This window comes from Schistocerca cancellata, chromosome 5, assembly GCF_023864275.1.
Source record: "Schistocerca cancellata isolate TAMUIC-IGC-003103 chromosome 5, iqSchCanc2.1, whole genome shotgun sequence".
Classification (NCBI taxonomy): domain Eukaryota; kingdom Metazoa; phylum Arthropoda; class Insecta; order Orthoptera; family Acrididae; genus Schistocerca; species Schistocerca cancellata.
In genome coordinates, this window is record NC_064630.1 from 133,643,874 (window position 1) to 133,715,962 (window position 72,089).

General features: G+C 43.0%; 1 protein-coding gene across 1 annotated transcript; it reads left to right on the forward strand.

Annotated features, from left to right (window-relative positions):
• The first annotated feature begins 21,651 nt into the window (after positions 1–21,651).
• On the forward strand, positions 21,652–55,681 carry LOC126188071 (adhesive plaque matrix protein-like). The gene is made up of 2 exons (XM_049929517.1): positions 21,652–21,766; positions 53,976–55,681. Exons 1-2 carry the CDS (start codon positions 21,761–21,763, stop codon positions 54,441–54,443), a joined length of 474 nt encoding a protein of 157 aa, XP_049785474.1. The 5' UTR covers positions 21,652–21,760; the 3' UTR covers positions 54,444–55,681.
• The last annotated feature ends 16,408 nt before the right edge of the window (positions 55,682–72,089 follow it).

A 72,089-nucleotide genomic window follows, 5' to 3' on the forward strand; every position in this document is an offset into this window, starting at 1 on the left:
TTATACATAACAGTAAAAATGTCCTCTTGACGCTGTCTGTTCGATATCAGTTACAAGAAACTACATGTTTTCTGTTTGGAAAAAATAACAATTAGCATATTCACTCAATACTTTCACAGAGAATATAAAATACAGTTGCGGAACGCAGCAAGTCCGCGTCCGCCTCTCATGAAATACAAACAGTAAAAGGTGAGGCGCCAAAAACCTCATTTGTCTTGAAACAACAGAATTCTTTTTTACACCATTAATCGATACATGTACATAGAGATTTACTGGCACCGCGCAAGAACGGCAAAAATAAAGAATAATAGATTCTGTCACTGCTATGCGATGGTTCATTTCTTTTACTTTACAATTGTTCGATAACTTTAGGCCATCAGGCGTTTACTATTGAGCGTATATTAATGTTTGTGAGGCGAAAATTACTAATATTACAAGCGGAAACTGCTGTCGTAAATATTTCCGTAAGAAAGTTAAGTGACCACCTGCACGTAATGCATCGTGGGCACCCAGCTGTGTCAGACGCCTGGAGAACAAGTCATTAGTGAGTGCCTTTCAGAGGCACAGGTGGAAAAAAAAGGAGGCCATTATCCTCACTATTGACATTCCTTTATAGAAAGCATCGCAAAAACGACAAGGTCCAAATTGGAAACGTATGATTACAATGTGGAGCTCTTAATTTATGATATTTACTAAAATGCCTAATGAAATGATGAGAGACATTTTACATCTATTGTCTTTCTAGTTGAGAGATTGCTCATTTTGTTTAATATCTAGTTTCTAGCTGCCCTGCAGCATTGGTTAAAATAAAATTTTATAGATGTGCTAATATAAATATTTTATGCCTACAGACCCAGTAAAGAATACCTTTGATGTACTTCAAAAAAACGAAGGAGCACAAAAACTCATTTCCCTTCACAAGAATTGCGTACAGAATTTTCTTTTCAAGTACTTGGTAATTTCTTTTGTAGAATAAATTGTGATGCATCACTCTAGTATTAAGATGTGACATAGGTATTAAACATGGCCATTTTTACTATAATATTTTTTCTGCTTGAGCTTTCTCATGTTTAGATATAAGTTGTTGCATTTGCTGCAGCTGTTTGCCAGGCATAGTGCTACTAAATTTCACTTTGTATTACTCTGTTAAGCTAGTTTTACTACTGATTTACTTTTCTTGTTTGCTGCACAGTGCCTTATATTAGTTGTAATATTGCAATTGCTTTGCCTATTTAAATTTTTTGTCATTGATGTTTGTGTTAATTGTTTTGTGCTGCTGCATTGCCTCGTCCCTTAGTTTAGCATCTGAGCTCAGTAGATTTAAGTTAGCTTAAGAGGGGTAGACTATATAAGAAACTGACTATGGAGAATAGGTAAAGAATGCATTGCGAAGTTATATGAAAAAGATTTGGGCCAGAATGAGTATTGTACAATCAGAAATAATTATTTTGAAAGAAATATGAATAGAATACAGGAAGGAGGTATAGATAGGACTTTTTGGGAATAATGATGAATGAAGGGAGATCTCCAAGAAACAAAGAAAGTTTTGTTTGCGAAATACTGCAATAAAACAAAACCTGTCCTTTCCTTGTGTTATCCCATTATGTGTTTATGTACCATTGTTTATTTGTCTTTTTCCTGTCTTTATGTGTTTAGCTGATGAGAGCTATGTTGTAGAACTTTTCTGATAATATGTTATTTTCTTTGTAAAGATGTTTAGACATTATTTATTCTGTTCTGTTTTAATGCTCATGTGTGAATTTGATGTTTCGAAAGTTATTCTGATGTTTTATGTATGTACTCATGTCATAATTCCTATAACACTGATGTATATGTTATTTCGATGCTTTTGTAAAGTCTGTACTACAAATGTTATCTGTATTGTTATGTTCTTTAATGATGTATTTTGTACCTTTGTAATTGTATTCTTATGTTATAAAAATGTAATTGACACCAGTTCATCATATTATTAACTTGTATGTTCCATTTCACTGCACACGTTTCTGTTGGTCATAGTATATGGACAATATGTGAGAAGTAGGGAGTGATAGTGTTTGCACATGTGTTACTAATTCAGCAAGGGACTGGATAACAGCATTGCTGGTTCTAAGGACAATTCCAAAAACTTTGTGCATGCACAAGTGGTGGTTTATGGACTTGCTATCTTCTCTGCAAGACTCTTCGATGGTGATTGTGCACCTGCACAGTCGCAGCAGATGGCTGCTGGCCATCTCTACAAGGACTACAGTGGGTCTACACCTTTGATGACCCACCAATACCATTATTTCCACAAGGACTACAGTGGGTCTACACCTTTGCTGACTCACCAGTACCATTATTTCTACAAGGACTGCAGAGGGTCTGCACCTCTGGTGGCCCACCAATACCGTAATCTCTACCAGGACTACAGTGGGTCTACTCTGTGATGACCTACCTACCAATATTCTTCAAAACTTTGACTGACTCTGCTGTTGGGTTTGCTCTGTTGTGGCCCATTACCTGTCAGCATGTCAAGAGTCAGCACTGTCTTTCCATTGGAAGGACAACACTACTTCTTTAAGACTGAATGGAAATCCACTACTTCCGTGTCTTTTACTGCTCAGACTTTGAGAGAAGAAACAGCAGTTTCACTGTGTTGAATGTTCAGGACTGTCTTTATGGACTGTGAGAAAATTTTAGCTTTTGACCAACATTGTATTAATAAGTGTGTGCATTTGATATTTTTCTTACTGTAATTATGAAAAATTTTTTCAAATCTGTATTGGCCAGTGCCCAAAACATTTTGTAAAATTTTTTGTGGGGAGCATGGGGGCTATGTAAGTAGGCTGTTTATGTTTTCTTATTGGCAACGTTACGTAGCTCTCTGAATGAAAATCACTGGCTGTGCTGTGTGCAGTCTGTGGCTAGTTTGCATTGTTGTCTGCCATTGTAGTGTTGGGCAGCGGCAGCTGCATGTGAACAGCGCGTAGCGTTGGGCAGTTGGAGGTGAGCCGCCAGCAGTGGTAGATGTGGGGAGAGAAATGGCGGAGTTTTGAAATTTGTGAGACTGGATGTCATGAACTGCCATATATATTATGACTATTAAGGTAAATACATTGTTTGTTCTCTATTAATATCTTTCATTTGCTAACTATGCCTATCAGTAGTTAGTGCCTTCCGCAGTTTGAATCTTTTATTTTGCTGGCAGTAGTTGCGCTCGCTGTATTGCAGTAGTTAGAGTAATGACGATTTTTGTGAGGTATGTGATTTGTGAAAGGTATAGGTTAATGTTAGTCAGGGCCATTCTTTTGTAGGGATTTTTGAAAGTCAGATTGCGTTGCGCTAAAAATATTGTGTGTCAGTTTAAGCATAGTCGTGTATAATTTTTCAAAGGGGACGTTTCACTTCCAAGCTTTACAGAAGCTCTCCTGCGAACCTTGCAGAACTAGCACTCCTGAAAGAAAGGATACTGCGGAGACATGGCTTAGCCACACCCTGGAGGATGTTTCCAGAATTATATTTTCACTCTGCGGCGGAGTGTGCTCTGATATGAAACTTCCTGGCAGATTAAAACTGTGTGCCCGACCGAGACTCGAACTCGGGACCTTTGCCTTTCGCGGGCAAGTGCTCTACCATCTGAGCTACCGAAGCACGACTCGCGCCCGGTCCTCACAGCTTTACTTCTGCCAGTATCTCGTCTCCTACCTTCCAAACTTTACAGAAGCTCCCCTTCGAACCTTGCAGAACTAGCACTCCTGAAAGAAAGGATACTGCGAAGACATGGCTTAGCCACAGCCTGGGAGATGTTTCCAGAATGAGATTTTCACTCTGCAGCGGAGTGTGCGCTGATATTGTTTCATATGGAATATGTCATTTAGTACCCTAATCATGGAAGAGATAACAATGTAATTTACCATTACTGCCACTTACTGGTGAGCATCCAGCGTTCCTTCGACAGGCACTGATTTAGTCCTGTTGTAATATCCAATAGCTCCTCACATCACGATTCCAGGAGTTGGATAGCCGGCCGGTGTGGCCGTGCGGTTAAAGGCGCTTCAGTCTGGAACCGCGTGATTGCTACGGTCGCAGGTTCGAATCCTGCCTCGGGCATGGATGTGTGTGATGTCCTTAGGTTAGTTAGGTTTAATTAGTTCTAAGTTCTAGGCGACTGATGACCTCAGAAGTTAAGTCGCATAGTGCTCAGAGCCAGGAGGTGGAGGTAGGGATTTGAAGTAACGCTGCTTTCCGTGCTCTTTCACCATGTGGCTATGGACACGCTGGAGTCAATCTGACGGCCACAAACGTAAGCGAGAATCATCGCTGAACATCTGAGACTGCTAACGTTCCACTTGATTCTGGCTATACACAGTGCGTGACTGTGGTCTGTGTTATGACGTCAGCAGTAAACGACACATCGCAATTCGTGGCCTGAACTCAGCTTCCAATAATCTGTTCCCAAAGGTTCCTGGCGACTGCCTGCAAACACTGCCCAGATTCCAGTCATTGTCATCCGTCTGTTTGTCAAAGGCAGTCGAATAATCCTGCAATGGTCTCGTGGTTTAGTTATTACGGATGGATCCACGTCCACTCTTCTTTCCACTCCATTGTCCTGACTCCATTCCACCATTCGTTCTGCAGTCATCGCACTAGTTCTCCGTGTGGTTTGTCGGTATGATGCTCCTGTGTCTCCCGTGTCAAAGTTTCTACATTTGTCAAAGTCTGAAACGTGGCGATAAGCTGCAAACGCACGTACTCTGGGCTTGCTGTTTTGCGATCTCCACTTCGTAAGTTCCAACATCGATAAACACACTTAACTCCTATAGGTAACACACTTACACTGAAATCACAGGGCAATCTCGCACAAGAATGAAATTGTTACACAGATATCACACAGGCATGAAATACTGTAGTATGTTTGTTAGCGTTCGGTTAAGCTGTTCATGGTGCAGCACTTTCCAGTTCTGGTAGTGTATGCGAAAATTGAACGTATTCTTAATACCATATTATAGCAAGTAATTACGGTGCAGTAGCCCGCGCGTGTCCCCTATACAGCAATTTGCAATGTTATCAATAAACTACAATAGTGCTGTGAGAGAATAAGAGTGGAGTTGATGACGTCGACACTCATATGGAAACAATATAATTCAAGAAAACTACAGTAACACTGCCCTAATTCGTCAACAAAACTATAGCATAATAGCAATTAACGATACTACGTAAAATGGGATTGCCACTAGATGTCGTAGTAGCATACATAAAACAACCAGATGGCTCCTTTACAACTGCGTCAATTTATGGCCCACCGAGATTAGTGATAACAAACTGTTCATCACAGGAATCCGCACTTATGTAATTCCCAGTGAGCTTCATACTCTCGCTACAGCATGGGGCTGATACCAGCGACAGGAGAGTTACTAAACACGGTTCCCGAAATTCAAATGGTTCAAATGGCTCTGAGCATCATGGGACTTAAACATCTGAGGTCATCAGTCCCCTAGAACTTAGAACTACTTAAACCTAACTAAACTAAGAACACCACACACGTCCATGCCCAAGGCAGGATTCGAACCTGCACCCGTAGCGGTCACGCGGTTCCAGACCGTAGCGCCTAGAACCGCTCGGCAACGCCGGCCGGCACCCCGAAATTAATCCACCAAAGAAAATGCAGTAAGTATGCCAGAATTCGAATGAAAATCAGGAGTCAACGTGAGTAATTTGGAAGTGGATATTTTCGATATCACTTCATAAAGTCTCGTGTTCCGATCCAGACAGTATACCAACTATTTCGTTTCAGAACGTGCTGATGAAATAGCTCCACTTTTTTCGCAATGGACCGCTCACTCGTTGAAAGATCCGTCCCTGAAGACTGAAAAGTTGGGCATGTTACACCGGTTACGCAAGAAAGGAAATGGATGTAATCTGCTTAATTTCGGCCGTTTATCGTTGATATCGATCTGTAATACGATTTTGGAGCATATGTTGTATTTCGTTATGAAACACGAAGAAAACGACCTAGTGGTTCAAATGGCTCCGAACACTATGGCACTTAACATCTGAGGTTATCAGTCCCCTAGAACATAGAACTACTTAAACCTAACTAACCTAAGGACATCACACACATCCATGCCTGAGGCAGGATTCGACCCTGCGACCGTAGCGGTCGCGCGGTTCCAGATTGAAGCGCCTAGAACCGCTCGTCCACACCGGCCGGCAAAACGACCTAGTGAGTTACATCCAGAAAGGATTCAGAAAATATCGTTGTCGTGAAAAAAACCTTGCTCTTAATTCACACGACCTAATGAGTGCTAAATTGATTCCGTGCATCTAGATTTCGAAAAGGCTTTTGACACCGTTCCTCATAAGAGGCTTTTAATCAAACTGTGTGCCTATAGAGTATCGTCTCAGCTGTGCGCCTGGATTCGTGATATCCTGTCAGACAGGTCACAGTTCGTAGTAACTGACGATGAGTCATCTAGTAGAAACGAAGTTGTATCCGGAATTCCAAGCGTTATCGGACATTTGCTGGTGTGCTGTAAAACAAAGTATCTTCTAGAAACTTCTTGTAGGCAACGCCCTCGTTAGATTCCTCATCCAAGCACATTTTGAGACACTCTGGTGTGGAATGGTGCAATCGCAAGCGCCGTGTAGTATGTGGCTACTATCGCGACGCGAGACAAGGGCGAATACCTGTTGCACTTGGAGAAAGTCCTCTGTGTGTGATATGCGGCCGACCTTGAGACCACTACACGCGGCACCCAGTTTGATGGAGAGCAAGTTGTACAGTCGCGACACGGCGTTAGTTTGAGTCACCTAGTTAACGACTCTAACAGGGCACAATGGCCGCCTGGCGGCAGCGCCTTCCAACATGGTCCGCGCAGCGTACGTATTTAGATACGTGTGGCCATCCGAAACAACACGTGGCTTAGGGCTCAAGTAACTCGCAGCTGTTTTCATCGTACTGAGCTATGGAGAGAGGATTTAGACTCCATCGTAAATATTAACTAATGTCTGCCATTAATTTTAGAAAGGGTTGGTTTTGTAATGATGCTCGGTCCAAAGACTGGATACCTGCAGCTCTCTCCACTAGTCTATACGGTTCATTCATTTTAATTTGAGTATAGCTTTTGCAACCTACAGTCATCCACTTTTCCTGAAATGTTAATCATTTGTACTTGTAAATCACTTCTACCGATTTCCGTCCCATTCGGATTATTGCATCTCGGTTCGTCGTTTTATTTTATTTATTTATTTTTTGGTTTTACAGTGTATATACAATATTAATTTACATATTACGAACTGGAATACATAGTATTAATGTTCCTTAATTATTTCTTTGATTTTTCGTTGTGAATCGGCTTTCAGCATCTTAGGCCATCGATTGATAACTTAATACTAAAGAGACAGTCAACACAACTTCAGTGCAAATTCATAGCTGTACAAAGATTGTTGTACAGAGATATATGACTTTTTACCACTGTGTCGCTGTGCTGGTACTGAGAATGGCTGAAAGCAAGGGGAAACTACGGCCGTAATTTTTCCCGAGGGCATGCAGCTTTACTGTATGGATAATCGGTTTGTAGGACATGTTCTGAGGCATCAGGGGATCACCAACTTAGTATTGGAGGGCAACGTGGAGGGTAAAAATCGTAGAGGAAGACCAAGAGATGAATACACTAAACAGATTCAGAAGGATGTAGGCTGCAGTACCTATTGGGAGATGAAGAAGCTTGCACAAGATAGAGTAGCATGGAGAGCTGCATCAAACCAGTCTCAGGACTAAACACCACAACAACAACAACCACTATGTCGACTCAAAACACAAGCATAATGTAATACCTAAAGAGGTGTCGTTGTTGTGGTCTTCAGTCTTGAGACTGGTTTGATGCAGCTCTCCATCTACTCTATCCTGTGCAAGCTCCTTCGTCTTCCAGTACTTACTGCAACCTACATCCTTCTGAATCTGCTTAGTGTATTCAGCTCTTGGTCTCCCTCTACGATTTTTACCCTCCACGCTGCCCTCCAATGCTAAATTGGTGACCCGGTGATGCCTCAGAACATGTCCTACCAACCGGTCCCTTCTTCTTGTCAAGTTGTGCCACAAACTCCTCCTCAATTCTGTTCAATACCTCCTCATTAGTTATGTGATCTACCCATTTAATCTTCAGCATTCTTCTGTAGCACCACATTTCGAAAGCTTCTATTCTCCTCTTGTCCAAACTATTTATCGTCCACGTTTCACTTCACACTCCATACCATTACTTTCAGAAACGACTTCCTGACACTTAAATCTATACTCCATGTTAACAAATTTCTCTTCTTCAGAAACGCTTTCCTTCCCATTGCCAGTCTACATTTTATATCCTCTCTACTTCGATCATCATCAGTTGTTTTGCTCCCCAAATAGCAAAACTCCTTTACTACTTTAAGTGTCTCATTTCCTAATCTAATACCCTCAGCATCACCCGACTTAATTCGACTACATTCCATTATCCTCGTTTTGCTTTTGTTGATGTTCATCTTATATCCTCATTTCAAGACACTGGCCATTCCGTTCAACTGCTCTTCCAAGTCCTTTGCTATCTCTGGCAGAATTACAATGCCATCGGAACCTCAAAGTTTTTATTTCTTCTCCGTGGATTTTAATACCTGCTTGGAATTTTTCTTTTGTTTCCTTTACTGCTTGCTCAATATACAGATTGAATAACATCTGGGAGAGGCTACAACCCTGTCTCACTCCCTTCCGAACCACTGCTTCCCTTTCATGCCCCTCGACTCTTATAACTGCCATCTGCTTTCTGTACAAATTGTAAATAGCCTTTCGCTCCCTGTATTTTACCCCTGCCACCTATAGAATTTGAAAGAGAGTATTCCAGTCAACATTGTCAAAAGCTTTCTCTAAGTCTACAAATGCTAGAAACGTAGGTTTGCCTTTCCCGAATCTTTCTTCTAAGATAAGTCGTAAGGTCAGTATTGCCTCACGTGTTCCAATATTTCTGCAGAATGCAAACTGATCTTCCCCGAGGTCGGCTTCTACCAGTATTTCCATTCGTCTGTAAAGAATTTGTGTTAGTGTTTTGCAGCTGTGACTTATTAAACTGATAGTTCGGAGATTTTCACATCTGTCAACAACTGCTTTCTTTGGGATTGGAATTATTATATTCTTCTTGAAGCCTGAGGGTATTTCGCCTGTCTCATACATCATGTTCACCAGATGGTAGACTTTTGTCAGGACTGGCTCTCCCAAGGCCGTCAGTAGTTCTAATGGAATGTTGTCTACTCCCGGGGCCTTGTTTCGACTCAGGTCTTTTAGTGCTTTGTCAAACTCTACACGCAGTACCGTATCTCCCATTCCATCTTCATCTACATTCTCTTCCATTTCCATGATATTGTCCTCAAGTACATCGCCCCTGTATAGACCCTCTATATACTCCTTCCACCTTTCTGCTTTCCCTTCTTTGCTTAGAACTGGGTTTCCATCTGAGCTCTTGATATTCATACAAGTGGTTTTCTTTTCTTCAAAGGTCTCTTTAATTTTCCTGTAGGCAGTATCTATCTTACCCCTAGTGAGATAAGCCCCTACATCTTTACATTTGTCCTCTAGCCATCCCTGCTTAGCCATTTTGCACTTCCTGTCAATCTCATTCTTGAGACGTTTGTATTCCTTTTTGCCTGCTTCATTTACTGTATTTTTATATTTTCTCCTTTCATCAATTAAATTCAATATTTCTACTGTTACCCAAGGATTTCTACTAGCCTCGTCTTTTTACCTACTTGATCCTCTGTTGCCTTCACTACATCATCCCTCAGAGATACCCATTCTTCTGCTACTGTATTTCTTTCCCCCATTCCTGTCAATTGTACCCATATGCTCTCCCTGAAACTCTGTATAACCTCTGGTTCTTTCGGTTTATCCAGGTCCTAACTCCTTAATTTTCCACCTTTTTGCAGTTTCTTCAGTTTTAATCCACAGTTCATAATCAATAGATTGTGGTCAGAGTCCACATCTGCCCCTGGAAATGTCTTACAATTTAAAATCTGGTTCCTAAATCTCTGTCTTACCATTATATAATCTATCTGATACCTTCTAGTATCTCCAGGATTCTTCCATGTATACAACCTTCTTTTATGATTCTTGAACCAAGTGTTAGCTATGATTAAGTTATGCTCTGTGCAAAATTCTACCAGACGGCTTCCTCTTTCATTTCTTACTCCCAATCCATATTCACCTACTACGTTTCCTTCTCTCCCTTTTCCTACTACCGAATTCCAGTCACCCATGACTATTAAATTTTCGTCTCCCTTCACTATCTGAATAATTTCTTTTATCTCATCATACATTTCATCAATTTCTTTATCATCTGCAGAGCTAGTTGGCATATAAACTTGTACTAATGTAGTAGGCGTGGGCTTCGTGTCTATCTTGGCCACAATAATGCGTTCACTATGCTGTTTGTAGTACCTTACCCGCACTCCTATTTTTGTATTCATTATTAAACCTTCTCCTGCATTACCCGTATTTGATTTTGTGTTTATAACCCTGTATTCACCTGACCAAAAATGTAGTTGCTCCTGCTACCGAACTTCACTAATTCCCACTATATCTAACTTTAACCTATCCATTTCCCTTTTTAAATTTTCTAACCTACCTGCTCGATTAAGGGATCTGACGTTCCACGCTCCTTTCCGTAGAACGCCAGTTTTCTTTCTGCTGATAACGACGTCCGCCCGGAGATCCGAATGCGGGACTATTTTACCTCCGGAATATTTTACCCAAGAGGACGCCATCATCATTTAACCATACAGTAAAGCTGCATACCCTTGGGAAAAATTACGGCTGTAGTTTCCCCTTGCTTTCAGCCGTTCGCTGTACCAGCACAGCAAGGCCGTTTTGGTTAGTGTTACAATGCCAGATCAGTCAGTCATCTAGACTGTTGCCCCTGCAACTACTGAAAAGGCTGCTGTCCCTCTTCAGGAACCACACGTTTGTCTGGCCTCTCAACAGATATCCCTCCGTTGTGGTTGCACCTACGGTACGACCATCTGTAAAGCTGAGGCACGCAAGCCTCCCCACCAACGGCAAGGTCTATGGTTCATGGTTCCTGTAACATCCGCGTACTCGATGGGTTGGGCATACACAAATGCCTTTAAATGTACGCAGAGCGAGAAACGTTGTAGTGATGTACTGTCGCACGATGAGAAGAAAATAAGTTGGTGCCCCTTCGTATATAAACTACAGTCATCTTTCTACAATAGCTCTGCAGGAATCGGTGTTACACGGCACCCATCAATCCGTTTGTTAAAGCGTATGGCCCAATCGGTAAGTCAGCGACATTTCCTGCACATATGTCGACTGTGAAGCGATGCGGTTGCCTCACCTCCATGATTGCTCATGGATCTCCATCTACCAAAACGAGTGTAATGTGGTAATTTACTGGGTGAAGTTGTGTGTACTCGGCAACATATGTAAATGTGTTGACCGCAAATCTTAGGCGCCCCGTATATCAACGGGTATAGGTTTCAGTAACATCATCACAGGAACTTTTCTTCTACTGTTTCTCCAGCACGCAGAGCTTGAAATGGACCAGCAACTTTTCTTGTGATTACAATATCTTTACAAAAACTGTCTTAAGTCGCACAAGAAGAAAATTTATTTATTGATGACCAGTTTCGGACTGTTTGCCCATCATCAAAGTAGCCATCCAAATGTCCACTTGTGTGACTGATACAACGCAAGTCTTACATTTATGGCTGATTTTATGATGGACAAAGAATCCGCAACCGGTCATCAGTAAATAAATGTTATTCATGTGTAATGTAAGACTGTTTTAATAATCATTATTGTTATTACTTTTCTTTTTGGTTTGACTAATGGTTGGTTAGCTGATTCGGGGGAGGGAACCGAACAGCGAGGTCATCGGTGCCATCGGCTTACGGAAAGATGAGGGAGGAAGTCGGCCGTGCCCTTTCAAAGAAACCATCCTGGCATTTGCCTGAAGCGATTTAGGGAAATGACGGGAAACCTAAATCAGGATGGCCGCGCGCGGTTTTGAACCGTTGGCCTCCAGAATGCGAGTCCAGTGTGCTAACCACAGCGCCACCTCGCTCGGTGTTTTGACTAATGCTACCTCCTGTACGAATATGTGGTATTATTTTTATGTGTTCTACAGGAATAGATGATACATATTAAGATTTTGTACTGATTCTGTCTGTGAAATACGGCAGTGAACAGCAAAGAACAAGTTTTTAAACAGTCACATTTTTTTACATCCTTTGTTCACATATTCTCGTTCACAAGAGTTGTAAGCAATTCAACTTCCAATACGGATAAGTAAATGTGAAACTGTGACAAAGGCGGCAAGAATTCTGTGAGACCTATTGAGCCCGACCAAGTCCTTTCGATCGAGGTCCGTCCGCCAGTTATTCGGTAGCAATAGGAGAACAGACGTCTACCAATGCCTTTACCTCCCTTATCAGTTGGTCGCTCAGATTCAGCACCTTGTGTTTGAATCCCTTCTGAGAGATCCATCTCAGGACAGTAGGAAACAGAACACACCATTACAGTATATAAATTACGCGTCCCATATATGATAGGGTGGCACAGAAATAAAGGATGGACGAAATAAAACAACATGAGAGTCGAAGGCGCGCTGAAAAGTAATGCCTTGGAATTTTTTATGTGAAAATTCTAAGCTTTTCACATAAAACAAACTTTATTAGCATGCTACATCTTTATTCTTCGTTTCTGCGTATTTGTAGCCTTTTGCTGACAGAGGGCTGCGAAATGTAGCGTGTAACATGGTAGAAGCCGGTGCGTGTTTGACTTTCAGATCCTAAGAGTTCACGACAATGCCGCAGCACACACGAGCGCTGCGATATCTCCAACAGTCATCGATCATTTTCCATACAGTTCCGACTTGATTCCATCCGAGTTTCATCTGTTCCCAAAACGTAAAGAGCACCTTTGACGACTTCACTCTGATAGTGATGAAGCGTTGCAAGCAGAGGTGAGGTTGTGGCTCCGTAAACAAATTCAAACATTCTACGGAGACGGTGTCAACAAACTGGTCTCTCGTTGTGAGAAATGTGTTCGTCGCCAGGGTGACTAAGTTGTGAAATAAACACGTAGACATTAAGAGTGAAGGTGTAGGATGTTAATAACTGTCGTTTTACTTAAGAAGCTTACAGAGTTATCATACTAAAATAATCAGAAGTGTGGTATCGATAGCCACGATGCCACGGCATAAATACAATTTCAAAAGTTGGCACTACAACAGACACCGACGAAAGCGCACTCTAGCCGGAGTGGGAGAGCTCTACGAGCTCCGCTCCAGATTCTCTCATTCCATCGAGAGCAGACGGCCTGGAACATCGCTGAAACTACAGTGTGTGTTGACTTGCTATTGAGACCTTGTACTACTCACCGCCGCGCGGATTAGCCGATTAGCCGGCACGGTAGCACAGCGTGTTCGGTCAGAGTGTTTAGCTACCCTCTAATAGAAAAACTGAGTGGACGGTTCAACGCACAATCTGAACGGGTGTCATGAGACGTCCGCCCCGGTCATATACAACGAACAAAATAGAACAAAATGAGATCCACAAAGAATTAAAAAAAAAAGCGGTCTAAGGCACTGCAGTCACGGACTGTGCGGCTGGTCTCGGCGGATGTTCGAGTCCTTCCTCGGGCACGGGTGTTTGTGTTTGTCCTTAGGATAATTTACGTTAAGTAGTGTGTAAGCTTAGGGACTGATGACCTTAGCAGTTAAGTCCCATAAGATTTCACACACATTTGAACATTTTTTTACTACTCACGACGAGATGTGCACAAAGTTATGTAACCATTTATTAACTTGTTTTTGCCTATAGTAAACATAATCGCAGTACCGAAGTGCTTGTCCCCTCCTACTCCTACTCGCTTTCTTCATTCAGCCAAGCCTTCAGTTCGCTGGAGCAGATCTACGCGCCGTCTTCCAGGCGGGATACAAAAAGAAGCATTACTTTTCACTGCACCTTCTTTTTTTCGTACTCAAACAGAAAACTAATCAATCGAAAAGTGAACCAACCATCAGGAATCATTCAGTGCAGCCAAGGTTGACAAAACAACAACGCCGGTGACTTGTGCTACAGGAAATTAAAAGGTCATCGTGTTACAATATTATCAAAAAAGATTTGCCTCTTTATCCTTACAAACTTTCTATTGAGCATAGCTAAAAGCTGCAGTCAGTTCTTTACATGTTGGTTTCTGCATTAAGTGGTAATAGAACAATTGTGCACTCACTGTTTCTTATTCCTTCTGATGAGTCCCAGTACACGTAATGTGAACTCAGAACACACGACATCATGCATCGGGAATCCGAACATCGGTTACATACTTTTTACATTCTTGCAAGGATTCCTACTAAGAGTCGTCTCTGAGTTATAGAAACAAATCAGTGATATACTTATTACTTAATGCAACACAATTTTGAAATATTATTGGCCGGCCGAAGTGGCCGTGCGGTTAAAGGCGCTGCAGTCTGGAACCGCAAGACCACTACGGTCGCAGGTTCGAATCCTGCCTCGGGCATGGATGTTTGTGATGTCCTTAGGTTAGTTAGGTTTAACTAGTTCTAAGTTCTAGGGGACTGATGACCACAGATGTTAAGTCCCATAGTGCTCAGAACCATTTGAACCATTTTTTTGAAATATTATTATATAACAGAGCTAATATTAATTATAAAATGACCTTATCATTATATCAAACGTTTCTGTGAAGGTTTATTCGTACTAGGACATAATTTAATTTCATTCATCATAATCGATGTTTTTGGAAAGGCCGCAACTGTGTTACTCATGATTTAAATTATGAGCGACTAACCAGTTATGTATTTTCTCATGTTTAGCAGGGTGCGTTTTGAGAATTTATTCTTATTGTCAAGTAAATTTGTTTACATAAGTATTTTCTGTGATTTTTGCATGCGTGTTTTCCTTCATCTCTTGCACTGCAGTCCTCTTTTTTGAAGTTATACTGCAATCGGAAAATCGTACAAAATAAATTTTGGGATGTTTTTATACACCAGTGTTTGAAGTAGTTTTTTTTTCTTTCTGTCAACAGCCAGGTACTGTCTCTCTTCCATTAGAGAGAATACCCAATACATGCAATTCACTCACGCTGTTTGGTTTTTAAATTAAGATGTGTTATAGATATATTATGACTATATGGATTTGCAGAGAATTTGGATACAATCACAGGTGTTACATTTTCTGAAGATTACATTATTTACATAAACTCGTCCATTACAAATTTGCTTTACCATTGCTGAATTTTAAATTACTGATTATGCTTTATAGTCCATTTTGTTGGAAATATTGAGTAGGGTCTACGAAAACATGAACACTTTTATGAAATTTATTACAGTTATTACACAAAGGATAAACATTCGAAAAAAATTAAATAGGGTATCTTTCTAGTCAGTCATTGAGAATATTACCCCTTACTTTTGCTGTGTACAAAAATTTCCAGTTTCTCCATTGCATGCGATTTCTGGAAGTCTATATTTCGGAATAGATGGCCAGTTTTTTTCATGTATGTTGCTATCGTCGATTTTGTGAGTTGTTAGTGTGTATAACAGCAAAGGTGTTCAGTGCATCTAGTATCAAAGATCCTGTCAGTCAGTCCTACGTGGACGTCTGAGTTTTACATGTGATTTTGTATATTATTGAGTCTGAAAATTTATTCTTTTCATTATTTAAGGTGTGTGCTAATTTCTGTTTTGTGTGTGTGTGTGTGTGTGTGTGTGTGTGTGTTTGTGTAAAAGCAACTGTTACCCTATGTCCTATGTGACCTAAGTAGATTTGCTATTTTTTGAGAAATGTTACCAACATAACTCTGTGCTGGCCAGTATACCCACAGTTTTTGTTTTATTACTGATTACTTCTAAAATGTCAGGAGTTTCTTTCTTTTTTGCTGTCTGTTTCTGTTTGCTGTCTGTTTCTGTTTGCTGTCTGTTCGTCCATCAATGAGCTGGAGAAAATTTATGATGTTATTGGTCTATTTGGTGTCACCCTTTATTAAAACTAAGGAAGTCAAAGGTGAAACCAGTGACACCCATAACATCATAGGTTTGTTTAGTAAAGTTCATTCGAAAATAAGTTTCGCAGCTGAATACCAAAACAGTAATAACATTACTTTGGCAGATTTTTGCATAGAATTTCATAACAACAGGCACAATTCCAAGTTATACAGAAGGAAGACAACATCCTCAACACAATTCTTGCCACATCATCTCATTCAAATATACACAGGAAGGCTACATACCAAACGACTGTACACAGAGCAAACTTAGGACAAGGAGAAGGAATTAGATATCATTAAGCAAACTGCAATGGCTACTAACTTACCTAGCTCAATGATAGACAAAATGCAAGAAATAAGCAGCAAAAAAGAAATAAATTCCTGACGTTTTTAAAGGAACCAATAACGGAAGAGATGTGTGCCCAGCACCTAAATGCAGGCAAAATTTGTCAAAAAATATCAAACCTACATAGGTCACATAAACTGAAAGTAGCATCCTCCACAAACAAAAAACTACAACAGAAATTAGTGCACAGCTTAAATAATAAAATAGAAATTGTCAGACTCAAGAATATACAAAATCACATGTAAAACTTGCTCAGGCTACTACATAGAATAAATTGGCAGGAACTTTGGTACTGGATACGCTGAACACATCAGCTGTTATCCACAAAACCAACTTACAAAATCAACAATAGCAACACACTTAAAAACTCTGGCCACCCATTCAAAAAAAAAGAAGTGCTGAAGATACACTACCATATCAAGAAATATTGTATGATGGATTTAATGGAGATGCTGGATTTTATTGTACACCACAAAAAGCAAGCGGAAAAAATCTCAGTAATAAACTAGGAAGTTAATCAATTAATTTTTTTCAAAAGTTTCTCGTTTATACTGTAAGTTTAGTAAATTCCATAAATCTGTTCACTTTTGTCATAGACGTTACTCAATATTTACAACAAACTAGACTATAAGTCATAATCAGTAAAGTCTGTTATAGTCAGTAACAGTAAAATAAATTTATAAATATAATATAACGTAATCCACAGAAAATGTACCAGTAACACCTCTGACTGTATCTAAACTCCTTTTTAAACCTCTCTGCTAAAATATTTATAACATATTTTGATTTAAAAAAAAGAGTGTGGATAATGAATTGCGTGTGTCTGGTATTCTGTGTAATGGAGGAGACACATTACCTGAAAGTAAGCAAACGTGAAAACTAGTTCCAACATTAGCATATAAAAACATCTCAAGATATTCCGATTGTAGAGTAATCTCAAAGAGGCGACTATACCAAGAGAGGTATAAAAACACACATGCAGACATCACGAAATATATTTATACAAATAAATGCACTTGATAATGAGAATAAATTTTCAAAAGACGTCGTGCTAAGCAAGAAAAAATATGTAACTGATGCACTAGTTCATTATTTAACTCATGAAGTAGGACATGCCTAACAGAAATTTATTACAGGTAAGACATTTAATATTAAATGAGGAGTGCTAAATGTATATGTGTCAGCGTGTCTCATCGGTTCTATACATATGTTAAGGCATGAGATTTTCACAGAAATTGCTTTCGATGTGAATGCTATATTCATGTATTACAGTCTGTCTAGAGAAAAAATATAGTGGTAACATCAAAGATGTTCTGTGAGAGAGAAACAGTTGCCTAAATACTAAATTTCTGTAGAGATCTCCCAACTTCAGACATAATTCTCATAGCATGCTAATGTATTTTGCAAATAAGCTTACTTCTAAAATGATTCCGTACCCTCCCCCCATGAACCATGGACCTTGCCATTGGTGGGGAGGCTTGCATGCCTCAGCGATACAGATGGCCGTACCGTAGGTGCAACCACAACGGAGGGGTATCTGTTGAGAGGCCAGACAAATGTATGGTTCCTGAAGAGAGGCAGCAGCCTTTTCAGTAGTTGCAGGGGCAACAGTCTGGATGATTGACTGATCTGGCCTTGCAACACTAACCAAAACGGCCTTGCTGTGCTGGTACTGCGAACGGCTGAAAGCAAGGGGAAACTAGAGCCGTAATTTTTCCCGAGGGCATGCAGCTTTACTGTATGGTTAAATCATGATGGCGTCCTCTTGGGTAAAATATTCCGGAGGTAAAATAGTCCCCCATTCGGATCTCCGGGCGGGGACTACTCAGGAGGACGTCGTTATCAGGAGAAAGAAAACTGGCGTTCTACGGATGGGAGCGTGGAATGTCAGATCCCTTAATCGGGCAGGTAGGTTAGAAAATTTAAAAAGGGAAATGGATAGGTTGAAGTTAGATATAGTGGGAATTAGTGAAGTTCGGTGGCAGGAGGAACAAGACTTTTGGTCAGGTGAATACAGGGTTATAAATACAAAATCAAATAGGGGTAATGCAGGAGTTGGTTTAATAATGAATACAAAAATAGGAGTACGGGTAAGCTACTACCAACAGCATAGTGAACACATTATTGTGGCCAAGATAGACACGAAGCCCATGCCTACTACAATAGTACAAGTTTATATGCCAACTAGCTCTGCAGATGAGGAAGAAATTGAAGAAATGTATGATGAGATAAAAGAAATTATTCAGGTAGTGAAGGGTGACGAAAACTTAATAGTCATGGGTGACTGGAATTAGAGAGTAGGAAAAGGGAGAGAAGGAAACACAGTGGGTGAATATGGATTGGGGGTAAGGAATCAAAGAGGAAGCTTCCTGGCAGAATTTTGCACTGAGCATAACTTAATCATAGCTAACACTTGGTTCAAGAATCATAAAAGAAGGCTGTATACATGGAAGAATCCTGGAGATACTAGAAGGTATCAGATAGATTATATAATGGTAAGACAGAGATTTAGAAACCAGGTTTTAAATTGTAAGACATTTCCAGAGGCAGATGTGGACTCTGACCACAATCTGTTGGTTATGAACTGTAGATTAAAACTGAAGAAACTGCAAAAAGGTGGGAATTTAAGGAGATGGGACCTGGATAAACTGACTAAACCAGAGGTTGTAGGGAGTTTCAGGGAGAGCATAAGGGAACAATTGACAGGAATGGGGGAAAGAAATACAGTAGAAGAAGAATGGGTAGCTCTGAGGGATGAAGTACTGAAGGCAGCACAGGATCAAGTAGGTAAAAAGACGAGGGCTAGTAGAAATCCTCGGGTAACAGAAGAAATATTGAATTTAATTGATGAAAGGAGAAAATATAAAAACGCAGAAAATGAAGCAGGCAAAAAGGAATACAAACGTCTCAAAAATGAGATCGATAGGAAGTGAAAAATGGCTAAGGAGGGATGGCTAGAGGACAAATGTAAGGATGTAGGGGCTTATCTCACTAGGGGTAAGATAGATATTGCCTACAGGAAAATTAAAGAGACCTTTGGAGAAAAGAGAGCCACTTGTATGAATATCAAGAGCTCAGATGGAAACCCAGTTCTAAGCAAAGAAGGGAAAGCAGAATGATGGAAGGAGTATATAGAGGGTCTCTACAAGAGCGATGTACTTGAGGATAAAATTCTGGAAATGCAACAGAATGTAAATGAAGGCGAAATGGGAGATACAATACTGCGTGTAGAGTTTGACAGAGCACTGAAAGACCTGAGTCGAAAGAAGGCCCCAGGAGTAGACAACATTCCATTAGAACTACTGACAGCCTTGGGAGAGCCAGTCCTGACAAAACTCTGCCATCTGGTGAGCAAGATGTATGAGAGAGGCGAAATACCCTCAGACTTACCTTGGAAAATAGATTAAAGGAAAGGCAAACCTACATTTCTAGCATTTGTAGACTTAGAGAAAGCTTTTGACAATGTTGTCTGGAATACACTCTTTCAAATTATAAAGGTAGCAGGGGTAAAATATCGGGAGCGAAAGGCTATTTACAATTTGTACAGAAAGCAGACGGCAGTTATAAGAGTCGAGGGGCATGAAAGGGAAGCAGCGGTTGGGAAGGGAGTGAGACAGGGTTGTAGCCTGTCCCCGCTGTTATTTAATCTGTATATTGAGCAAGCAGTAAAGAAAACTAAAGAAAAATTCGGTGTAGGTATTAAAGTCAATGAAAAAGAAATAAAAACGTTGAGGTTCACCGATGACATTGTAATTCTCTCAGAGACAGCAAAGGACTTGGAAGAGCAGTTGAACGGAATGGACAGTGTCTTGAAAGGAGGATATAGGATGAACATCAACAAAATCAAAACGAGGATAATGGAATGTAGTCGAATTAAGTCGGGGGATGCTGAGGGAATTAGATTAGGAAATGAGACATTTAAAGTAGTAAAGGAGTTTTGCTATTTGGGGAGCAAAATAACTGTTGATGGTCGAAGTAGAGAGGATATAAAATGTATACTGGCAATGGCAAGGAAAGCGTTTCTGAAGAAGAGAAATTTGTTAACATCGAAGTCGTTTCTGAAAGTATTTGTATGGAGTGTAGCCATGTATGGAAGTGAAACGTGGATGATGAATAGTTTGGACAAGAAGAGAATAGAAGCTTTCGAAATGTGGTGCTACAGAAGAATGCTGATGATTAGATGGGTAGATCACATAACTAATGAGGAGGTATTAAGTAGATTTGGGGAGATGAGGAGCTTGTGGCACAACGTGACTAGAAGAAGGGATCGGTTGGTAGGACATGTTCTGAGGCATCAAGGGATCACCAATTTAGTACTGGAGGGCAGCGTGGAGGGTAAAAATCGTAGAGGGAGACCAAGAGCTGAATACACTAAGGAATTTCAGAAGGATGTAGGTTGCAGTAAGTACTGGTAGATGAAGCAGCTTGCACAGGATTGAGTAGCATGGAGAGCTGTATCAAACCAGTCTCAGGACTGAAGACAACAACAACAACAACAACAACTCGTTAGGGAAACGTGCAGAATAAACTAGTTTCTTGATGTTTACATCACTTATAGCGGAAATAGTGCGAACTGCAAGCGTAGCTGAAATAAGCTGCTTAATTAGTTCTGAGGTGTTATTTTTCCAAGGGCTGGCCGTTGTGGCCGAGCTGTTCTAGGCGCTTTAGTCCGGAACAGTGCTGCTGCTACGGTCGCAGGTTCAAATCCTGCCTCGGGCATGGATGTGTGTGATGTCTTTAGGTTAATTAGGTTTAAGTAGTTCTACGATCTAGGGGACTGATGACCTCAGATGTTAAGTCCCATAGTGCTCAGAGCCATATGAACCATTTTCTGATTTTTCCAAATGAGGTTGTGGTCTGTCTGTATTCCCTACATCGTATCATTGCCTACTCCTCGTATTTCAGTTCTGTGAGTAGCACTGAATAGTATGACCGCCTCACGTCGGAGTTCCATAATAATGCATTTGCGTTGGTCTGTGCTGTGCAGTTTGGGATCCTTGAGTATTCCGGCCACGCTGTAAACACGTCACTGTTCTTCATGCAAAAACTTCGCTTTGTTCCACCACTTTCGACCCCGTAATCATCAACTTCAAACGTAAAAAATTATTCCACTTTCCTGAACCGACTCACGTTCGCGTGGTTAGCGTACTATCGGAGAGAAGTGATTGTTGTTTGCTAATGAGTAACCTTCGGAATAACCTTCGCCGCCCATTAATGTCGAGCAAGTTCCCTTTATGACTGCCTGCCTGCAGTGTTATCAGTGAGGAGTATGCTGGGGGTTCGCCTTGGCTGATAAGCTGGTGGCACTTAAAAGAGCGCAGGTCTGTCGGGGAAGGATATTTGCTCAACACCACCGTGAAAGCTGGGAGTGTGTAGCACTCAGTATGCAGGTGAGAATGACTTTGCCGTTTTCTTTTTTTCGTTGTAATTGGACTATTCTTCTTCTCTCCGCTTTTCTAATAGGAAGGAATAAAGATGTAACTACTTCTAATAGGAACGTACGAAGCCTATCAGTAACAGCTCTAGTCAGAATTGTAGGGCACATGCCGTCTTGTTGTGTGACGCGGATTGTATGTACATGCTCTTGTACCATTATTGTCCCCAGCTGTATGCAGTTTCATTTTCGAGTGGTGGAAGGAAAAAACAATGTCCGGTAAGCATCTGTGTAAGCTCCAGTTTCATTTTACTGTCAGTGTGTTAAATACAGCGTAATAATGGAGAAAGTAAAATAGATTGAGGGAAGAACATGACAACACCATGCAACGAAATATAAACATAGCACATGGCCAAGGAGGGAGCTGCTTCAACTAGAAAGGAAAAAGAGCAAACAAGTTTGAGTGAAATGGTAACAGAGGTGTGTAGTGAGTTAAATCTCTTCAATTATTTTTTATATCTGTTGCTACTGATATGAGGATGTCAGGTTTAACTACTGCTGCACTCTATTAACTCTGCCAGTCTTCACACGTCAGAAACGTTGATATGAAACACCCTTCACCAGAATACGTAACATCAAGACTAAAATCTTGTGAAACAGCAATTATGGAATTGATTTGTATGGTTGGTAACATCTTAGGTAATTTACGCAGCTAATCATTTATGACTACAGCGTTTCCCCATTGACTGAAACAAGCTAAACTTAAGACTCTGTGCAAGAATGGGGATAAAAATTTCACTTTTGCCAACTCGTTTAGAACTATTCATAGAAAATATGTTTAAGCAGCTTTTCAATTCTATGTGCATAAAAATATTTTCCATTTCAAATTTTGGATTTATAGAACGCTACTTAAACTAACAGCTATAATGTATGTAACTAATTAAATAATAAACTACAGGCTGTCGACATTTTCTGTCTCTTTTCAGAAGCATTTCACTGCGTAAACCATAATATACTTTCTATAAATTATAATATTATAGTGCCACAGAACTGCTGCAAAATGGTTCACGTCATACCTCCTCAATACGTATGACGTAAATGCGAAAATCGCACGAACGAGATTTTCACTCGTCATCCGATTGGGAAGTAATTACGCGTCATACCTCTTCAACAGGAAACAAATTACGTAAATACGAAAACCCCACGAATGAAATGTTCCATCGTCATTCGATTGGGAACTAATTAGCTGTGTTTAAAGCCTCACTTGATCTCTTTTCTTGTATGACAGTATTCCATTTACCAGAGATTTATTCCGATAACATTTATCCTCTTTAATTTTCTAATCACATTATCGTCAGTGAATACTTCATGGCTAACACATTATCTCTGGAATAACAGAGATACAACTATATCGTGTCACCGTTCAATGATCTAAGAATCTTGATGGGATATTATTACAGTGATTCAACATTTCGTGTCACTAGTCAGTGAAAGGGTCTTATGTAATCCGTAAGACTGCATGAAATCCTATACAAGATAAACTTTTGAAACTTACACAAAACAGATTTGCACCATACGTTAATTCTACAGTGAGATACGTCCCAGTTTCTAGTCATGACATTCGTAAATCTACACGCAACAGAAGAAATTTTTGGTTTTGCTCAGCGCTGGTATTATCCTCAAACTTCTTACCTTTCAGAGTTACTTTGCCACCCTTAAATCAGAAAACCTACTGCAAATTCCTTAGCAAAATCTGTACAACCGATTAAGGAATTAGGAAGTAACTGATTTCTCTCGCTCGTGAAGGATCCAAAGGAGCTGAAATATCAAGCTCCTCTCCTAGAAACAGTTCATTGCATAGTGCTGCTACAATGGAGCATACCATGTTTGTAGGAAATGTTTCAATTATTTAGGGAGGGTAGCAAGGAACTTTCACGGAGCCACAAGCGTAATGGAGATCAGGGCATAATGATAGTCAAAATTCATTATCTTCAAAGGATGCAGAAACTGTAACGCATTTATTTTCTTAAGTATCGTTTGGTGCAGCTGCTCACACAAGTCCATCGTTGGCTGTAATTATTGTATGACAGCGAAACTTCTTAGATATTGTGATGCGTTAATACGGAACTGATTTACGCTGGAAAAAAAAATGGATCCGATTTTGGTCACCCGCTGTATATCAGGCGCTGTAAATGCAGGAACAACTTAGAGGAATGCTTCCGTCTGCATTGGATTAGGCACAGGAGGTGGACACAAAACATCAAACAAATGAAAATCCATAATGTCGATTTTATTATTAACCGCCACTTACACAAAATGTGCAGCTGAGCACCAGACACATCGACGAGATGCTGTATATCACCAGATTTTCACCTGCTGACCAAAATTGGAACTAATTTTTTTCCAGTGCACATCGGCTCCGCATTAACGCGTTAGTATGCCTAACAAGTCTCGTCGCTACACGATAATAATGACCCACACTGGGACTCTGGCAGGTAGCTGTACTTCAATTATAACCACGCGCTATCTTAGCAATGTACGCCCCTGGTAGCTGAATAGTCAGCGCGACGGAATGTCGTACCTAACGGCCTGGGTTCGATTCCCGGCTGGGTCGAAGATTTTCGCCGCTCAGTGACTGGGTGTTATGTTGTCCTTATCATCATCATTTCATCCCCATCGACACGCAAGTCGCCAATATGGCATCAACTCGATGGGAGGCCCTAGCCACAAGGCATTTCCATTATCTTAGCAATCAATGAGAATTTTTTCAGTTAAAAGTAAAATACAGAGAAAAAGGATGGTTAAATATATCACTAAAGATAATTTTTCCCCTGCTTTATTATTCACAGCTGTAGGTAATTAATTTTGCGTTTGACATCTTGGGTTGTCGGGTGTTCTGCCGGATATCAGCGTCGTACTTGCACGATATTTCGGTTACGTAGCTCGTAACCTTCATCAGGTGCGACCTGAGACTGCTCCTCGAGTGGACCTGGTCCAGTATTTATGCCTATGGCCTTCCCCCTCCACCAACGGCTGCAGGCGCTTCCTCGTGGCCAGCTGCAACACCACACAAACAGAAGATCCAGAGACATGGAGATGGAAAGCGAGCCCCTGACGGACTGGCAGGCGCACCGGACCGAATATGGAACGCCCAGAAGTGGGACTGGTGGGCGCGGACCGCAGAGGGAACATCCAGAGCCGCAGCGGACGAAAAACGGAGCGGCAACGCTCCAACAGGTCGTGGTGAGCGGGCGCGGACCGCAGGGGGAACGCTTGGTACTCCAGACCGTAGATGAAACCCCCAGCAGCGGGTTTGGTGGGCGCGGACCGCAGAGGGAACATCTAGAACCGCAACGGACGGAAAACAGAGCAGCAACGCCCCAGCAGGTCGCAGGGAATGGGCGCGGACCACAGAGGAAGCGCCTGCAGTCGTTGGTGGAGGGGGAAGGCCATAGGCATTAATACTGGACCAGGTCCACTCGAGGAGCAGTCTCAGGTCGCACCTGATGAACGTTACGAGCTACGTGACCGAAATATCGTGCAAGTACGACACTGATATCCGGCAGAACACCCGACAACCCAAGATGTCATTAGATCGCCGGGAAAGCCTGAAGAGTTACAATTTTGCATTTTATTTTTCGGAGAACAGTACATGCTTTATACAAGTAATTCACATCTTTATGCATCACAAAACTGTACAGATAAACCTAAAACAAACAATGCAATAATCTTGACCCGAGTTCACAAGTGAAATAACCAAATATTAACACATCGAGATTAGTTTTAACAAGTGACTACCGCTTTGCACTTAAGACATCCCACGCTGAGCTTCCTCCGACAAGTTGGATATTCGTTCCTACAAAACTCACGCCTGAACTTGTTGTCATCTTCATCGAGCACCGAAGTGTGTTCACCAGTCCACCTGCTACACATCTGGCATTTCAACCACTAGCAGCTACGGTGCGTGAGTGGTCTCCAGTGCGGCAATATCCAAATTAGGCTAATGATCGTGGAGACCTGAATAAACAGGAGTAATAAAATACATCGCTGCCTCGTGGAGTAAACGTTAGCCGATGTCGGAGAGGAACAAGGTAACGAAGAACGTACGAATGAAACAACCATCTAAAATGAATTACTGAATAAATAAAGTAAAATAAAGATGGTTTTGTAGGATCACTCCAGAGTATAATTACGCTTTTGAAGGATAGTTATAAACCAGGTAACTGCACGAAAAGAGGTGCACGCTTTTGGCACACAAATGTTCGCTATTATTTTCATAGGTACTGAGAACAGAATAAAAAATTTTAATGCCCACCTACTTTACATTAACAGCCCCTGAAACAACGTCTTCCTTTGGTGAAATATCGAGGAAAGGAACTGAGTGAAACAATTTTCCGCGCATGTTCTCAGACTCAAACGGACAGGTTTCACTGGATGATGCTAGACCCATGGGACAGAAGAGATTTCGCGGACCAACAAGGTGAAGCTCGGCTTTTTAGCAATGTAAAAAACGATGCGTGCTTGATGTCTTCGATATGGGCCTGCTCTGTCACCTATTATACAGGGTGTTCATAAACAGTATGAAAAGCTTGTAAAAATGTTGCAAAGTTGGTTGTGCTGTGAAGTAACTGCTAGGAAAATAATACGGTACATTGCGCCGTTTCCGACTTAATTAGTATTGGCGTTACCAGATCAGGTAGTTGCACGCGCAAATTAAGACAGCCTGCCATAAACAGTGTCATTAATCGTGTTCTTCGTACATGCATGTGCAAAGGTACTTTGCGTCGTAATTCAGAATAAAACAGGAAATGCAATATCCTATTTATCCGCCACACCGGGAAAGCGACCTTCAAACAAAATGTCTCATTTTTCCGGGAATATACATAATAGATGTACGAGTGTAGGTTGTCGAGGCGTGGTGGACAACATATGGAAGTTTGAGTCCAGCCGTGAGTCGTGCACGGGTAGCCAAACGGTAAGGCGACGTCTCGCGATAAGCGGGAAATCCAGGTTCGAGTCCCAGTCCGGCACAAATGTTCATAGTAATTTCATTCTACAGCTGATGGTCGCCAATATTCGCAATTGAGAAAACATTTAATGTTCTTCGTGTGGTTTCCTCAAACCGAATACACGTAGCTTTTGGTCAAAGGTACATTGTAGCTGGTAATGAGCATTTCAACAAGAGGTAACTCACAGACCGACCGACGTCTGTGCATTACCGCATTTTAGTGCGGACAGGTGAGTTTCCGCGCGCAACCACCTGACTCACTAAGGTCAATTCCAAATAAATCTGAAACGGTGCAACGTATCGATTTTTTTCGTAACAATTATTTCTCAGCACAACCTACCTTGCAACACTCTTAAGACCTTTTCAGACTTGTCTCTGACCACCCTGTGTATGCGCAAACGACTACGTGAACAAATGTGTGTGTGAATCTTCGTCTTCTCACGTCAGAATTCCCGCAACTTTATTTATCAAAACTCAGTAGGTTGTTCTCATCCGTAGGAGATGTATCGTCGAGTAGACTGAAAGCAATATGATACAACTGTAAGTATTAAGTAACGTAAATACTGAAAGCTCTTTGACATTGTTTGTGGGTGGTCTACTATTAAAATTTTGCAGCTATCTGTGGGATTTCAACGTTCGGTGCAAACAATGACACCTGATTGTTAACGTAATAAAATATAATATACTGTTGGTAAGCAGACCTAAGGATTTAAAACCCTGATATTCGAAAATTAAGAGCGGAAATAACATTCACATGTTGCGTCACTGTCAAGTAACATAGCCGGCCGCTGTGGCCGAGCGGTTCTAGGCGCTTCAGTCATGAACCGCGCTGCTCCTACGGTCGCAGGTTCGAATCCTCCCTCGGGCATGGTTGTGTGTAATGTCCTTAGGTTAGTCAGGTTTAAGTAGTTCTAAGTCTAGGGGACTGATGACCTCAGACGTTAAGTCCCGTAATGCTTAGAGTCATTTGAACCATTTGACTACAGCCGTTATGAAACACAGGAAATGTATTTGCAGTTGCGAATATGGACAACCATAGGCTGTACAACGAAATGACGGCAGTGAAAATTTCTGCTGGGACAGGACTAGAAATCTGATTCCCGCTTATCGCGAGCGGTCGCCTTACCATTTGGCTATCACAGCACCCTCGACGACCAGACCCAAAGTTTACGTCGTGAAGCATGTGTCTACAACTTGCACTACTACATTCACTATATACACTATTGGCCATTAAAATTGCTACACCATGAAGAAATGCAGATGATAAACGGGTATTCGTTGGACAAATATATTATACTAGAACTGACATGTGATTACATTTTCACGCCATTTCAGTGCATAGATCCTGAGAAATCAGTACCCAGAACAGTCGTCTCTGGCCGTAATAACGGCCTTGATACGCCTGGGCATTGAGTCAAACAGAGCTTGGATGGCGTGCACAGATACAACTGCTCATGCAGCTTCAACACGATACCACAGTTCATCAAGAGTAGTGACTGGCGTATTGTGACGAGCCAGTTGCACGGTCACCATTGACCAGACGGTTTCAATTGGAATGTGCTGGCCAGGGCAACAGTCGAACATTTTCTGTATCCAGAAAGGCCCGTACAGGACCTGCAACATGCGGTCGTGCATTATCCTGCGGAAATGTAGGGTTTCGGAAGGTGTAGCAATTTTAATGGCCAGTAGTGTAATACGTTATGGTACTTCATCTACCTCGTCCTTAAGTTTTGCAGAGCAGTTTATTTTTGCCTAGCTTTCGCCCACATATAAAGGCATCCACCAGGAGCAGTATAAGGACAGAATATTAGACAGTTCTATCTGTGTGTAAAGTAGATCTAACTCTGTAATTTATTGGAAGTTTCCTAAGGAGGTGTATTTTGTTCACGAAGAACGTGAATACTGAAATCTGTCTCTTGACGTGACTTGTTCTTGTATTTGGTGAGATCTCTCAGGTTTTCTCGGAGTGACTGATTAATGGTGTGCACCCGAGAGTTACGTCTAGTTGTTACTTCTATTTTATGCGTAATATATCGGCGAACGAATCTGCATCTTCTTCACATGCTGCGAGTACACATAATAGCATACCTCGCAATAGGGAAGCAACAACAGGGTTTTTGTAATGGTGCTCTTATGAAGTTACACTCGTGGATGTCATTGTTGCAATCAATTACGGAAATATGTTAGATCTTTGGCAGCCAAGTCTTTACACATTTGTCGTTGTTCTCTCAGACACTTGAATCAGTTGGTTTAAAGTAACAATGATCAACAGCCTACAAAGCACTGAATGCAAAAGAGACTAAACGTTCAGCAACTTTGAACGTGGTAACTATCTCTCAAAAAAGCTAAAATTTATTGATTTTGGCAAGGAAAAGCTGTTTTGGCACAAGCGAAAGCGAATAGTTGATCAGGATATTGAGAAATGTATTCTTAGCAGGAAAAATGGCTGAGGCCCCGATTGGCATACAAACAGTATCGGACAGCGTCTTAATAAACGGCACTTGTCACAATATAGGCAAAAAGTGAACCGAATAGTCCGAAGAGGCAGGCCAGAATAAAAAGGTCTTTGCTTCCTGACCGGCAATCCACTTAGTCTCCAATAATAGCTGTAACAAAAAAACTGTTGCGAAATCTTTTGCAAAATGTTAAGAAGTTTACGTCATATCTTAAGACAGCCCAAATTAGTGACACTTACTACAGACAATGAGATCAAGATAAATAACAAAACTAAAGTTAAATTGATGAATATTTTCTTCGGCTGTTTCTTCACAAAGGAGAATAAGGTATGTCGCCGTGGTGACATACCGCTGCAGACATGAGATACGTAGTAAGCCAACGTGTTGGAAAAAAAAAACTCTGCAGTCACGACAGCACTATGCCGACCCGCTATATCCTCTACTATATGGTGCCATTAGGGTGCGCTTTGGAGGGGCTTGGGATCGGTACAGTGCTCTGCCAATCGTTATCGGCTTTCCAGACGTTGGAGCCGCTAATTCTCATTCAAGTAGCTCCTCAGGAAGCATCAGAAGGCTTCGTGGACCCCATTTTTGTCCTCCCACCAAGGAGAATCTCGATCTGTATCGGTAATCGAACCCCTGTCCTCGTGTCAGTTAGACGTGCAGCCCACTCGGCTATAGAGTCGAACAGTCAAACATACTGCTACTCAAAAGCAGCGTAAATTGCTGAAATTAAACAACACCTCGTAGCTCGACGGAGCACCTGCCAGGTTCTATGCAGAATTTGTGTATGAATTACCTCTGCTATCGACTATAATTCACAGAAGATTTGTTAAGCAGAGAACTACTCTTTACTCTTGCAGAAAAGCGTTGGTGACACCCTCCCCCCCCCCCCCCTGACAAAAAGGCAGCAAAACGTACACCCAGAGTCACCACTCTACCTGACACACTTCTGACGGCCTCAGGTTTCTAGAATAAAGTCAAAGTGATTAACATGCCTCTTCTCTGCACGGGAATGGCCATGGATTCGAAAAATATTGACCACATTGAACCCAACTTGCAATATTCACGCATAATACCAGAAGAACCTTGGGTATTGGTAAACAGGACGATTCACTGTTTGTACTATCGGAAAACTTTCGATTCTGTGTCACATTGGCTCATGTTAATATGTTCGGATTGGACATACAGCTAGGTTTTGCAACCGACTGAGAACGTCATGTTGGAAGAAATCACCCAATTCTTTTGAATGGAGAGTCTTCTGCACAGAAGTAATATTGTGTGTACTCCAGCGAAGTTGTTCACTGTATACAGTGACGAATTTGTCGGTAGTACCAGTTTCTGCAAAAGCTTTATGCTATGAAAATTACATTTATTTTAATTAAACATTGAGTCTGGCAGTTAGCTTGTAACGCAGAGAAATGCTAAGTGAGTGTTTACGGAACATTCGAGTAAGCTGACCTTAGTGCGTAGCGAGGATTTAGGTTGGGCAGTAAGCCTGAAGACCACGAAAATATTTAACAACAATAAACAATCACTTTATTGATCCATGAAAATATTTAACACACCCAGCACGAGTGGATCCATGAACAAATAGCGTAACCACTCATTACCAAATTTAGCGTTTCATAACATTAAGAACACTTCAAATTTCACAACTATGCAGTTCAGATCCACTGGGATTGGCCTCTTGGACAAAGAAACCACAACTGAAACAGAGAAAAGGTACCCTAAAAATCTTAGGGCCACAAATAACCTAAATAGCGAAATTCTAAGGATCCATTTTAACAACTGAACAACAAGCTCTTAAATAAATAAACCTAGATAATAAAAACAAGAAATCTTAAATAAACTAAGCAACAAGTAAAACTTAAGACTTATGATCTTAGCTGTAGGTAATGAACTCTTTAAGAACATTTATATAAAACTGACCTACTGGAAAACTTCATGAATTTAACTAAGCTTAACTTTACAGCAGACTGAATAACTCTCTTGCTGCACCACAGCAGACAAATGATTTATAGCAAACAGCTTGCGTACTTCTGATAGTGCACAAGTGTTCACAGTGAGGTGAACAAGATATTCGAGTTCCACAGCTTACAGTTCGTGCTTAGATTAGTGTTCAACAACCTTTCGCAAACAGCGCCCAGCCAAACGACCCTTCCGGCGGTTTGGGTCAACAGTTGCCGCAAATGACCCCCTCACCTGCGGCCACTACTCTGCAGAGTTTACCGTGTCATACCTCGTCCCAAAACAACCAAGTACGTTCGACTTCCAACTAATGACTCAGCTCTACGAAGACCCCACCGCGTAACGTAAGTCGCTAGTGATGTCGGGCATGAGGGGACACAGGCTGCCCATAGACGAGAGAGAATGAGTTTCGCCCCTTGCACCTACCAGACTCTGGCATCCACGTTACCACGGTTGCACCTGCACTGTTTACGGACACTACACGCAGATCCACAGATAAACATTGACTGGTGTCGACAACGAGCCACAGTCGTGGGGCAGAACTTCACTGTTTCGCTTCCCGGGCCGACTAGGTGCGAGCACCTCACCTCACCGCTAATAGAAGCCTCGCCAAAATCCACGGCGGTGCTAAAGAGCGGCCGCCGCCAACTTTAGGCGAATGACGGCACACCTAAAATATAATCGAGCTATCGCATTCGATATCGAGCCAGCACGAAACTGACTCAGACCTAACTGTTTTTCTTTGGAATCGAACTTTTATTTTTTTCATATTTAATCTAATGGTTCATCAATAGCTATGGAAATTCCGTGTGGCTAGGGCCTCCCGTCGAGTAGACCGTTCGCCTGGTGCAAATCTTTCGAGTTGACGCCACTTCGGCGACTTGCGTGTCGATGGGGATGAAATGATGATGAAACACGCAACACCCAGTCATCACGATAGCTATGATATTCAATGAACGCGTTGATACAGAGATCACAGCATAAGAGGAGGAATCTGAACTACACTCCTGGAAATGGAAAAAAGAACACATTGACACCGGTGTGTCAGACCCACCATACTTGCTCCGGACACTGCGAGACGGCTGTACAAGCAATGATCACACGCACGGCACAGCGGACACACCAGGAACCGCGGTGTTGGCCGTCGAATGGCGCTAGCTGCGCAGCATTTGTGCACCGCCGCCGTCAGTGTCAGCCAGTTTGCCGTGGCATACGGAGCTCCATCGCAGTCTTTAACACTGGTAGCATGCCGCGACAGCGTGGACGTGAACCGTATGTGCAGTTGACGGACTTTGAGCGAGGGCGTATAGTGGGCATGCGGGAGGCCGGGTGGACGTAGCGCCGAATTGCTCAACACGTGGGGCGTGAGGTCTCCACAGTACATCGATGTTGTCGCCAGTGGTCGGCGGAAGGTGCACGTGCCCGTCGACCTGGGACCGGACCGCAGCGACGCACGGATGCACGCCAAGACCGAAGGATCCTACGCAATGCCGTAGGGGACCGCACCGCCACTTCCCAGCAAATTAGGGACACTGTTGCTCCTGGGGTATCGGCGAGGACCATTCGCAACCGTCTCCATGAAGCTGGGCTACGGTCCCGCACACCGTTAGGCCGTCTTCCGCTCACGCCCCAACATCGTGCAGCCCGCCTCCAGTGGTGTCGCGACAGGCGTGAATGGAGGGACGAATGGAGACGTGTCGTCTTCAGCGATGAGAGTCGCTTCTGCCTTGGTGCCAATGAAGGTCGCATGCGTGTGTGGCGCCGTGCAGGTGAGCGCCACAATCAGGACTGCATACGACCGAGGCACACAGGGCCAACACCCGGCATCATGGTGTGGGGAGCGATCTCCTACACTGGCCGTACACCACTGGTGATCGTCGAGGGGACACTGAATAGTGCACGGTACATCCAAACCGTCATCGAACCCATCGTTCTGCCATTCCTAGACCGGCAAGGGAACTTGCTGTTCCAACAGGACAATGCACGTCCGCATGTATCCCGTGCCACCCAACGTGCTCTAGAAGGTGTACGTCAACTACCCTGGCCAGCAAGATCTCCGGATCTGTCCCCCATTGAGCATGTTTGGGACTGGATGAAGCGTCGTCTCACGCGGTCTGCACGTCCAGCACGAACGCTGCTCCAACTGAGGCGCCAGGTGGAAATGGCATGGCAAGCCGTTCCACAGGACTACATCCAGCATCTCTACGATCGTCTCCATGGGAGAATAGCAGCCTGCATTGCTGCGAAAGGTGGATATACACTGTACTAGTGCCGACATTGTGCATGCTCTGTTGCCTGTGTCTATGTGCCTGTGGTTCTGTCAGTGTGATCATGTGATGTATCTGACCCCAGGAATGTGTCAATAAAGTTTCCCCTTCCTGGGACAATGAATTCACGGTGTTCTTATTTCAATTTCCAGGAGTGTAAATTCCTGTCCGAAAGACTCTCCGAAGAAACAACGACTGGCCAAGCTTTTCTCGTCCGCACATTCACAGAATTTGGCTCTACAGTTGATCAACTAATCACAGAATGAGTCCTGAACCACCACCTCCGGCGCTGTCGTTCTTCCAATCAATCCTACTTCTGGCAGAAGAACCTAGTATACAAGAAGAATTTCGTAGGCAGTTGTAGAAACCCTCTGCTCTTTCCCCACTGCCATGGCCGTCACTCCCTGACCCAACCTCGCTACCCCTCCCACTCGTAAATACTTGGAACCAATATCATCCTGCCTAATCTATCAAATGTAAAGCGACACCCTCACCTACCAAATCAGAACTGTGCCCGTTCGACCCAGTGGTAACCTCTACTCAGCTCAAGAATTCCCTCAGCCGAAGACATCACCACGAAATACAAAATTATGTATGCTGATTCCGACTTTCTCCGTCCGAACAGGTCTTGAAAAGCCCAACCGTACTGACCGACCATCGTGTCATCCTAAACCGATAGGCGTACTGGATACATACATGGAGGGCATGTGGTCAGCACACCACTCTCCGGGCGTTGTCAGTTTACGTGACTGGTATCCCTATTTCTAGCCAAGTAGCTGCTCAACTGGACTCACAAGAGCTGAGTGCACCCTGCTTGCCAACAGTGCTCGGCAGACCGTAATGGTCACCCACCCAAGTGCTAACCAGGCCCGCCAGTGCTTAACTACGCTAACGGGAACCGGTGTTACGACTGCGTTAAGACCGTTGTCTCGGTATCCTGAATTACTCTCCAAACATCTTTACAGTGTCCCATTGAGTCAAGGCTAGTGTTGCTTTTATTGAGAGCAATATCTTAATAATATTTTAAGACAAGTGAGAAAGAGGCCTGCACTAGGTTTCACTCCTTACCCTTCTCTCAGGCTCCACACTATACACCCAGCCATAGGAGAGATTTATTTTACGATATTTGACGTCGCTCACACTTTAAGAAGGAGAGTCTATAGCAAATATGAAGGAAGAAGTCATCTACAGTTAATTGTCTCACTGGAATCACGATAAATCTCAACTGAAATTTGTTCCAAGAAAAAAAGAGTATTAATAAATTTCCGTTTTCTATTGGGACATAAATTTCACATAATTTATTTTTGTTACAACAGTAAAGTAGCCTTTTATCTACAAACGTACAACAGGCTTTATGTGTAATTTTTGACATTTTTCATCTTTTATCGTCACTTTTCAATCCTCTTGCATAAAAATAGGCAAATCTCATGTATTATTTTATTTTTTATTCATCTGTCGCATTCCGTCGAACAATACAAGCCGAAGTTATTTGGTCATGCAACGAATCAAAACATATTTTGCTTATCAGAAAATTTATCACCAAAAGAGTTTAGCAGGTAATAAAACAGGAAAATTGTGAGAGAGTATGCGAATAAACAACATTTACTGCAAGGAGTTTCTATAGTGAACAGAAGAGGTGGTCCACAAGGAAATCTTTCAACTTGCATTTGGATACTGGGGGCTCATCCCTCAATTCTTTCAGTCCTGCTGGAGTCCTACTGAAAATAAAACCTTCTGAATATTACACACCTTGCCTTACAACGCTCGATGTGAACCGGTTTACGGTCTAGACTCCACTGAAGGACTCCATTGGAAGAAACACTTAGAAAATGTTCTGGGGAAGGCTAACCAAAAATTGCGTTTTATTGGCAGGATACTTAGAAAATGTAATAGATCTACAAAGGAGACTGCCTACACTACACTTGTCCGTCCTCTTTTACAGTGCTTCTGCGTGGTGTGGGATCCTTACCAGATACGACTGACGAAGTACATCAAAAATGTTCAAAGAATGGCAGCACGTTTTGTATCGTGAAATATGGGAGATAGTGCCACAGAAATGATACAGGATTTGGGCTAGACATCATTAAAAGAAAGGTGTTTCTCGTAACGACGGAATCTTCTCACGAAATTCCAATAACCAACTTTCTCCTCCGAATTCGAAAATATTTTGTTAACACCTACCTACATAGCGAGAAACGATCACCACGATAAAATAAGGCCGGCTTCTGTGGCCGAACGGTTCTGGGCGCTTCAGTCTGGAATCGCGCGACCGCTACGGTCGGCGGTTCGAATCCTGCCTCGGGCATGGATGTGTGTGATGTCCTTAGGTTAGTCAGGTTTAAGTAGTTCTACGTTCTAGGGGACTGATGACCTCAGATGTTAAGTCCCATAGTGCTGAGAGTCATTTGAACCATTTTTGATAAAATAAGGGAAATCAGAGCTCGCACGAAAAGACATAGGTGTTCGTTCTTTCCGCTCGCTAGGAGAGATTGGAATAATAGATAATCGTGAAGGTGGTTCGATGAACACTCTGCCAGGCACTTAAATTTGCAGAGTATCCATGTAGATGTAGATGTAGAATGAATGTTTCAGTGTTTTCTGAATGAGTCAGTACTGTTAACATCAAATCTCTTGATGTTCATATAGGGATGGCAGATTCAGAATTCCGGGACCTCTGAACGAACTGACATCGTTAATTAGACTGACCGCCCTTTTCTGGGCTAAGAATATTCTTAGTGATTGCACAGAATTGCCCCAAAGGATCAACTTAAAATCTTTTCTTAACAGTGCACGTCTATCATTTTATTACACAAAATAAAGTGTGAAGAATGAAAATCAGAAAAAAACTGCGTGTCTCTGAAACGTGTTCTTAGGTCCATGACAGTTAATATCCTAAATGTTAAAGTGTTTTCAGTCCCCTATTTCTGCACAATTTCTGGTAGAAAGGTGGTTTCTGTTTCGTAATGGACAAAATAACAGCAGTGAGAATATGAACGACTTTTTACATCTGAATTCAATCCACCCGAATATCGTTTCATGATGAAGGTCGAAAAGGATGACTCCTTTCCCTTCCACGATGTGGTAGTCAGGAGGGAGGTGGATGGTACTATTTGTAGGAGGCCTGCTCATACTGACTTGTATCTGCATGCTGACAGTTGTCACTATCCGGCTCAATGTGAAGGCGTACCTTGTACCTTAGTTCAAAGGGCCCTGTCATCTGTGAGTTTGTCAGCGGAGCTATCCCATGTCAAAGTCACCTTTAGTCAGAAGATTAATAGTGAAATACAGGTTAGATGTGAGTTGTGCTACTGAAGAACTGTGCCCCGGGTGAATGATGATAATACCGAGATGGCTCCACAGTCTACTACCTTTTGCCTTACGCAGCATTTCGAACAGGATTGGTAGTATTTTGAGGAAATATGATTTCAAGTGTCTTTTTCGACTCTCATATAAGAGCGGGATGATCTTGATTTGCGTTAGGCGGGTGTTCAAAATGTTCAAATGTGTTTGAAACCTTATGGGACTTAACTGCTAAGGTCACCAGTCCCTAAGCTTACACACTATTTAACCTAAATTATCCTAAGGACAAACACATACACCAATGCCCGAGGGAGGACTCGAACCTCCGCCGGGACCAGCCTCACAGCCCATGACTGCAGCGCCTGAGACCGCTCGGCTAATCCCGCGCGGCTAGGCGGATGTCTACAGTATTCCTTGCAGTTGTGACCTGTCACATATGTATCAGACTATCAGCTCTGCTGTGGAACACCGGTGTACTGAGCATAAGCGGCACACGCACTTACAACAGCCGAGCAAACCTGCCACTGCAGATCATTGTCTTGACATCGGTCATCCTGCCATTCTGGCATAAACTTCCAGCTACTGGGATAGTGATATTAAGAAAACTGTTGAATTAAATTAGCAGGTAGTCTTATAAATAGAGATGGTGGTTTTTGTTCAAATTCTGCATGGAATCCTGCTCTCATTAGTGAAAAAACAGAGGGACAGATTTTATGCTATCTCACCTGTCGATTATTAATTTCACTATCGATAACTTCTGACGCCAGTCATCCTTGGTTTGTGATTGTGTTAGTGTTTACAGTGTGTGTTGGTTGGTTGATTTGGGGGAGGGAACCAAAATCGAGGTCAACGGTCACATCAGTTGAGGGAAGTATGGAGAAGGAAATCGGCCGGGCCCTTTCAAAGGAACCATCCCGGAATTTGCCTGAAGCGATTTAGGGAAATTAAGCAAAACCTAAACAAGGACGGCCGGACGCGGGTTTGAACCGTCGTCGTCCAGAATGTGGGTCCAGTGTGGCAACAGTCTGTCTGTATAAGGAAATTGTGTTCTCCTTTGTAACTTTGCTACTGTTATATCACAGTCTGCGACACAGAAAAGGAAATTGTACTTTGACACGAGTAAGGTACGTTCAATTTTCTCTAAGTATTAAATCATTACGCTACCAAGTGTATTTTCCTTCCCTGTTCTACAAAGCAAATAAATTGAACCTCAACAAACACCTAGTTGTACGAGCTCTTAAGGGCACAAGAAACGAATTGTTTGACGCAAGACATTAATGTTCAATATCCCCCATTAAATGTCTGAAGCTGGCCCCTGTAGTTGCTGAGTTAACAGTGCGTACGATTTATTTTCTTTTACTGTGCTACACCGCACGTGGACTAGCAGTTCACAGAGCTCTAAAAAAATACATTACGAAAACGAATACACGAATTCACTGATATCAGTCATTTTCCACCGACTGAAAAATGTATTTCAAACCAGAGGGATATACTTAGAAATATAGGTGGTGGCGATGATGTAAAGCCCATTTATTTGTTTCTTTTGTAGCAGTAGATTCCTTTTGTCTAGCTGTCTGTTAGTAGTTTTTTATCTGTGAGTAATGGCAGGCGCTAGTGGAACTTTAAGGCATGACTGTCAAGTGGTTCATTATCGAAATGACCCTTTCAGTGCTAAAGCGACCCAATTATGGCCAACTCGCGCGGAGACCTTGCTCCCTATCTCCGCCGACTGCGACTCGTAACCTGTCCAGGTTGCGTCAGCAAGGAAAAGAGGTCTGATTTATCAGCTGTCCTTGAATGTTGCACTCGCTGTTCTGTGCACGTGGCGCCCGCGGGAAGTCCAGTGGACGTCATTCTAAGACAGGAAAAAAGTACTTCTAGCCAGTTTATTATTGCCTTTATTTTCCTGTTGTTCATCTGAACCTGTTACTCCTCAATATTTTCTTCGTCGATCTTCCAACACCATTGCGATGTATATACTAATTATGTTGTATATAGAGCAATCTCGACGCTGAAAAACTGTAGCAAAATGCAGGGCACATATAGATAACGGAAGCTTGGTGCAGGGACTGGCATTTGACATTCGTATGATTGCATAATTTCCTGTAAATGGGAACAGTCACATCCATTGAATATCTGGGAATACCCGTAAGGAGCGATTTAAAGTGGAACGATAACATGTAATTAATCGCAGGAAAGGCAAATGGCAGGTTGAGGTTCTTTGGAAGACGCCTCAGGAAGCTATGTCTACCCATTGAAGTTGTAGCTTACAAAGCCCTCGCTCGACCAACATTTGAGTATTTCTCGTCACTCTGGGATCATTATCACTTAGGATTTACCGAGAAAATTCAGAAAATCGAAAGCAGAGTAGTGCGTTTCGCCATAGGTTCGTTTAGGAAGTGTGGAAGCGTCACATTGTGTATAACAGCATTGTGTGACCGGCCGGAGTGGTCGTGCGGTTCTAGGCGCTACAGTCTGGAACCGAGCGACCGCTACGGTTGCAGGTTCGAATCCTGCCTCGGGCATGGATGTGTGTGATGTCCTTAGGTTAGTTAGGTTTAACTAGTTCTAAGTTCAAGGCGACTGATGACCTCAGAAGTTAAGTCGCATAGTGCTCAGAGCCATTTGAACCATTTGAACCACCATTGTGTGGTTTAGTGCTAAAATTTGGAGATTCAACACTCCTAGAAGAGTCGACGAATATATTGCTCCTTCTAACGTGTACCTCGCGAAAAAGCAGGATGACAAAAGTAGGGAGATTGGAGGTTCGAGCTCACACGGAGGCCTGCAAAAAATCATTCTTCCCGCTCTCAATTCGTAATTGAAACAGGAAATAGGGAATTTGCAGTGGTACAGGCCACTCACCATAAGTTGTGAGACTTGAGTTTCTCCGGTGAAAACAGTGTTCAAATAGCTTACAGGAATGTAGCCGGGTGACGTGTCGGAAACCGCCGATATTTCGGCAGGTTCTCAACCCCGTCATTTTCAAAGCAAAACTGCAGCAAGTAAGTGCTGTGCAATGAAATTTAATACCTCTCAGAGATATTAGAGAAGATAACACGCAGACGATGTAAACGCCAGCGCCACCAAAAAACTTGAAATGACATACGTCAGAAGTTATCGACAGTGGAAGTTAATAACCAACGTGTGAAGTAGCTTCAACGCTGTCCCTCTGTTTTCTTGACAAGCGAGAGAGGAGGATTCCTCGCACAATTTAAGCAAAAACCTGCACCTTTATTTACAAGGTGACTTAATAATTTAATTTCAACTGCTTTCTTAGTAACACTATATCAATAGGTGGAAGAGCAGGCCAGAATCTGCGAGTTGTTATATTCCACAGGATGACCGGTCCCCAGACAATTTACTGCAATGGCAGAGTTGCTCTGTTATTGTAAGTATGTGTAACGCTTATATTCAGTACACCGGTGCTTCACGGTTCTGACAGGTAGACCAACAGGCTATATGGCATGCCACAACTGTAAGGAATACGGTAGACGCTGACTTTACGAAAACCAGCGTCATCCTTTACGGAACCTAAAAGGACCCTAATTTAAGTGGAGGTCGGAAATCACGTTTCGTATCTGATTTTCTAAAAATACGACCAAATGTTTTGGAAATGCTTCCTGGGTAAGGCAAAAGGGTCGTAGACTTTGGTACCAGCTCCGTATTATCATCCCTCATCCTGGTCACGGTTGGTCGTTAGCGAAACGCACGTGTGGTCTGGATTTCGCTATAACTATTCTGACGAAAGGTGACCGCAAGAAGGGCTAACTCAAAGCAGTTTGGCCTTGAAAATGACAGGGTGTGCACCTGTCGAAATATCCGCGGTTGTTGACGGTGCCACCTGGCTGAATTACTTGAACACCAAAAGGTGGCTTGCTGACTGTCGGTGTACGTGTATAGGTCCATTCAAATGAAACTTGGCCAGTGTGTCTACCTTTGCGTTACACGTAAGATGGCACCTTATAACTGCGGGTATGGCGGCGCCGTCTACTGGTAGAGAAATTGACGCGTGCACACCGTTTGATGTTGCATAGCGCCGGTGTGGTTTCACGCCGAAGAGAAGGAGGGCACACAAGTTATCGTCCACTACCGATCATGCAGGTGAGTAAGCAGGAACGATGAGCAGTGATTCGATTTTTGACGGCGGAGGGAGTTGGAGGCCGTGAAATGTCTCGGCGGAAAAAAAGACTGTGTACGGTGAGTACAGTCCGAGTCGTTCGAGTGTCGTGGACTGGCGCAAACGATTCCTTCAGGGGCGCGAGTCACTGGAGGACGATGCTAGTCCTGGACAGGCTCATCGTGTCATCACACAGTAAATGGTTGCGGAAGTGAATGCTTTAGTTTTGGACAACCGCAGAATCACCGTGGACGAGGTCCATCGGTGTTTGGACCTCTAAAACAAGCTATTTGCGGATATCGATTCGCAACGGACGACGAAGTATGTAACTGGGTCCAGACCTGGATCCGACAGCAGCCTGCTAGCTTCTTCAAGAATGGAATCGACCGGCTAGTGTCGCAATGGGATAAATGTGCCAACAGTTTTAGTGACTATATTAGAGAGTGTGTACTGTGTATAAATCCATTTTTGAGTTAATAAAATCGTTACCATTACTTTACACTAGTGGCCGGGTTTAATTTGAATGCCCCTTTATATATAGATAGATCCTACTGAAATAATAGTTATTCTGATTTTATAAACATCGTGCACACTCAGTATAAGCCTAGCACGTCGCATAAAATGTTGGTGCACCTCCAGGACGCACCACTCTGGTAGTGCAGAACACCGCTTCTAGCCTTGATAATGGCGTCAGTTTAAGGAAGAGGACAACCGACAAGTTCCTAAAGCCACACGTTGAAAATCAAATCCCGTTGAAATACCCAACTGCAGAAATACTGGTTGCTACATTTCATCTGGAGTTACAAACAGACCCAGATATTTTCTCTGGAGTTAAGATCGAGTCATTTAAACACGTGATGTCCTGTGAACATGGCATTTATCATTTTGAGAGGCGGTAGTGTCCGTAGCACACTCCTAGAGATTTAGAATGAAAGTCAACACTTACTCAACAGTAACATTATGAATAAAATTCTTCTGAGTGTCGCACCGCGTCACTGTATAAAACATAAAATATTTTAAAACGTACAATCTATGTAACCGACTAAAACTAAACTCCGCCCGAACAGGCCATGAAGGTCCAACGGTACTGACCGGCCGCCGTGTCGGCCTTAGTCCACAGGCGTCAACGGAGGCAGTTATGGAGGGCATGTGGCCAGCACATCGCTCTCCCGGCGATATGTCAGTTTACTTGACCGCTGTATAGCCGAAGTTTCAGCCGTATTACAATGGCCTTCGTCAGGCCTTTCCCTGCGGAATCCCGTTGTAATACGGCCGAAACTGTTGTTTCATAGTTATATATTTTAAAGTATTTTGTATTTTACTAGCTGACAAATTCGGCATTGCCTGGCTATTCATTCTGCCAATTTTCTATCACACAAGAAAACAAAAAAGTGAACTGTGTTTGCAATGAAGCACAGAAAAAATTTCATTTTTATTTATTCATGTATTGAAATTATGAAACAGTTGTACAAATGGTTCAAATGGCTCTGAGCACTATGCGACTTAACTTCTGAGGTCATCAGTCGCCTAGAACTTAGAACTAATTAAACCTAACTAACCTAAGGACATCACACACATCCATGCTCGAGGCAGGATTCGAACCTGCGACCGTAGCGGTCGCCCGGTTCCAGACTGCAGCGCCTAGAACCACACGGCCACTCCGGCCGGCACAGTCGTACAAAAAAAAAAAAAGTGCATAATAAATACAGTATCCAAATTAAGGAAGCTGATCCAGGACATTTTCTGTTAGCTGAACGCAGCAGCTTCGTTTGTCTATAACGCAGTCCCTACGGCAAAGCCTCTTCATTGCTCTAAAGACGGATGTTATTATCGCCTACAGCCGTTTGCGCTTCGTAGTTGAAAGCTCTCAAAAGTGCTGCCAGTTGTCAGGGATTTGATTCGAATTCGAATGTATCTCTATCTTAGCAGTAAAGAATAAATGTATTAAAATTTCATGCTAAGAACATTCAAAAGCCAAGATCGCATAAGTATTTTTCTACTTAAGACAACCGGTTTCGACAGACTTTGCTGTCACCCTCATGTCTTAAAGAATCTTTCTGTTATGAAACGTGTCCATTATTAGTTGGAGCTCACGCCAAGTAGATAAAAATACAGCCCATTACAAAAGGTTTGTCATATCTAAAATATTTAAAAATGTAAAACACCTTGTGCAAACGACCATGTCCATATATACATTGCTGAAGATGATTGTTACGTCTCAAAAACATAGTACACAGTTGCACATCTATACCTTACACGAGTTTAAGATGGATTTTCGATGCTCAGAAAACACGTATGTCCAGGTTATGTGAACAGAGGTGTGATACTGCGTACTGTTTTTGTGACGTAACATTCATCTGTGAGTAGTATATACAAGGACGTGACCATTTGCACAAGGTGTCTTATATTTTGAAATATCTTAGTTATTACGAACCTTCTATAATGCTCTACTTATCATCCACATGAGGACTTTGCGTGAAGTCCAACTTAAAATGCTTAAAATGAACACTTTTGATGAAAAAAATATTCTTTAAGCCCTGGAGGTAATAGCTAAGTCTGTCGAAACAGGTTGTTTTAAATGAAGAAGAATTTGTACGATCGCTCCTTCTGTCTTCTCAAAATGAGAAAATTCCATAAAACTTCATGCTTGTTGCGGAATATTTTCACGTATCTCAGTGTTTAGTGTGTCATATCTCCTGAACTGCGTGTTGTGTAGTGATATATTTGAGTAGGTACTTTCAGCAGCATATTGTATATCGTCAGTGAAATATATTGCGAGTAAAGTTAAAACAAATAAATTTAAATTGTCAATGTCAATAAAATTCACCAACAGCCGTATACTTGAAGACTATATTTTATTTTATTCTGAAAGCAACCAGTTTCGGCCTTTCATTGTGCAATCTTCACGTCCCATACGCTTCTATCCAAGTAAACGAACTTGCCGTATAACACCGTAAATCACTGGATGTCGTGCATTCCAGTGATTTATAGTGGTATACGACAAATTCTTATATTTGGATAGAAGCGTATGAGGCCTTAAGATGACATAATGAAATGCCGAAACTGGTTGCTTTCAGAATAAAATAAAATAATATCTTGAAGTATACGGCTGTTGGTGAATTTTATTGACTTTTACAATTATTTACCAGCCGATGTCCCCTGACCATGATGGACCAACGACAATAAATTCAAACGTTGTACATAATGCGGCACTTTTTCACGCCTCTCAATGTTTATATCTCCAGAACTGTGTGGAGTACTATGATATACATTTGTAGATGCATTTAGCGGTGTATGTACATACTGCCTGCGAAATTTATTGCGGATACAGTTGGTAGCACAGCATGCACTATACGGCAATTTTTTAAGCATATCATTATTTATGACGTTATTTCTCCTGAATTATGATATATATATATATATATATATATATATATATATATATATATATATATATAGTCTGAGCTGCACTTCAGATCAGTACAAGTGGTAAGCCCTGTCCTTCAGGAAGCCCCAAAGCCCCAAAATCAGAAATCATAGGGAGTGAGATGAGATAGTCGTGCCGCCCAAGAACTTGGAAACGATCGGCTGATTATTCAATTGTTTCCAAATGTGTTTCAGAGAAGTAGGTGAACTTCACGAGCGATGTACGGTGGGGGCCCATCTTAAATGAAAAGTGTTGAGCTCAATGTGTCTGCTTCCCATATGGCGGGTAAAACATACTGACGAAGCATATCGCAGTAACGCTGGCCAGACACAACGAACGTCTTTGGTCCTTGAGCGCCAACCTGTTCAAAAAAGAGTGGGCCAGTGATGAACGTAGCCGTGAAGCCACACCATACGGTGATACGTTCACCATACAGAGGAACTTCATGCACAGTGACTGGAGGTGAAGATCCCCACACTCTGCAGTTCTGTTTGTTCACCTCACCCTTCGTCCGCCCCTACTGCTGACTGGTCAGCGTGACGGATTGCCGTCTTACGGGCCCGGGTTCAAAAATGGTTCAAATGGCTCTGAACAGTAGGAGTCTTAACATCTGAGCTCATCAGCCCCTAGAACTTAGAACTACGTAAACCTAACTAACCTAAGGACATCACACATATCCATGCCCGAGGCAGGATTGGAACCTGCCACCGTAGCAGTCGCGCGGTTCCGGACTAAAGCGCCTAGAACCGATCGGCCACCACGGCTGGCGGCCCGGTTTCGATTCCCGGTTGGGTCGGGGATTTTCTCCGCTCATGGACTGGCTGTCGTCTTGTCTTCATCATCATTTCACCCACATCCGGCACGCAGGTCGCCCAATGTGGCTTCGAATGTAATAAGACCTCACCAAGGCAGTCGGACCTGCCCCGCAAGGAGCCTCCCGGCTAATGACGCCAAACGCTCATTTCCATTACCTCACCCTTCAGAGAAATATGAGCTTCGGCTGTCCACAGGATGGTCCAGGCCGAGCCCTCTTCAACTTCAATCCTTGCGAGAAAATGGAGAGCGAAGTCAAGATGTCGTTGTGCGTCCTGCGGTGCAAACTGCTGTACGATATGAATCTTGTACGGATACCATTTGAGAATAATCCGAAGCTCCTTCCTTACGGTGGACAACGGGCTGTTCAACTGTCGTGACACAGCAAGCGCACTGCCTGACGATCGGGAATTGCGCGCAGCATTTTCTGCCATAGCAATGGCGATTTCATGAACCACCTGTGGTGTAACCGGTCGTCGGCCTCTTGCCGGAGCGACTTGCTGTTCCCCAGTTGATTCGAGCTTTGTCATCATGAACAGCACAGTAGGTGGAGAAAGAGGACCCTCCCCTAGTCTTTTCAGCTGGCGATATTCTCGAAGTGCAGCTGCAGCATTATTGTTGTTTTGATAATAGAGCTTCATGAACAATGCCTGTTCCTTTTGTCCCAGCTCATGTTGACACGTCAGCAAGTGCACTGCGCCTGTTCAGGTGGGTGAGACTATGAATCACGATGATTGATGGTTCAAATGGCTCTGAGCACTATGGGACTCAACATCTTAGGTCATAAGTCCCCTAGAACTTAGAACTACTTAAACCTAACTAACCTAAGGACATCACACACACCCATGCCCGAGGCAGGATTCGAACCTGCGACCGTAGCAGTCCCGCGGTTCCGGACTGCAGCGCCAGAACCGCTAGACCACCGCGGCCGGCTCACGATGATTGATCACGGCACCTGGTGGCCATAGTTGGAACTGGATGGTTACGCTGTGACGCATGGAACTCATGCACACTGTACTCTGGACATTAATGTTACCAAGTTTGGTGCTCGTACGGTAATTAGTTTCCGTGTTATAACACGTTAAATAGTGAAAGTTTAATTATAACCACCTGGTGACTTTTTATCCACTGCCACCCCAAACCAGAATACCGCGTCAGTCAAAATTTTTCCATTCTGCATCAATGAAAAATAGAGGGGACGTTAAGGTGGTGTTTTTTTTAATGCTTCAAGTGTTCTATATAGCCTCGTCTCAACTGATTACAATGCAGAAATCGTTTATTAAACCATATAAAACAATCATAAATGTCATTCTGTGGGATGTTCAGCTCACATTTCACATAGGATCAAATGTCGTTAATGTCGTCAAAGCGTTGTCATTTCATATCAATTACTGTACTTTCTCATTTTCCGTAGTTTGTGCCTGTAATACTAGATCTCCCCACCCTTGATGATATTACCCAGTGAAAAATCTGTTCGTGTTTCGTTTTGAGTCAAGTCGTGATCCGTGCCTAAGAGTCGTCGTTTTTGTTCGGGAGTTACGGTGTGCTGCACAAACTTTGCACACCCTTTCCTCTTCTTCAAAGGATTCTAATGAGTTTCTTGAACATCTGACTTAGAGACGTTCCTCCATTGTAGTTTCTGACCCAAAAACACACTTCGCCAGCAATCCACTACTTAACACAACCTGCTCACAGCTGACTGATCGAATGCACATCTATCGTTGAGAGCTAGTACTGCTTTGACGTCGCCTAAACGCCAGGAATAAAATCAGTCTCTGAACGTTTTGGATGCCTGACATGCTCTGAGTTTGGCAAACTGTTCCAACGTGCAGTCACTGTGCCAACACCTGACTTCCACACGGCCATCACCGTACAGCAGGCTGAAGTAGGACTCGTCCGAAAACACTACGTTTTGCCACTTCACAAGACAGCGACGCCGATACTGAAACGTTCGTGATTTCTCCACAGTGGAAACCGACGCAACGGGACGTGTTCCACCAGACCTGCCCGCGGTAGATTCTAGCTGTGGACGACAGTCAGGACTACGTGTCAGAGTGCTTCTAATTGACAACGTGGATGAAACTTTCTGGCTCCTAAGGGCCATAAGTACAATAAGGCAGTGATTCTGTCCAGTAGTTAAATAGCATCACCCACTAAGTGTTCAGCACCATGTACCAAAGCATTCTGGACTTATATTCCCCAGATGGGCCATCGAGATTTAGATTTTCTGTGCTTTCCGTACATACTTTAATGCGAATACTGCATTATTACAGTTACTTTCCTTCCACAGTCAGAGCTCGAGCTCCGTCTCGGATGACCTTATCGTCGATGGGACTTAAGCACCGATTTTCCATTCTTGAATACGTACGGCCCTCTTCTAAACACTGGCCCAATACACGCATCACCGTTTCAGCAACATGCCCTGTACAAGCCATCACGAAGTGACACACTGCTTCACTGACACCGATTATTCAGCTCTGTTTGAACCGTCACATCTGCTGATATTGTACACTTTGCATTCACAAATATGTTTGTTTTCTGGCATTTAATCGAGCTCCAGTTAGTAGATACCCCAATCAACAACTCTTACGAGTGCTTTTCGTAATGTAAGTTCCGATCTAAAGTAATATGGAAACCCCTGTGAAAATCCGATGAAGCTTTGCACCGGTGTGTTGGGCAGTGTCTCTAGTACGCCCGACGATCGCGTCACGTCGCTCTTCTGAGTTCTGACTGCACAAAAATGAGCACGTAAAGATGCCTAGGAAATAGCGTTTCCCGCCAGGTATGACGGCCTGGTCAGAGATTTCGCCTGATGTTATGCAGCCCACATAACACAACTGTCATGCGGTTCCTTTTTCATGACAGTATTCGGCCACACTCTGCAGCGGAAGTGAAGTTGCTCTTGCAGCGTTTTCGGTAGGAAGACTCTGATCACTCTCAAACGGCCAGTAATTGTGTGTCCCCGAGTTTCGTCTCTGCTCACATGAACCGCTGGCTTTGAAGACAATATTTTGGTACAGTCAACGAGCTGTAGACCAGCGTAGAGTATTGGCGGAAAGCCTTCTATCACGAGGGGATGGGAATGTCGGCACAATGGTACGACAGATGTCTAAGTCGGAGCGGCGTCTATGAAGAGAAGTAGCTGGAAGGTGTAGCTAACTGTTGTAAATAATACATTTTTTTTTATTTTCACAGTGGCCTCCATTTGGCGAACGACCGGAACTTTCTTTCCGAATAGCCTTCGTATCAATGTTATCGATGTCGATTTATCAACGTCGTTTTATCAGGACCAGGGACTCTTTCGATTTCTAGGTGATATTGTTGGGATATGTGACAGCACCAGAGAAGCAGTTCTGACTTTTCAAGTAATAAGGGAAGTAAGACTTAAGAGAAGATCAAGATTCGTTCGTAGGATTGTCGACCTGGAAGTAAGATGGGAACGAAGTTTTTCGCGGCGGCACTTATGTATAAAATATTCTCGGTATTCTTGCCACGTCACTTCTAGATAAAATCTCGAGCTTTCGACGACTACCTCCATCGTCATCGTCAGGAGCTGACTGTCTCCACTGCTGCTATGGTAGCCTCTATATAGCCCGAAGACGGCAGCACGTAATCGCCGACCAATCATAAGCCGACCAATCAGAAGCCGTCTTCGGGCTATATAGAGGCTACCATAGCAGCAGTGGAGACAGTCAGCTCCTGACGATGACGAGGGAGGTAATCGTCGAAAGCTCGAGATTTTATCTAGAACTGGCGCGGCAAGAATACCGAGAATATTTTATACTGGAAGTAAGAGTTCGACATTGTCAAATGGTACAAGACATTCGTAATTTGAGAGAATGGAAGTAAACTATATTATGCAATATTCAGCATGCACAAGAACGAAAAGGGTACATTAAGACTGGAAGACCAAGATCGAAGTGCTCGGATTACAAAGAATGTAAGACAAGGATGTAGTCTTTCGCCTCTACTCTTCAATCTGTACATCGAAGTAGCAATGACGGAAAAATTTAAGAGTGGATTTAAAATTCAGCGTGAAAAAATATGAATGATAAGATTCGCTGATGACGTTGCTGTACTCTATGAAACTAAGGAAGAATTGCAGGACGTATTGAACGGAATACAGACTGAGAGTAAATCGAAGATAGACGAATGTAATGAGGAGTAACAGATATGAGATCAAAACTGCGGACCATTTCTGGTAGACGAAGTTAATGTGTTCTGCTGACTTGGAAGCAGAACAACACACTACGGACGAAGCATATAGCACATAAAAAGCAAACTAGACCAGCCAAAAGGGACATTCCTGAGGAAAATAAGTCTACTAGCATCAGACATAGGTCTAAATTTGACAAAGAAATTTCTGAGAATGTACATTTGGAGAATAGGATTGTACGGTAGTAAATGATAGACTGTGGCAACAATGGAACAGAAGAAAATCGAAGCGGTTGAGATGTGATGTTGAAAATCTGATGAACAGATTAATTAAGGAATGAGGAAGTTCTCCCAGAATCGGCGAAAAAAGAAATACATGGAGAAGAAGAAGGAACAGGAAGGTAGGGCATTTCTTAAGGCATTAGGTGCAACAGGGAGCTTTAGATGATAAAAACGCTACAGGAAGACAAAGACTGGAATACTTCCAACAAATAATTGATGACGTAGGGTACAAGTACTGGGGAGGAATTCGAGGAGACCACATCAAACCAGTCACTATTTTGACGACTCAAAATATAAATAAATAAACTACGCTAAAGGCCAATTTTCTGAATGATTCTGGGCAGCATAATAAAAATATGAGTCCTACACAAATTCCCAGTGCTGTTAGTATGCGGATCAAAAAAATGGATCAATTGGCTCTGAGCACTATGGGACTCAACTGCTGTGGTCATAAGTCCCCTAGAACTTAGAACTACTTAAACCGAACTAACCTAAGGACAGCACACAACACACAGCCATCACGAGGCAGAGAAAATCCCTGACCCCGCCGGGAATCGAACCCGGGAACCCGGGCGTGGGAAGCGAGAACGCTACCGCACGACCACGAGATGCGGGCATGCGGATCATGTTTATAATATGTTAAGTGCACCTGGTCAGAGGTGCTAAAACGTATGTAACATAAACCATTACAAAAATGAAAAATGAAAGTTAAACAAAATATTGTTATTGTGTACATCAAATGATTGTCTTTGGTTGGAGGAGTACAAAACTGAAACCGGATTTTGTCACGGCAATGTATTTTAAAGCTGTTGATGGATTTTTATAAATGTTTCAGTTAGTTAACATTATTCGAAACATCCTCTTCTAGGTGAAACTATTTAATTGAATCTATCAGTTTCGACGTCCAGCTCTGGATGAGATAATTCAGTTGCTTCTAAATGATTTTTCAGAAGGTGTAAAAAAATAAGTTCAGCAGTGCTCTCATGTCAGGGTTCATGGAATTAGCTCATGAAAGGTAGGCCCCACAATACCATTTATGTCACAGGTAATGGAAGGTGGTTCTGACTTTCAGGAGAATGGTAATGTTAGACATGAATTCTAAAAACGAAACTAAAAGCAGAAACTTGAATCACGCAATTAGAGCTGACAGTAAATGTAAGTACAATGATTTATATGAGAAAAAGACGGACAGTTTCGAGCAATTTCTTGTTGTACCCGAGAATGGGGCAAAATTTTTTGATTTTACTATTTTTTTTAAATTTATAACATTATATCAGTTAAGCGTGCAACACCTAGTTTGACAACTTAATAACATTGTGTAAAATCATGATTATCGTTCAATTATTATTAGAGGAGTAATAAATATTTCCCAAAAAAATAATTTCGCTTGCTCTTACTTCATGCTGTAGGGTAAGAGTATGTAGGCCTGGGGCAAGAGTACGCAGTGCATATTGAAGAAAATAAAAAGGAAAAACATGGAAAAACAAATTAGGGATTCTTTATTTCACAACGAATTCAAAAAGTAAATATCGTAACGATGTGAGAGTATACCGAAAAAAGCTTGTTGTGGGAAATTCTGTGCTGCACTGTTGTTTATTCTTCCTGTGATAGAAAAAGTTTCTGTCAGTCGGCCAAGTTGCTCACTAGTTTTGATGGTTTTAAGACGTTCTCTTAAGGCAGCCTCTGAAAACCAGATAGCTTTGAATGTTTGCCATGTTGAGATCCCATTTTCGGTAAGCACAAGATCTTGATAGTAGAGCGGCTATTTTAGGCTGTCGAGTTGATGTTCTTCATCGCTTTCTGAGGAAAAATGGCACTACGTGAGACGCAACTATATTCGAAGTGTGTTTGAAAAAACCACTAACCAACGAAAAAAAATCTACAGAAAATAAAAATTAGTTCGTGTTCTCTAAGGTGAACAATGGGCATCTACTGTAAATAAACGCCAACAAAAGGGCTTCAGTACGCTAGAAGCGACTATACAAGTCAAAGTACAGGTTACGGGGTAAAGTTCGCAAATATTGTCTTGATGGAGTAAAAGTATGCAATGTGAACTTCTACCCCATCAGACATGCGTATTTTCGCCCATTCCACTGTTCCCTTTTTCAGCAATCTACAGATAACACATACAACTGAAGACATGGTGATAGATGAGGATATTAGAAACATTTAGCCGCCAGCTCTTGTATGGAATTTATCTAATTTTTAAACAGATATACGGTCGCCCGACACTCAGTCGAAACTATACAAATTTTACATCGATAATGTACAAAAGTGATTTACCACATTTTCTCCAGCTGTAAGCGCCCTACTGCCGTGAAGTTCCAGTAAGTTCCAGTACAGAGCTGAGAAGACGACGACGTATGCGCTGCCTGGTGAGGGGGTGGTGAAATCCTGCTTCAAGGACCAGAAAGCGTGTGTGTACTTTGCACTACACATACTTTTGGCCGAAGTGGCCGAGCGGTTCTAGGCGCTACAGTCTGGAACCGCGCGACCGCTACGGTCGCAGGTTCGAATCCTGCTTCGGGCATGGATGTGTGTGATGTCCTTAGGTTAGTTAGGTTTAAGTAGTTCTAAGTTCTAGGGGACTGATGACCTCAGAAGTTAAGTCCCATAGCGCTCAGAGCCAACATACTTTATGAAACATCCCCTTTGAAAAATTATACATGACTGTGCTTAAACTGACACACAATATTTTTAGCGCAACGCAATCTGACTTTCAGAAATCCCTACAAAAGAATGGCCCTGACTAACATTAACCTATACCTTTCACAAATCACTTACCTCACAAAAATCTTCATTGCTCGAACTACTGCAATACAGCGAGCGTCACTACTGCCAGCTAAATAAAAGATTCAAGCTACGGAAGGCACTAACTACTGATGGGCATAGTTAGCAAATGAAAGATTTTGATAGAGAAAAAACAATGTATTTACCTTAACAGTGTTGAAAAATCGTAATATACATAAGGTGAGCCGCCAGCAGTGGTGGATGTGGGGAGAGAAATGGCGGAGACTTGAAATTTGTAAGACTGGATGGCATATATATTATGATTATTAAGGTAAATAAATTGTTTGTTTTCTATCAAAATCTTTCATTTTCTAACTATGCCTATCAGTAGTTAGTGCCTTCAGTAGTTTGAATCTTTTATTTAGCTGGCAGTAGTGGCGCTCGCTGTATTGCAGTAGTTCGAGTAATGAAGATTTTTGGTGAGGTAAGTGATTTGTGAAAGGTACAGGTTAATGTTAGTCAGGGCCATTCCTTTGTAGGGATTTCTGAAAGTCAGTGCTTAAACTGATACACAGTATTTTTAGCGCAACGCAATCTGACTTTCAAAAAGCCCTACAAAAGAATGGCCCTGACTAACATTAACCTATACCTTTCACAAATCACTTACCTCACAAAAATCTTCATTGCTCGAACTACTGCAATATAGCGAGCGCCACTACTGCCAGCTAAATAAAAGATTCAAACTACGGAAGGCACTAACTACTGATGGGCATAGTTAGCAAATGAAAGATTTTGATAGAGAAAAAACAATGTATTTACCTTAATAGAGTTGAAAAATCATAATATACATAGCAGTTCATAATATCCAGTATTACAAATTTCAAAACTCCGCCATCTCTCTCCCCACATCCACCACTGCTGGAGGCTCACCTCCAACTGCGCAACGCTACGCGCTGTTCACATCCAGCTGCCGCTGCCCAACACTACAATGGCAGACAACAACGCAAACTAGCCACAGACTGCACAAAGCACAGCCAGTGATTTTCATACAGAGAGCGCTACGTGGCGGCGGCGTTACCAATATAAGAACCTATACAGTCTACTTACAACTTTTACGCCACCCCCTTCCCCGTCCACCAGCCGGAATCACCTTTTATTACGAGAAAGATTACGATTCGATGTGAAGCAATCGATTTCATGTAGATCAAATGCATGAAGTGGTCCGTCGAGGAAGTAAATTGATTCTTGGTTTCGCATTTGTGTTTCTTTTGACAGCACTTCATTGTATGAACTTAACACCAAGCCCAGGTGACGTAAAAGACCTCTTGGCTCGTCGTAGTTCGAGCCGTTTATCCCGTTTCATATTTGTTGCCCATTTCTGTTTAGCTCCTGTCACGTCGTTTCGTGCAACTGAACACTAAACACACTTTAGGCATATTTAATACATATTTCGCTAGTGAAATTGCAAAGAAAAATGAATCATCAAATAAAGCAGTTTACTGTCCACGCAGATAAACGACATACTGGCTGCTCTCAATGTTCTGACCACCGTCAGTACGACGGCTAAGTTGACGTTGGAGCGCTGTAACACGTCTGTTAGCCACACTACGAAATTTAAACTTGTTGATTCGAGTTATCCAGCGCATTGTGTGGTCGTGGACTAAATTTGACGGATCGGTGCTGCCACCTGTTGCAGGCGACGGCAGTTGTGTACGTGGCGATGCTGCTGATAGTGGGACGCTGCTCAGCTCTCGACCCTGAGGTGGCGGATGACGCCGTGGAGGACCCTGGGGCCACGCTGGGGGCGGCGGAGGCGGTGGGGGAGGAGCTGGTCAAGGAGAGTCGACTGGGGGCGAAGGCCTCCCCGCGCAGCCGCTTCCCCGCCGCCATGATCGGCTACAATCGCTACTACCCGGAGTACAGCCCCGATTTCTACTACCCTCCGGGCTACCCGAGATATTACCCTTCATATCCCAACAATTACTATCCCAACTACCCTACAGTTAACTACCCTACAGTTAACTACCCTACAGTTAACTACCCTCCTGTGAACTATCCCACAAATAACTATTACCAGACGGGTTATCCTCCCTACTATCCCTACGACAATGCCCCCTACGGTGCAGGTGTCAACGAATATTCTGCTAGACACGAAAGGGCCTGAGTTACACTTGAACGCAAAATGTCCTCTTACAGTACCTGGCAATAAAATTTTATCCACCATAGTTTCGCTAATTAGGTCCACTTCCAAAGTATTTACACCAACTGAAATAATATTATTTTATTATTATCTCCTTTGTTTATTATTGACTTACATCTTTCCAAGGCTCTATCGTCACATCTTAGTGACCACTTGTAGCACATACTAATAAGCCTAACTTATTGTTTACTACTTTTTACTGCAATTATACAAAGATTATTCTCCCTACCAGGGTGACTGCATCCCGATCCTCTGGTGACTGGTTATTATCCGTCTTTTGAAATTCAAACGTGAAATTCTGTAATACATTAGTGTTGTGCACCAGATTCCTTAATCATCCCCCTGATGTTATCGTGTAATCATCTTGTGGCACTTATTTTTCAATTTGTCCCTAAATTTCTCCTACTCTGATCAGATGCTCAACACCCATATGAATAGCTGACCAGCTCATTAGTGAATCTGGCTCATCAGTGAATCTGTTTCGAGATACATGAATGTTCCGATAGTATTCACGTAGGACATTTCATATTCTTTCATAATCTTTCTTGATGGGATTATGTTTTGTAAATACTGTACTTTCTCCTTTAGTAAAAAGCCGATTAAGACGAATAGTAGTTCGTAATATAATGATGCAAGCTGAAAATACCTTACCGGAACGCATATTTAACATAAACATTCGAGCAGAGAACAGAAATATTCTTCGGAATGTGGGTATATAGTTTCCCACATGATAAAAAGAGAATATTGATGAGTTTGAGAACTCAGTCATAGCTCATATCTGTGGCTCTCCAACAAAAAATATAACGAACACATTTCTGAAATCAAGTCGTCTTGTACAATGAAGAGTAATTATATTCCTTGTTACGTTCGATCGCTACCAGAATGTCAGAATGAAACTGTCTAATTTGCGGTAGAGCTGATTTTTTTAAAGACAGTGTAATTATTCACATATTACTGGAAACTGTATCTGTAAGTCGTCAACTTGCAACAATAGACAGCTACTTCCTATATAAGAATTTTACAACCTGGATAATACATGACGTTTCTTTGAATAACTCTGTAACAAATTATTTCTTTGTGTTGATGTATCACACCAAGCTAAAATACTTTTACCGCTTTGTAGATACAAATTCTGCACAAACTATGTGAACCTTTTTTGTATTTTAAAAAATAAAGAGTAATTTTTAAGTAGTCGCTGAAAAGGATGTGGTTATTTTACAGTGTCTAGAACCTATAGTCTTAGCAATGCATTTCTCATTGGTAACTCTTGTTTTGCCACAAGAATTACCTGACAGTCATGATCACCACGTTATACACATTGGAGAGGTGTTAGGGGCTTAAAGTCTTCTTTTTTCTTTTTCATATCTCTTCGCCATTGACCGAGCATTCGTGAAAGACTTCTGCGTCAAGCAGCATAGATAAACCGAGGAAAACGTGCACACACACACACACACACACACACACACACACACACACACACATACATATACGCGCGCACACACACACACACACACACACACACGCGCGAGCGCGCGCACGCGCACATACACACGCACGGACACATACACACGCAAGCATGCACACATATACACGCACGCACGCACACATACACATGTATGAACGCACACATACACAAGCGCGCATGCACACATAAACGCGCACGCACGCACACATACTCACATACGCACGCACACATACATACGCAAGCACGCACACATACACACGCTACCACGCACACATACACACGCATGCATGGACACATGCACACGCAAGCACGCACACATACACACGCACGTACGCACACATACACATGTACGCACCCACACATACACACGCAAGCACGCACATATACACACGCACGCACGCACACATACACATGCAAGCACGCACACATACACACGCATGCACGCACACATACACATGCAAGGACGCACATATACACACGCACACACGCACACATACACACGCACGCATGCACACATAAACACACACGCACACATACACACATATGCACGCACACATACACACATACACACGCAAGCACGCACACATACACACGTATGCACGCACACATACACTCCTATGCACGCAAATATAAACATGCAAGCACACACACATACACACACAAGCACGCACACATACACACGCACGCACACACACATACACACGCACGCACGCACACATAAACACACACGCACGCACACATACACACGTACGCACGCACACATTCACAAGCAAGCACGCACACATACACACGCAAGCACGCACACAGACACACGCAAGCACGCACATATACACACACATACATAAATACAGGATGAACGTTAATAAAACCGACAAACTGCAGTGACTGGATATGGAGGCACAAAGGTCCTAGAAACGTGTGTCCAGAAGTGCATCGTTGCCACAGCAGACGGCGCTGACGAACGACAGCTCTTCTGACCGCGCGCCATGTGTTGCAGGCTGTGTGCTTGACGCAGCGTACAGTGAGCCGCAGGATGATCCGATATTCATGTCTGGAACGAGCAAAGATAGTGTTTGTGTACGGGCAAACAGATGGAAACAGTCGATAGGCAGCAAGGCCATACCAAAACAAGTACCCTCACTGACATCACCCACATCACACAACATTTCAATCCTTTTTGGGCGTTTGTGTGATCGTGGGTCCTTTCAGACAGACGAACTTTCAGGGAGGCGGCGGATTGTGCTTAAGTCAGATTTGGAGGAGCGGTTTCTACAGATATTGAGACAAACTCTACTACAAGCTCCAGGCAAGTGGCCCACCAACATGGCGTGAACCAAAGTACGGTTATGTGTATCCGGCATGACAACCATTTGAAGCTTCCCCTTTGAATGTAAAGAAAGACTGTGCTGGTATACTTCTACGTTATTTGATACAGAAACAGCTGAGCAAAACTGAACGTACTCAGACAGTTTTCTCTTTACTTCATTTCTAAGCTGACACACTATATTTTAGCGCAACGCAATCTGACTTTTAATAATCCCTAAAAAAGAATAGCCCTGACTAACAGTAACCTATACCCTTCATGAATCACATACCTCACAAAAATCTTCGTTAGTCGAACTACTGCAATACAGCGAGCGCCAATACTGCCAGCTAAATAAAACATTCTAACTACTGAAGGCACTAACTTTTTTTTTTTTTTTGTCATCAGTCTACTGACTGGTTTGATGCTGCCCGCCACGAATTCCTTTCCTGTGCTAACCTCTTCATCTCAGAGTAGCACTTGCAACCTACGTCCTCAATTATTTGCTTGACGTATTCGTGTCTTCCTCTACAGTTTTTGCCCTCTACAGCTCCCTCTAGTACCATGGAAGTCATTCCCTCATGTCTTAGCAGATGTCCTACCATCCTGTCCTTTCCTCTCCGATTCTGCGTAGAACCTCCTCATTCTTTACCTTATGAGTCCACCTAATTTTCAACATTCGTCTATAGCACCACATCTCAAATGCTTCGATTCTCTTCTGTTCCGGTTTTCCCACAGTCCATGTTTCACTACCATACAATGCTGTACTCCAGACGTACATCCTCAGAAATTTCTTCCTCAAATTAAGGCCGGTATTTGATATTAGTAGACTTCTCTTGGCCAGAAATGCCTTTTTTACCATGGTGAGTCTGCTTTTGATGTCCTCCTTGCTCCGTCCGTGATTGGTTATTTTACTGCCTAGGTAGCAGAATTCCTTAACTTCATTGACTTCGTGACCATCAATCCTGATGTTAAGTTTCTCGCTGTTCTCATTTCTACTACTTCTCATTACCTACGTCTTTCTCCGATTTACTCTCAAACCGTACTGTGTACTCATTAGACTGTTCATTCCGTTCAGCAGATCATTTAATTCTTCTCCACTTTCACTCATGATAGCAATGTCATCAGCGAATCGTATAATTGATATCCTTTCACCTTGTATTTTAATTCCACTACTGAACCTTTCTTTTATTTCCATCACTGCTTCCTCGATGTACAGATTGAAGAGTAGGGGCGAAAGGCTACAGCCTTGTCTTACACCCTTCTTAATACGAGCACTTCGTTCTTGATCGTCCACTCTTATTATTCCCTCTTGGTTGTTGTACATATTGTATATGACCCGTCTCTCCCTATAGCTTACCCCTACTTTTTTTCAGAATCTCGAACAGCTTGCACCATTTTATATTGTCAAACGCTTTTTCCAGGTCGACAAATCCTATGAAAGTGTCTTTATTTTTCTTTAGCCTTGCTTCCATTATTAGCCGTAACGTCAGAATTGCCTCTCTCGTCCCTTTACTTTTCCTAAAGCCAAACTGATCGTCACCTAGCGCATTCTCAATTTTCTTTTCCACTCTTCTGTATATTATTCTTGTAAGCAGCTTCGATGCATGAGCTGTTAAGCTGATTGTGCGATAATTCTCGCACTTGTCAGCTCTTGCCGTCTTCGGAATTGTGTGGATGATGCTTTTCCGGAAGTCAGATGGTATATCGCCAGACTCATATATTCTACACACCAACGTGAATAGTCGTTTTGTTGCCACTTCCCCCAATGATTTTAGAAATTCTGGTGGAATGCTATCTATCCCTTCTGCCTTATTTGACCGTAAGTCCTACAAAGCTCTTTTAAATTCCGATTCTAATACTGGATCCCCTATCTCTTCTAAATCGAGTCCTGTTTCTTCTTCTATCACATCAGACAAATCTTCACCCTCATAGAGGCTTTCAATGTATTCTTCCCACCTATCTGCTCTCTCCTCTGCATTTAACAGTGGAATTCCCGTTGCACTCTTAATGTTACCACCGTTGCTTTTAATGTCACCACCGGTTTTTTTTACTTTCCTGTATGCTGAGTCTGTCCTTCCGACAATCATATCTTTTTCTATGTCTTCACATTTTTCCTGCAGCCATTTCGTCTCAGCTTCCCTGCACTTCCTATTTATTTCATTCCTCAGCGACTTGTATTTCTGTATTCCTGATTTTCCCGGAACATGTTTGTACTTCCTCCTTTCATCAATCAACTGAAGTATTTCTTCTGTTACCCATGGTTTCTTCGCAGCTACCTTCTTTGTACCTATGTTTTCCTTCCCAACTTCTGTGATGGCCCTTTTTAGAGACGTCCATTCCTCTTCAACTGTACTGCCTACTGCGCTATTCCTTATTGCTGTATCTATAGCGTTAGAGAACTTCAAACGTTTCTCGTCATTCCTTAGTACTTCCGTATCCCACTTCTTTGCGTATTGATTCTTCCTGACTAATGTCTTGAACTTCAGCCTACTCTTCATCACTACTATATTGTGATCTGAGTCTATATCTGCTCCTGGGTACGCCTTGCAATCCAGCATCTGATTTCGGAATCTCTGTCTGACCATGATGTAATTTAATTGAAATCTTCCCGTATCTCCTGGCCTTTTCCAAGTATACCTCCTCCTCTTGTGATTCTTGAACAGGGTATTCGCTATTACTAGCTGAAACTTGTTACAGAACTCAATTGGTCTTTCCCCTCTTTCATTCCTTGTCCCAAGCCCATATTCTCCTATATCCTTTTCTTCTACTCCTTCCACTACAACTGCATTCCAGTCGCCCATGACTATTAGATTTTCGTCCCCCTTTACATACTGCATTACCCTTTCAATATCCTCATACATTTTCTCTATCTTTTCATCTTCAGCTTGCGACGTCGGCATGTATACCTGAACTATCGTTGTCGGTGTTGGTCTGCTGTCGATTCTGATTAGAACAACCCGGTCACTGAACTGTTCACAGTAACACACCCTCTGCCCTACCTTCCTATTCATATCGAATCCTACACCTGTTATACCATTTTCTGCTGCTGTTGATATTACCCGATCCTCATCTGAATCCTTATCTTCTTTCCACTTCACTTCACTGACCCCTACTATATCTAGATTGAGCCTTTGCATTTCCCTTTTCAGATTTTCTAGTTTCCCTACCACGTTCAAGCTTCTGACATTCCACGCCCCGACTCGTAGAACGTTATCCTTTCGTAGATTATTCAATCTTTTTCTCATGGTAACCTCCCCCTTGGCAGTCCCCTCCCGGAGATGCGAATGGGGGACTATTCCGGAATCTTTTGCCAATGGAGAGATCATCATGACACTTCTTCAATTACAGGCCACATTTCCGATGGATACACGTTACGTGTCTTTAATGCAGTGGTTTCCATTGCCTTCTGCATCCTCATGTCGTTGATCATTGCTGATTCTTCCGCCTTTAGGGGAATTCCCCACCCCTAGGACAAGAGAGTGCCCTGAACCTCTATCCGCTCCTCCGCCCTCTTTGACAAGGCCGTTGGCAGAATGAGGCTGACTTCTTACGCCGGAAGTCTTCGGCCACCAATGCTGATTATTTATCAAAATTTAGGCAGTGGCGGGGATCGAACCCAGGACCGAAAACGTTTTGATTATGAATCAAAGACGCTACCCCCTTTTTTTCTTTTTTTTTTTAAATCTCATTTTGTTCGTTTTCGTTCGTTGAATATGCTCGGGGCGAACGGCGTAAGACATCCGTTTAAGTTCATTGTTGATCGAATAGCTCAGTTTTTTTTTTTTTTATTACAGAGGGCTGCTAACCCTCTGACCGAACACGCTGAGCTACCGTGCCGGCACTAACTACTGATAGGAATATAGTTAGCAAATGAAAGATTTTGATAGAGAACAATTTATTTACCTTAATAGTGTTCAAAACTCATTATATATACACTCCTGGAAATTGAAATAAGAACACCGTGAATTCATTGTCCCAGGAAGGGGAAACTTTATTGACACATTCCTGGGGTCAGATACATCACATGATCACACTGACAGAACCACAGGCACATAGACACAGGCAACAGAGCATGCACAATGTCGGCACTAGTACAGTGTATATCCACCTTTCGCAGCAATGCAGGCTGCTATTCTCCCATGGAGACGATCGTAGAGATGCTGGATGTAGTCCTGTGGAACGGCTTGCAATGCCATTTCCACCTGGCGCCTCAGTTGGACCAGCGTTCGTGCTGGACGTGCAGACCGCGTGAGACGACGCTTCATCCAGTCCCAAACATGCTCAATGGGGGACAGATCCGGAGATCTTGCTGGCCAGGGTAGTTGACTTACACCTTTTAGAGCACGTTGGGTGGCACGGGATACATGCGGACGTGCATTGTCCTGTTGGAACAGCAAGTTCCCTTGCCGGTCTAGGAATGGTAGAACGATGGGTTCGATGACGGTTTGGATGTACCGTGCACTATTCAGTGTCCCCTCGACGATCACCAGTGGTGTACGGCCAGTGTAGGAGATCGCTCCCCACACCATGATGCCGGGTGTTGGCCCTGTGTGCCTCGGTCGTATGCAGTCCTGATTGTGGCGCTCACCTGCACGGCGCCAAACACGCATACGACTATCATTGGCACCAAGGCAGAAGCGACTCTCATCGCTGAAGACGACACGTCTCCATTCGTCCCTCCATTCACGCCTGTCGCGACACCACTGGAGGCGGGCTGCACGATGTTGGGGCGTGAGCGGAAGACGGCCTAACGGTGTGCGGGACCGTAGCCCAGCTTCATGGAGACGGTTGCGAATGGTCCTCGCCGATACCCCAGGAGCAACAGTGTCCCTAATTTGCTGGGAAGTGGCGGTGCGGTCCCCTACGGCACTGCGTAGGATCCTACGGTCTTGGCGTGCATCCGTGCGTCGCTGCGGTCCGGTCCCAGGTCGACGGGCACGTGCACCTTCCGCCGACCACTGGCGACAACATCGATGTACTGTGGAGACCTCACGCCCCACGTGTTGAGCAATTCGGCGGTACGTCCACCCGGCCTCCCGCATGCCCACTATACGCCCTCGCTCAAAGTCCGTCAACTGCACATACGGTTCACGTCCACGCTGTCGCGGCATGCTACCAGTGTTAAAGACTGCGATGGAGCTCCGTATGCCACGGCAAACTGGCTGACACTGACGGCGGCGGTGCACAAATGCTGCGCAGCTAGCGCCATTCGACGGCCAACACCGCGGTTCCTGGTGTGTCCGCTGTGCCGTGCGTGTGATCATTGCTTGTACAGCCCTCTCGCAGTGTCCGGAGCAAGTATGGTGGGTCTGACACACCGGTGTCAATGTGTTCTTTTTTCCATTTCCAGGAGTGTAGTTGAACAGGCCTAATGGCTGGAAATGGTGGCGTAAAATGGTGTAAATGTAGTTAGCATCCAATAAAAAGGTAAGAATTTGTCAAGATGTTCAAGTGAAGTGTGCAACGTCTGTGCAAGCTAGACGCTGTTGATGACAGACAGCGGTAAAAACGGATGGAAATGTGGCTCTGGAGAAGGCTAATGGGAACCAGCAGAACAGAAAGATAATCAAATAAAGATCTTTGACAGAGATCAAGGAGCAGAGAAATGCCATAGCAACTATCAAAGAAAGGAAAATAAAACTATTTGAACAATAATTTCGGCACAGTAATTTTATAGCACACATATTCGAAGGAGAAATTTTTGGTAAGAAGTGTAAGGGGAGGCCAAGAAAGTAAATAGCTGATCTATTGGAAATAACAAATTGACAAAATTGGTAAATAATGAAGAAGACAGCACAAAATACGGTTACTCTGTTGTCCATCATATAATATGTGGGAAAATCGCAGATGCCTCCGTAAGTGATGAATTGCAGCGATTACTCCAGGCAACGAGAGACTGCGTTATGCAGTTTGGACCTCATCTGAATATCACAGGAACTTACTTGGGACAGTTCCCACAGCTGCAATGCTGCATATCAACAGCCGAAATTTACAGAAGGTAGAGACATTCTGATACTTCGGGTTGCAACTACGAAGTGATTACAGCATCAGGAGTAACGAAAGAACTAGAGTAGTAGCAGAATGGTTGCGATGATGTAAACTCAGCTTCGTGTTGTGTGACAGACAAATGCCAGATACACGATCTTTACATAATATGGCACCCGACGTACAAAAGTAACCACTCAGCGAAATGTCTTTCTCTGCAAGATCATATCCTCTCTTCCATAGTAAATATGCCTGTGCTTGATCATCTTACCAACAACAGTATTTAAGAGCGATTCTGTATACCATCCATTGAAAGGATATACGCCCTGGGTTCTTCTAGTATGACAGATCTTCGGAATACGTGCCTATTTTCGGCTACATATATCAACATGTCCCAAACGACAAAACAGCGTTATCGCGAAACAAAATGGAGACGGCTAGCCCAATCGTGGCATGATCGCTTTTCGGACAGGCGAGATAAAAGATCACGTAGTCGTGAGCGTGGAGTGACTATCACTGATGTTCACTCCACAGATGTTCACTACAAGTCAGCAGATGACACCTACATGACCCCGCTGGCTCGGTCTTGGTAGACTGCTACAGTCTTAGAACACCATGGAAATCTATTAAGTGTTAATGAGGTGATAAGAAGACAGGAGAATTGTGCCAAGAGTGCAACGGGCGCAGTAAATGTGCGAAACGCGACGTATAAGCCGCCATTCGCACCACGGTAAATGATTTACCGGTTATCGTTGTTTTGAATACTTGCGTACATCTGAGTGCCGTATTGGCCCGATTATTTCGTAGAATTAGTGAGCAGGAACCAGTTTCAAAACTTAGAGTAAGTGGACGCAAAATTCTTGGAGCCTTAAGCCCAAGATCTTAGCCCATCAAGCTCGAGGCATTGCTGCAGGTCAAGTTAGGGGAAATGTAATCTGCACACGCGTTCGTCGTTGTAGACGGTTTAACAATCGAATACAAAGCAGGCAGTGATTTTTTGGTCGATAGGGCCATAATAGACCTCTCCGTCGCAAACAGCATGTAAGAGCAGGTTGTGATTACGTTACCTTGGACCTGATAAATACTGTCAAGGAATAAAAATTCGATTTGTTGGGGAGTTCATCAGTCAGGCCTGCGCTGCAATGAGAAAATGACAATCAATGTGCCCTCGCATGAAAACTCATATGTAGAATAATGTAAGAGTCGGAGTATCTTCATGCTTGCCAACAAGCTGACAGAACGAATAATGACAACTAAGAAACTTCCTGGCAGATTAAAACTGTGTGCTGCACCGAGCTCCAACTCGGGACCTTTGCCTTTCGCGGGCAAGTGCTCTACCATCTGAGCTACCCAAACACGGCTCGCGCCCCGTCCTCACAGCTTTACTTCTGCCAGTACTTCGTCTCCTACTTTCCAAACTTTACAGAAGCTCTCCTGCGAACCTTGCAGAACTAGCACCCCTGAAAGAAAGGATATTGCGGAGTCAGGGCTTAGCCACAACCTGGGGGATGTTTCCAGAATTATATTTTCACTCTGCAGCGGAGTGTGCACTGATATGAAACTTCCTAGCAGATTAAAACTGTGTGCCGGACCGAGACTCGAACTCGGTAACTTTGCCTTTTGCGGGCAAGTGCTCTACCATCTGAGCTACCCAAGCACGGCTCACGCCCCCCCTCACAGCTTTACTTCTGCCAGTACCTCGTCTCCTACTTTCCAAACTTTACAGAAGCTCTCCTGCGAACCTTGAAGAACTAGCACTCCTGAAAGAAAGGATATTGCGGAGACATGGCTTAGCCACAGCCTGAGGGATGTTCCCAGAATTCTGGAATGACAATTAACTTTACAGTCTCTGATGAGCGTCCGGAATTATCTAAGGCTATGAATAAATACCAGATGAACATCCACATAAAATGTACTGCCACAACTCGAACCGTGTCCCCTGGGCCAAGCGACCGGCAGTCTATAAAGAAATTACGGAAAATTCTTGACTAGAGAATAACTGCATCCTAAAATATTCGTTACAGCAGTAAATTAGTAGCTATCATGAAACCAGGAGGAAATGTGCAGATAGTATTCTATGACAGGGACATAAATAGAGTACTAGCCCCGGTCAGCACTCCGATAGGAAAACATAAAAGAGAAAATCCAGTGCTTTCATAGGGTCAATCGCGCAAGTATATCGCATGTATATTTGTGGGTCAGCTATCAGGTCACAGTGTTACCTTTCGGCCTTAACGTGAGCTCTGGAGTGTTCGTTTCTGCCCAGGATGTGGTACTACGACCGAAATTACTACACTGAATGATTCTGTTTGTGGATGGTTTGTTGATCGCCACACCGTACAGTAAGTGCTGCAAATGTTTAAAGATGCTGGGGTAACAGATAGCCTACAAAAATCCAAGTTTGGATGAAGAAGCCTCAAGTTTCTTTGCCATATAATCACACGAGATGCGATCAAACCGCACACATTGAAATTAAGTTCATTAGTTCTGTTTGTCTACAGTTGCCTCTAATTTTGATATGGGGGTGGTTCTTTTCCAGGTGTACAACATAGATAGTGAACCAGTGCGTTACATTGGGTTTGCAAGCAGGTACTCACGAGTTGTGAGACTCTGGCTGTGGTATGGGCGTTTAAATGTTTCCATTATTGTTTATATGGCTACCACACGAAAGCTTATTCTGACCACCAGGCACTCAGTTTCCTGCAAAGTTACAAGCTGTTGAACACAAGACTTGCAAGATGGTCCTTGTCCTTGCAAGAGCACAGTTTCCATAGCCATGCCAGGGACCAAGACAATATTGTGGTTGGCGCCTTGTCTCGGTTACATGAAGGTTGAGATGATATACCTGGTCAACGATCAGGGATGCGTTATTAACATTCATCTACTGACAGATGAAGTTAAAGGATACATTCCTTTATCTGTGCAGAAAAATGTCACAAATTCAGAAAGCAGAGGCAAACTACTTACAGATTAAGCAACTTTTTCTCGACAACCCACCTGCACAGCTATGCGAGCATTAACGATTACTCACCAGAGTGCTACTTTACCAGAGGCAGCCTGCCTGAGATGCATGGACTGTGCACATAAATGACGAAACAGCTGAGAAGCTCATTCGGTATACCATCATGCTAGGGGCCATTGTGGCACAGTGAATTGTGCTTGCAAAATCGACAAGTCTTGTTAGTTTAACAATGTGAGATATAAAGTACAGCAAGTGATACACGTATGTCTGCTTTGTCAGAAAGAAAAACCCTTGAATCCATCTAGGAAAGGAGAACTCTATCTGATCTTAGCTACTGAAAAGTGGGAAGTCGTTGCAATTGATGTAGCAGGACCACTATCAAAGAGCAGAACAGGGGTAAAGTGTGTGATATTATATTACACCTTTTCGAAATATGTGCAGACGTATGCTATGCGAACCACAACTAGCGAGCCGATTCTCAAAAGAATCCATTGATTATATGTACTGTTGTGTTTGAAAATACTAAATTTTTGACACACGAGCACCGACACGTGCATAAAAATACAGAGCTCTCCTGGACACTGATCATCGTTCTCAGTGTCAGTGGCTTATTAATTAAGCAGAAAATAGACGCTAGTAGCGAATGACACTACTTTTCTACTGAATATCGTGTAGCTGACGTCGCACCAGATGAATATTTACCCATATGTACCATGTTTCCAGATGTTCTTTGCGCACCTCAGGTTATGAGAGACTGTGTTCTAGCCAAGCGAACTTTCTTTCGGGAAGGGTACTTCCAATCCTTGTCATACAACATGTAGTTTCGGTTCATTTTTCATCATGCCTCAAACACTGCCCGCAAGTGGGCCACTTAATCTCTCCTAGCTGACGTCACTTCAGCTACTTTGTGAACAACAAAGACGTTGGTATATGTCCGGACACAACTCTACCACTACGCTGTAGGATGGGAGCATTAAATATTTTCTGTGTCATTGTTTTAGCTACCAACCTGGCGTCCCACAATCTACATCTACATCTACATCCATACTCCGCAAGCCACCTGACGGTGTGTGGCGGAGGGTACCTTCAGTACCTCTATCGGTTCTCCCTTCTATTCCAGTCTCGTATTGTTCGTGGAAAGAAGGATTGTCGGTATGCCTCTGTGTGGGCTCTAATCTCTCTGATTTTATCCTCATGGTCTCTTCGCGAGATATACGTAGGAGGGAGCAATATACTGCTTGACTCTTCGGTGAAGGTATGTTCTCGAAACTTTGACAAAAGCCCGTACCGAGCTACTGAGCGTCTCTCCTGCAGAGTCTTCCACTGGAGTTTATCTATCATCTCCGTAACGCTTTCGCGATTACTAAATGATCCTGTAACGAAGCGCGCTGCTCTCCGTTGGATCTTCTCTATGTCTTGTATCAACCCTATCTGGTACGGATCCCACACTGCTGAGCAGTATTCAAGCAGTGGGCGAACAAACGTACTGTAACCTACTTCCTTTGTTTTCGGATTGCATTTCCTTAGGATTCTTCCAATGAATCTCAGTCTGGCATCTGCTTTACCGACAATCAACATTATATGATCATTCCATTTTAAATCACTCCTAATGCGTACTCCCAGATAATTTATGGTATTGACGGCTTCCAGTTGCTGACCTGCTATTTTGTAGCTAAATGATAAAGGATCTATCTTTCTGTGTATTCGCAGCACATTACACTTGTCTACATTGAGATTCAGTTGCCATTCCCTGCACCATGCGTCAATTCGCTGCAGATCCTCCTGCATTTCAGTACAATTTTCCATTGTTACAACCTCTCGATACACCACAGCATTATCTGCAAAAAGCCTCAGTGAACTTCCGATGTCATCCACCAGGTCATTTATGTATATTGTGAATAGCAACGGTCCTATGACACTCCCCTGCGGCACACCTGAAATTACTCTTACTTCGGAAGACTTCTCTCCATTGAGAATAACATGCTGCGTCCTGTTATCTAGGAACTCCTCAATCCAATCACACAATTGGTCTGATAGTCCATATGCTCTTACTTTGTTCAATAAACGACTGTGGGGAACTGTATCGAACGCCTTGCGGAAGGCAAGAAACACGGCATCTACCTGTGAACCCGTGTCTATGGCCCTCTGAGTCTCGTGGACGAATAGCGCGAGCTGGGTTTCACATGACCGTCTTTTTCGAATCCATGCTGATTCCTACAGAGTAGATTTCTAGTCTCCAGAAAAGTCATTATACTCGAACACAATACGTGTTCCAAAATTCTACAACTGATCGACGTTAGAGATATAGGTCTATAGTTCTGCACATCTGTTCGACGTCCCTTCTTGAAAACGGGGATGACCTGTGCCCTTTTCCAATCCTTTGGAACGCTACGCTCTTCTAGAGACCTACGGTACACCGCTGCAAGAAGGGGGGCAAGTTCCTTCGCGTACTCTGTGTAAAATTGAACTGGTATCCCATCAGGTCCAGAGGCCTTTCCTCTTTTGAGCGATTTTAATTGTTTCTCTATCCCTCTATCAATCTTCCTGTCACCTGTAAATGCGAGCCAACGCTCACGCAACCAGCACCATGGTTCACGATGTTTTTGTTCACACATTAACTGTTATGTAAGAAGTTTTAGTATAAAGGTGAATAACTGTTCTCGCTTTTATTGTAATGGACAAAATCAATATATCTTAGGAGAATCTTTTATCACTTCACTGACGATTGGCCGACAATGACGCAATGCTGGAGCCAGGTGAGGTATCACTATTTTCAGCCTTCAGTTGGTGTATTGTTTGAGGTTACACTTTCGATTTCACAAAAAAATTCACAAGGCGTAAGATCGCATGATCTGGCAGGCCGTTCTTGGCTTTCACGCAAAGAGAAAATTTTTGAGGAAACTTTTCATTCAGCATAGCAATCGTTTCACGGGATGTGTGACGTGTCGCACCATCTTATTGAAACCAAATATAATCATTTTCATTAATAAGAGGGAAAAACCAATCGGAATGCATGTTTCGGTAACCGCTGACGTTCACAGTGACGACAGCTTTCTCATCATTTTCAAAAAAGTACGGGGCGGTGGCTCCTCCTGCCCAGAACCGCCACTACACAGTCGTGCGTTGTGGATACATCTCATCTTCCACAGTCACTCGCGAATTTTCGTTACACCAAATTCTACAGTTCTGCTTACTCATGTACCCACTGAAGTGGAAGAGCGCCTCATTTGAGAAAATTATTCTGTTTGTGAAAATCGATGTCTCTTGTATGCATCGATTTTCAGATCTTTTAAAAGGAATCCATGCACTGAACTTGGTGATAAATTGAGTCGTTGATCTCGTTCGCGAACCGATTTTCTGGGGCTTACGGTCACATTGTCACGCCCGACAGCAATGTTTACTTATTTTCCAACAGTATGCGAACGTCCTGCTTCTTAACTTTTGAAACAGAAACCGTGGTCTCAAAGTTCTGGATTAACTCCCGAACTGATGATTCGGTTGGAGCAGCATTACGTCAGAGTGTCACACGCTATTCACGACCGGCTGCCGTGGGACTTTCACTGTTTTTGTAATTTATTTATTTATTCGTATGGCTAGGGCCCCCCGTCGGGCACGCCATTCACCTGGTGCCGGTCGTTCAATTTGACGCCACTTCGGCGACCTGCAGTCGGTGAGGATGATAGTATGATGATGAGGACAGCACAACACCGTGGGCGGAGAAAATTCTCCGACCCAGCCGGGAATCGAACCCGTGCCCAGAGGATTGACAATCCGTCACGCTGACCATTCAGCTACCACGGGAGGATACTGTTTCTGTAATAACTTTTTGTCACTTGAATACGTTGCTCCGTTGTCATATGCTTCATGAGGGAAATAAATATCAAACACGAAAGTTATCAGGGTACTAACAGGAAGGATTGAAAATAACAAACATGAAAAAACCACGGCTGCCGACCGTCATATGACAAAACGGCACAAATTTCAAATTCGTCCTTACTTCCCGGGTACCCGGTACTTCACAGAAAGTGATATTTTAAAATGTGCTTTATTTTAATTGAGTTGATGAATTCGGCCGTGAGCTAAATAAGTTTGCCACTTACTTCAGGTGCAGGATGGTAACTACCATGGCAACTGCTGGCTTAAGAGGTTAAGAGAATACTTCACTGTATCCCTACCAGTGTTGACAACAAAGGAGAGGGCGCAGCTCGCACCGACCAGATGCTATGGTATAAATGTCAAACGGAAGTGAATGCCCATTATAAAGACAGTGGTCTTCAGATGTGGTACATCTTTGAAGGAAGTAATACGAAAGCAAATTAAGGCGGCAGTCATACAGTGCAATGAGCAAACGAAAAATGACATTCAAAACATTTACCAAATATTTGTGATTGTGTCTAACAGCCGGTCTCGGTGCCCAAGCGGTTCTAGGCGCTGCAGTCCGGAACCGCGGGACCGCTACGGTCGCAGGTTCGAATCCTGCCTCGGGCATGGATGTGTGTGATGTCCTTAGGTTAGTTAGGTTTAAGTAGTTCTAAGTTCTAGGGGACTGATGACCTAAGATGTTAAGTCCCATAGTGCTCAGAGCCATTTGTGTCTAACACTGCAAGTACTGTTATTAATTAATCAATGTAATAATTTATGTAGGTTACCAGTTAATAATAACTTCAGTAGGGGGAGCTGTGGTAAAGTGGCCAGGATGGGAAAAGTGGCCACTGCACAGTTTTTTCTCTGAACAGTGCTGTTGTCTGTGGAGAAGTAGTGACACTAGTGATGGAAGAAAAACAATCACAACGCCAAGAAGGAGCTGTGCAACTTACATGAGAGTTGGCAGGCGTTTTTCTATGTTTAGAAGATACGCCAGTCGCATAAGGGTGGCTCTAGTAACCCCACTATGAGGTAGCGAATCAGATTTGCTATAAATACACGTTGTAACGGTCGTGAGCGTTGACCTTTGAGACTGGAAATGCTGAGCTGAGTTAGTCAAGAATGCCTTTAAGGCGACAAAGACACCGTTCTCCCCACCTAATTGAGTTTGAAGCAGGTCGTGTAACAGCGCTACCAGAAGATGGATGTTCATTTTGCGTAATTGCAGAAGGACGTGGCAGGAACGTAGCCATTGTAGATGAGTGCTGACAGCGGCGGCCACGGGAATATACGGTCACAAGTAGACAGGGCTCCAGACGGCTACGTGGCACTGCCGAGAGGAATGGCCATCGTGTTCGGCGTGTGGCTGTAGCACGTCCTACAACATCTGCAGCAGCAATCTGAGCAGCAGTTGGCGCTATAGTGACACAACGAACTGTCACTTCAAGGATACCTCCCAACCAGACGCCCTTTAGCGTGCATTGCACCAACCTCATTGCGACTTCGGTGGTATCAAGCGAGAGATTATTGGAGGGCAGAGTGGAGGTCTGTTGCGTTTTCTGAAGAAAGCTGGCTCTGCCTCGGTGCCAGTGGTGGTCGTTAGTTGGTTAGAAGGAGGTCAGTTGAGGGACTTCAACCGACCTCTCTGCTTGCTAGACACACTGGACCTACACCTGGTGTTATGGTCTGGGGTGAGATTTCGTATGACAGCAGAAGCACTCCCGTGGTTATTCTACGCACCCTAACTACAAATTTGTTCGTCAGTCTGTTGATTAGATCTTTCGTGCTGCCATTCATGACCAGCATTCCAGAGCGTGTTTGGCAACAGGATAACAATCGCCCACATACCGCTGTTGTAACGCCACATGCTCTACAGAGTGTCGACGTGTTGCCTTGAACCTGCTCGATTACCAGATCTGTCTTCAATCGAGCACATATAGGACATCATCGGATGACATCTCGAGCGTCATACCCAAACAGTATTAACCATCCCTGTATAAACCATCCAAGTGCAACACGCATAGAACT